General features: G+C 31.8%; 2 protein-coding genes across 4 annotated transcripts; both read left to right on the forward strand.

Moving 5' to 3' along the window:
- The first annotated feature begins 950 nt into the window (after positions 1 to 950).
- LOC136969855 (zinc finger protein 271-like) lies at positions 951 to 45,520 on the forward strand. Of its 3 annotated transcripts, XR_010879881.1 has the most exons (3): positions 951 to 1,073; positions 22,448 to 22,516; positions 44,991 to 45,520. XR_010879881.1 is itself a non-coding variant. In XM_067264144.1 (2 exons), exon 2 carries the CDS (start codon positions 19,573 to 19,575, stop codon positions 21,814 to 21,816), a length of 2,244 nt encoding a protein of 747 aa, XP_067120245.1. In that variant the 5' UTR covers positions 963 to 1,073; positions 19,512 to 19,572; the 3' UTR covers positions 21,817 to 22,281. The 3 variants fall into 3 exon arrangements, 1 of the variants encoding a protein (XP_067120245.1); XR_010879882.1 differs by lacking the exons at positions 22,448 to 22,516; positions 44,991 to 45,520 and adding an exon at positions 1,529 to 1,621 and having other exon boundaries at positions 963 to 1,073; XM_067264144.1 differs by lacking the exons at positions 22,448 to 22,516; positions 44,991 to 45,520 and adding an exon at positions 19,512 to 22,281 and having other exon boundaries at positions 963 to 1,073.
- A 10,440-nt stretch (positions 45,521 to 55,960) lies between these two features.
- fz (frizzled) lies at positions 55,961 to 59,462 on the forward strand. Its single transcript, XM_067264148.1, has one exon. It carries the CDS (start codon positions 56,124 to 56,126, stop codon positions 57,831 to 57,833), a length of 1,710 nt encoding a protein of 569 aa, XP_067120249.1. The 5' UTR covers positions 55,961 to 56,123; the 3' UTR covers positions 57,834 to 59,462.
- The last annotated feature ends 1,451 nt before the right edge of the window (positions 59,463 to 60,913 follow it).

Raw genomic sequence — 60,913 nt, forward strand, 5'->3', positions numbered from 1 at the left:
ACGTGTTCCACAGCCATCTTGTATTATCTCGCGCGCGTGAGATTGTGGGATCTCTCTTATGACTGGATCTAGTTTCAAGAACTCTCTTGAATCGATCGTGATTAAACCACGTTTCGGTCGAGAGAGATCGCACCAAGGCATAGTCCCCGACCTTGCTCACAACCGAGATTGAAATGCTCGGTGCGAACGGGGCGTAAGGCTCTAGTTTAGTAGTGTTACAGAGTATAATACGTATATTTTAATATATTTTTTAAAAGAAACAAAACCATTGAGAAATGTTACGTGTGTTTAACACCGTAATTTTACTGAACACTGAAAATTTTACCAACGGGTTCGGGCGAACCTGTGCGAACCCGCTGAATGTCACCACTATATAGATGCATAGCTTCGGCATTTTTAACTCGCAAATTTTTCGGATGGTTCGGCATTGGGATAGTCGACAAAATTGAGTTCATGCATCCCCAGTCCTAACTTTTTCGGAACGCTCCTGCATATAGTTTATTCTCATCTTTTAACTGGTCAAGTTTGGTTTAAAAATTCTTCGTCATGAATAACAGCTTAATTAAAGTTGAATAACGGCCTGAGGAAGAAACCAGGAAAATAAAATTACTTGCCAAACCCTTGCGGTTGAAATTGAAACAAAAGTAGGCTCTGGCATCGTATTTAAAACTGCCATTCCAAAAAAACTCGGACCTTTCCGACTGAGCCGCTACACGCTTCCATACTGCCAGAGCGGTTACACACAAAATTTAAAATAAAAACTTTTTTAGTAAATTCAATACGTTTATTAATTATTAAATGAAAATATACAAACTAATTTTAAAAACAAATATTTAAAACGTGAAATTTTAAAAAAGTAATATAAAAATCGAAAATGAAACGATCGAGAAAACGAAACAATGGAGTAAAAAGTTACAGGAAAACATTTATATTTTTATAGGTGGCGACAACGATTACATATTTGAATTATTGATTGTTTGAAACCAAGTCGAAATTTTTTACTTTGCTTTTAAAATTCATTCGGAAAATTCTTTATTTGTCGACATTAATAAGATAATTAAGATTTAAGAATGGTAAGTTTATCGTTATCGCTAAATATATAACTACGTAACAGATGTTAATCACATGTCCATTGTTTAAATTTTCGGAGGTCGTTAGGCTTAAGATAAACCGAAACTAAAAGTTCACAAGTTTCGGTTTCTTTTATTATTTATTCCGAAAAGTTTAAAATCTACACCATTCAATAATTTAGTTAAATAGATTGGAAAGTGGAAAATGCCGATGAATATTTTAGTGTAATAAACTTAAAGATAATTAATTTTCACAAGTAAAGCGTGTCTTTTTTCGAGTTCGGGAATCACGTTGAATTTCTTGACAATGTAAATGATAAATTGTTTTCTCAAAAGTATATTTTTGACATTCTGAGTTTAAAATTTGTAGAAATTGTTTGTCTTTATCGAATTTTAAAACTTTACTTCACTTTTTTTTTTTTATAAGTTATTAAAGATTGTTTTTATTATATTTTAAGTGTTTCTGTATAGTTAAGAATTTTAGTAGTTATATGCACTACGGTTACTCCTGTAGTCGCAATGCATGTTTGTACTTGACAAAGAAGGCTACTGCATGGTTCTTTGATGCACATGTGGTAAGTGACTCCATATAACTTGTATCCGCACTTTTGGTTCGATGAGATTTGATGGTGTTTCGACAGGAGCTTGCAGCTGCCTTCTGTCATATCCCACTAGTGTTTGATGGCAAAAAGATCTGGTGAATGTGCGGGTTGTGGTGAGACGGCAACATTATGAATACAAAACTTCTAAAGAATGTCTTTGTCATGCTGTTGAAATAAGGAAGCATGATGCTGAACAGATGATAATACTGCTACTGGTTGTAAGATCTCTGAAATCTCACTGGATAATCAGATTTGTCTCTCAATGATTGACTGACCATAATGTTGCATTTATTACATGCTGAACCATAAGATCTGGAGAAGGGCACGTGTGTAATGATGTACAGTTAGCTCTGTATCTTTTGTTGAGTGGCATTGTACCTGTTGTCAACCGTCGTTTGGCTTTCCTTGCTGTACTCTCCGGTCGACCTTAGTTTGGCATTGTTGAAGATGATTTTTCCCGTGATCCCATTATAAATGGTAAATGCAACAGTGTATAATAAGTTTGCAGAAGCCTTTCAAGAAGCCTGTTATTTGCCATATGGGTAGTGACTAGTCATATTGTAACATACTGCCAATGGTTTGCAACTTGTGGTATGTCATTTAATGCCATTTATTGCTTGAGCACTTTTTGATATAAAACTCCTGATTTATATCAAAACAATGATAATATTTTGAACAATGAACAATTATAATATTATTTTTGTCTACTAGTATGTATTTTCTATTATCAGTACTTATTAGACTGGTTTTAAGGATTCTGCAACACAGTTTCACAGATCAGAAATTTATTTTATTTGATCAAATAAAATAAAATAAATTTCTGATTTGATTAAATAAAATAAATATCTGATCTGTGAAACTGTGTTGGAGAATCCTTAAAACCAGTCTAATAAATCCTGATAATAGAAAATATGTACTAGTAGACGAAAATAATACAGTGGTTCCTCATATAATGTACTTAATCCGTTTCGGGTGCACGTCCGTTAAGTGAAAAGTCCGTTATACGAAACGCATTTTCCCATAGAAATACATGTTAAAATAACTAATTCGTTCTGCAGCATAAAATAACCATACTGTACCATAAAAAAAAATGAAAATGGAGCAGTCACCAATTATGCTGGGTAGTCAATGTTGTGAGGAGGAGGTGAAGGAACACTGGGTATACTATAGATTACTCCCTATGGAATTTCGTGTGTTTGGGTATATATCTGAACTCGGGAACGAGATGAGTTCAACAATACTGTACTTTTGGACCGGAGACGAAAAATAAAAAAGTTATCATACTTTTTCCTGGCGATCGTGCGATGATAGGGAATCGCGTCGCTCTCTGCTAAGTCGGCCTCGCTATCGCGATCGGGAGTCCTGTCGCTTGCCGTTAAAATTGCCTTTAGTAGACGTTTCCCCCCTTTTTTTACTTTGTTCAAGAACTACTGTGAATCGATCACTAGTTTAGCACATGGCGGCGTGTTGTGGCGCCCATACAAGAGGTCAGTTGGGCTGCCATGTTCGCTGCCATGAGTAACATTAACCGAAATGGCGATCGCGCGATGATCGGAAGTCGCGTCACTCTCTCGTATTGTGTGTTTAACGCTCCGGGAGATGACTGTAGTCCGACGTCACGGTTTGCAGACTTTACCGCAAGATAGCAATACTAGCAACTACGGTGCCGTCTGCATGAGAGCATTAAAAAAGTATGGTAACTTAAAAAGTGTGATAACTTTTTTATTTTTCATCTCCGGTCCAAAAATAGGGTACCGTTGAACTCGTCTCAGTCCCCTGAGTTCAAATATATAATCAAAGTCCTGAAATTCCATAGGGAGTAATCTATAGTACACCCGGAACACTTTCTTCACACAGACACACTTTTTAGACATTGCAGTGGGTCTCTATTTTATTGTTTTTTAATCGGAGTCAGATTCAAGAGAGGCTATTGGGGCTTGCGGGGTCAACTCCTCTTGTTCCATCTTTTGTTTTTTGGCAGCTGGCTTCTTGAAAAACATGTCCAAGGTGGTCTGTTTCTCTCTCTTCTTCAACACTCTGTTTTCCAAAATACCTACATCAAGAAACTATTCTGGGAAGCCAAGAAGGGGAAAACATCTAAAAATAGTAGATTGTCAATGACAACGGCAAAAGAGTGGAAAAATCATTTGCATTTGATTGCAGAAAGTCCGTTGATTGCCTCACGTAACTGCCAAACGGAAAGTCTGTTGATCACAGCATACGTTATACGAGGCACCACTGTATTATAATAAATTAAGGACATTGAGACATATTAATTTAATTAACAATTATCTTTGTTTGGTCCATAATACATCTGATTGGGGTGATAACCAAACCAAAGTTAGGCAAAGACAAGTAAGTTCTTATTTCCCTCCTTGGTACCCTCTTGTGGTATATTACTACAAGGAAGATTACAACAGTTGCAAATGGCAGTCCTTTCACTTGTGGTTCTGTGTCCCACCAATGGCCAAGTGGTCTTCGTTCCTGAACACTGGGAATTCGGTTGTGGGTTCGCACAGTGCTTGAACAGGCTGGCCACATGAAGTTTTCTGGGTTTTCTCCATGTCTGTAATGCCTAAATGGGGCCAGTTTCCCTTAAAAAGACCTCCTGGAAGGCAACCCCTTAAGCCTTAGTCACACTATGCGATTTCCAGCCGCGCAGGCGACTGCAACTGCAACAAGTACGAGTCGCACGTCTTCTCATGGTCGTACATTGTCTGTTGACATTGCAACTCAGAAACATGTGACCCTATAATAAACCAATAAAATTACAGTAGCTTGTTTTTGTCTACTTTTGTGAGTTTACCGACATTTTACGTTCTACTTGAGAGTATTTACAGAATTTTAGCCATTTTTCTTATTAAAATGGTAAGCAGTTCCTTTTCTGGAATGAATAAAATAAAAAAAGGCAATTATTTTGGCGAGAATACACAAAAAGATAAAATCTTCGATAAAATGAAGAATTAAAATCCCACAGGTATTCGTGAGCCCGAATAAGCTCAATCAGTCTCAATTCTGTAAAAGTATAAATCCTCTAACTATCTGCCATGAGGACGAAGTTTTTTCAATGTTGTCACCGTATGACGTGGCACAAAGGCTGATTGGATGCGCGTTTGCAATCGGTGTGAGTAGAACAAACTTTTTGTTTCTAGTTGCGGTTGCAATCACGCCAGTTTCCGAGGGGGGATTACTAGTTAATGGGAACAGATGTTGCAGTTGCAGTCGCCCGCACGGCTGGAAATCGCATAGTGTGACCAAGGCTTTAGGCAGATCGCCCAAGTGTTGCATTGTCGTAAATTAACAAACTGTGTCTTCCTGATTCTTATCAACACATGCTGGAACCTATGAGAACATACTGTGACTATGTTTGCTGAAATATGCTTGGATTATGGCCAATAGTATACACTATTTCTCTATAGGATAAACCAGCCTCAGTTAAGTCTAAGATTCTGCCTCATTCAATGTCTAACAACTGTTTATAAGAAATGTAGCATACATAAATATTTTAAGAAAAGTACAATATTTTGTTTAATAATTATAATTAACTAGAAATTGAGAAGAGTAGATATTTCAAGAAAATTTGCTAATATTTTTACAGATTAAGTACAGTGGAACCTTGGTATACGACCTTAATCAGTTCCTGATGTTTGGACATATACTGAATAGGACATATACCAAACCAACCTTTCCCATAAGAAGTAATGTAAAAATGATTAATCCGTTCTCATGTAAAAAGAAAACTCCTCTTGATATGGTATATTAATGGGGTTGTAAAATAATTGAAACACTGTTTGAGCACATTAATAAAAAAATAAATTTTATTATAGATTTTTAAAGTTATTACAGTAATAATCACAAATAATTGCTTCTGATATGCTGTCGCCAGCACTGTTTTTCAGTTACCCAAAGCAAAAGCAATTTCTCAACATGATCTAATGTCTCCAATCTCTGTTTAGAATACTGTTCTACTCTCTACTGACACCGGGATTTATAAACTACAACTCCAAAACGAACCTGTTACCGGTGTTCCTTGCGAAAATCGTCTCACTAACGTTTTCAAACTTATATAAAGTTCGAAAACGTCAACCAAAAAGAGGAGATCAACATTTCATCGGCCTGGCAAGTCCTTTTCGACGCACAGAGATGATAACCAACACCCGGACACTACAGTGCATGTCAACCACGACGGAATTAGACAAAGCAGTTCGATTTGAAACCTTCTATTCTATTTTTTCAAATTCTTCCATCTTCACCTGAAGAAGAACTTTTATAAGTTCGAAAATGTTAGTGAGACGATCGTGAGACGATTTTCGCAAGGAACACCGGTAACAGGTTCGTTTTGGAGTTGTACTCTGTTTAGAAATTGATTAACCCCTTTTGCAACGTTAGCAGATTTAATAATGTCTATTTTTCATGATTGTCGATATTGTCGTTCTCAGAATACGATATGCAACAGTTAAATCTCGAACACACATGCCACCTTCATATTTCTCAACAATCTCTTTTTTCAGTTCCATTGTGATTCTAGTCATCTTTTTAGTTTTCTGTTGCTTTTTGTTTGCCTTTTTGCAATTCATGATTAATAAAAAGTTTTACTTACGAATTAAAATCAGAAGAAATTTATAGACCGTGGCACCGCAAATGTCTAGTCTGGTCTAGTACACCGATAGTACTACTTGTTCATAGATGGCATGTATAATTGAATTAAGTTGTATACTGAATTGGACGTATTCTAAAGCAGACGTATACCGAGGTACCACTGTAATTTATATTATCTGTTGTAACATGAAGTTGTTTGTTTTGTTGGCAAAGTACAATCCACGACTGAACTACCAATGTTCAGGAAATAAAACCACTTGGTGGCTGGTGGGCATGGAACATAAGGAGCAATAAAACAAAATTTCACCTGGAGTGGACAAAAATAGTAGTAGGAGTAATAGAGAATTCACTTATGCACACATAAACAGATGATGACCTTTATATTAAAAGAAATATTAAAATCTTTCTTTATAAAATTTTTTTATACATTCTGAGTAAACACACTATTGTCTTTTAAAAGGTTTAGACAAGTAATAGACAGCTTAATATTGTTTCAGTTTCTTGAATGGGATAAAGCAACACAAAATTGACCAATTTTATTCTTACACTTTCCCCTAGGGTTTTTTTTATACAAAATAGTGAGTTTCTAATTCCACATTGAATTGATGAACAAAGATGAATTATATGAACTGGTACCTGCACGTTAGTTAGATGAACAGTAACACTTTCTAAATAATGGGCTTGTTAGGTCATTACTTCCGATTGGATAATAGATTGTCATGTGGTTGCTGTGGAAAAGTTTTTTTTTTTTAAAGTGACCCGGTGCAGTTATCATTTTTAACGTTTAAATTTAATGAAGTTTAAAATGTGCCCTTTGCCAAAATATGTAAAAATGTAACTTGAGGGAAATTTCCTCATCAAGCTTGAAAGTCATGTCCGAAATTGATAAAACGTTTATTCTATAACTAATATTACTGCAAAATAAATCATCCTATACTTTCTGTCGGAACATAAAACAAATATAACCAAAATTTCATCTGGATTGGACAAAAATTGCAGGAGTTATAAGGAATTTGGGTTTGAGTGTATATATGCCTGAAAATTTGATTTTACAGTTGATAAGTATATATAAATCATGATTATGTATATTTGAGTTATTGTTCTATTGCTGTTGAAAAGTTGACTAACTTTCTTATTAATGAATAATTTACTTACTTTTTAAAATAGGTTCACTAATAAGTTCTAAATTTTTGCAATATGATCATTGAAAAATGATATTTGTGTTAAACAGCTATAAAATATAAGAAATAAAGTTTATTTAAAGGATTAATAATTAAATTTTTCATATCTTCAATCACAAAATTTAGTTCATTGAATAAAGACTGCAAAGTTCTTTTTTCAGATAAGATAACATGTATAGATACTGCTGTATTACTTTCATATAAAATAATGCATTTTACATCACATAATCATTTTTTTAACATTAATAATAATGATGGTTATGAGTTTTTTTCAAATTTTTAATGAAAAATTAATAAACGGCATAAATTTGATTAGTCAAATTTATATTTTTCAACAATTTTTGTTAAAATCTGTATTTAAATTTTGAGTGGTTTTTTTTTTTGTTTTCTTTTTCATTTTTATTTTCTGTATCTTTTTAATATGTAAGTAACCTCTTAAATATCTTGTAATTTTCAAATTATTTTGTATTAACTCATTAGGTATTATTCATATTTAATGTTAATAATAGAAAAGTTTAATAAAATAGAAATTTCTAATAGAGATGAGTTATAAATGTTTAAATAAGTGTAGTATTTACTATATAAAAACTAATAATAATCAATTGATATAAAAACTTAATTAAGTACCCAATAGATTTAATCTTTTTTCTTTCAATTATTTGTTAAAAGAACTCCTCTTTGTATGATAAATAATTTATATGACATTAATCAATGTAATTTTTCATTTTTACCTTTATAATATTCTTAATCAAACAATTTAATAGTTATACAAAAAGAATACATCATTTTAAGATGCAAAATAATAAAATATTTCTGATAATTTTATTGATTCACAAAATGTATAATTTGTTAGAATCTACTTTAGTCTGTCTTATTAGAAATAAAAATTATCACTTTATAATGTTTTAGTAGATAATTATAAATGTATCTAAATTTTAGGTTAAGATTTTAGTGACTTGTACTGTTTAAATATTTTTTTAACCATTTTCAAAGTAATCTTTTGTCTTTTCATATTTTTGTGCCTATAATCCATGAATGTATATAATTAGCAGGTTTTAAAAAAGTTGCTGAAACTAAATAGATTCTCTGCATAATTTGTATGTAACTTCTAAAGTAGCATTGAAAAACTGCACTCACCCATAAGCAATTTAGAAACTACAATCTCCAACATTCAATTTTTTCTTTTTCTCTTCCATAACACAGGAAAAAAAAAAACTCTAGTATCAACTTATTCTTTAAACTTTTACAGAATTTATATTTTTCAATCTTGTAGCACTGGTCTGGCCAACTTATAGTGGGGTGTGATTGACTTTTACCAGTCAAAAACATTGATGATATACTCTACATTTTTACTTCACGAAAGCTTAATAATTCACCCTAATAAAATTACCGTATATTTCTGCAGATAAGACGATAGTTGAATCATAAAAAAAGGCTCCCAAAATCTGGGGTTGTCTTGTAGGACAGATTAAAAAAAATTAGATTGAAATTTATATAAATTAAAACCATTATAAAAGAAATAGACAAACCATAATTATTTACTAGTAGAAAGTAGGGTATGTGCACAAAATAGAATAGCCCATATGACATTTTTGTGAATAGTCAAGGTCATTACCCAAATGCCCGAATAAGTGCAAATGTTTGCAACAATAGCAAGGCAGAAAATAAAATTTGTTCATTCGAAAAATTACGAATAGGACATAATTCCGTATATGTTATACAGTATTATTATCCAGAAGATGATTGCTGATGTAAACTAAATTCATAGGCCATTGATAGTTTGGGGGTATAGGACAGATATATGCTAAAACTATAAAACTTTGACGAAAATTTATACCTTGTCTTATCTGCGGAAATATACGGTATTTTATAAAACATAGTTATATTTATGTATTGCACAGCAACTAATGTTCCAGATTATTTCTTTTGGTATAGACACTAAGGTATAAATAAATAAATTTCACCACAACTAAAAAATTGTATTTCTTGTCACACAAATTATAAGTTTTACTTCTCTTCAGTGAACTTATTTTGCACTGAATTGAATTGCTTACTGTACAACTGAACAGTTTCTAAAATAACAACATACCTGGCTATCAACAATCATCAGCACAAACATTGTTTCTTCCTGTCTATCTCATTGAACGTAACAGCATTACAAACCCATAGAGAATAGTTAAAAGATTTCTCTGTGAAAAATATGGATTTAATATTCCCATTAAAATTACAAGTCATCTTATCTATGATCGACCAAAAACAATGCAGCAATTGACTACTCGATCACGATTGATTTGTTGGCCATTTTTCTTCAAGCACTTTCAGTTTCCTATAACCTGTCATCAGAATATTCATAGTACATATCAAAATTATATAATCTTAGAAAATCACATTTTACCTAAGATCATATTAAAAAAACATCTCCATTTAACACAAAGATGTATTTTAAAAATCTTGTTACCCTAATGTATTTAAGAGTACATTGGGGTAATTGAAAGGGTTCTCAGGAAAAGGTTTAGAAAGTGCAAAGGGGCTTCCTAAACCTTTTCTTGAGAACCATTAACGATAATAACAAATAATATGACAATGACCTTGATAAAGGAATACTATGATAGAAATGTGTGGGTTAATTTAAACATGAAATCAGCCAAAATTGGCCTTATCCATTTGAAAAAAAATTGGCTGATTGAACAACTGTTTGACTGGTTTTACTACACAAGTTTTCCTTGTAGCCTGAGGGTTAAAAACAATTTAGTTTCCAGGTGCGTAGAAAAAATTTTCAGACCTTAGGCCAAGACTCCGCTAGCGTAAAAACAGATATAAAACCCCTCACTGTAAAAGCCTTTAATCACGTGACCACGATATTTTACACCTGAGCAAGTCGTAAAACCAGCGTAAAAGCGAGTTGAGCAGTGTTCAACTTTCGACGCGAATACGCCCATAAAATGGTACCATCCACCAATCAGAAGTCGGTGAAATCTAGGTCATTCCAACACGGTGCGAAAATGGCGGAAAACAAGCTTTTGTGTATGTTCTCTCGTGGCTACTCTAGAATAGATCTGGAAAGATTTATTGAAAACATCCGAAAGTATTCATGTATCTATGACAAGAGGTATCCCGATTATAATAATGGATGCCTAAAACACGTGATATGGACGGCCAAAGGAAAATCCTTCAATTTCAAGGAGTGTATAATAAAAAAGCTAAGCTTATAAGTGCTGTATATTATCTTAATAATACGATAATAAAAGTTAATATATGAAAGTAAAGATATTGTTTTTACTACATTTGTAATTATAGTACAGAAAAAACTTGTAGAATAAATCATTTTCTTTATATCGATATATCACGTGTACAACCGTAATAGTACCGTCGCCATAAAAAGCTTCGCTAGCCGGACCTCCACCGCAATCCGAGCGCAAACGCAAATAGGTCACGTGATTAAAAGCTTTTACGGCGAAGGGTTGTTTACACCTATTTTTATGCTAGTGGAGTCTTGGCCTTAGAATTAAATGAGGAGTGAATGAGTGTAGTAGAGTTAAGAGAGAGTGTGTCATTTTGCAGCAATGACATGAAGTTTTGAATATTTGAGAAAAAAAGAGTTGTTAATAATTATTGTGATAGTTTATCAAATGCATGGAAATGAATGAGTGTAATGAGTAAAGTAGGAATGATATCAAGATCTGAGGATGACTGATGAGGCATAATAAAAATAATGATTTGGATTTATATGTGGAAGGAAGTATTGCTTTAAAAAATTCAGAAAATGAACAGAAGAATGTGTATTTAAATAGAATAAGTCTTTCCGTTAAAATAAATGAACATGTTGATATTGACCTTTTTGTGAAAACTGATATTTCTGAAAGTTGGTTTTTGACAATTTTGTGTGTTTTATTAAATTTTTCCCTGCGAATTGCCATGAAGGTTGTTTATAGAACCAGAAAATGCTAGGAGCAGCAGAAATACTATGTTTATTCTATTAAGCAACACATTATAACTTTTTTCAGCTTGGCTAATTGCATTGTTCATAGCTTTGTTAAAGTGCATATACTATTAAAGACCAACTATTATTTTTATTTTTTGGAAATTGTGTAGGACTATCATTCAAGGGCAAGTATTTGTGGTAACCACTGCCAAAGTGCCATTAGAGGCAAACAGATGGTGCACAGAGGACATTAAGGGACGAGAAGACAACTCCCAAACTTTACACTTTTGCTCTTGGAAGTGTCCAACTCCACAAGGCTCCTACAGTGTCCACGCAACTTAGAGCAATGACTGTTCATCCATCATGCCAATTCTGTAATTCTGTGTGTACTCAATTAAACTTAAGGGAGTTCTATGTTTGATGCATTTATCATTTTTACCTACTTGGTTGGTAGCTGCAGTCAACTACCACATATTAATTGAATAAATCTGATAACTTTTTCACTTTATTATTACAGTCAAACCTGTTTTTATGCGGGGGATAGGGACTGCATTAAAAAAAACGCATTAAAAAAAATCTCACAAAACTTCACGAATGGCTGTAAATAATAGTTTTCGCGACACAATTAAAAAATATTTTTTTTATGCGGTCAACAGGGACCGCATAAAAAAAGTCTCACATAGAAAATAACTCAAAACCGTACGAAATAGAATTTATTGACAACAGATGTCAGCACTTGACTGCATCGTCTGGTCTATCGTCTGTTTTACATATTTTTGTCCAGGTGGTGTTTTGTTGACTTAAAAAGTAAATTATATTCATGCAATAATATTACTATAATAAGTGCATTTATGCTATAATAAGTTTATTTAGCTATAATAAGTCAACGTGAGACATGACGAATCACACGAGACTAGTCGCCAACTATACCGCACAAATTAAAAATTCGCATTAAAAAAATCACACAAATAAAAATCGCACATAAAAAGAGCGCATAAAAACAGGTTTGACTGTATTTGAGCAACAACACAACACTCACCCTATTTCAACATATGGTAAGAGTAACAACACTGAATAGACTGCAATTTTTCAGTTTAAACTAAGTCTTATCTTCCTTCAATAGACAGTGCACTTACTATTACAAGGTTGCTGTTTATAACTTTTTCATCTCTCAGCTGCACTATTTATTAGAGGATCTTTTTATTAGAATAAATATAGTATATAGTATAAACACTTAAAAGGTAGTTTAAGAAAAAGATTTTACTTCTGTTAGCAGTTCAATATATTTAATAATTATAAAATAAGTGAAATGGAAGAAACAAACATCTTTGGGATATTTGAGATGGAGCCTTCTGAACTGCATAAATATTGAAAATATAAATGACTACCAAATGCTTATTTTTTTTATCATTTTGCTTCACTTTGTTTTATTTATATGATACAGTGATGATAAATGCTAAAATAAAAATTAAATAGAAAAAAATTCAATTCATAATATTACACTCAGTGATACGGATTTGAAGGTTGATTGTTCACTCTTTTTCATATACAATCTTATTGATGATGTTTTATGTTAAACTAATATACCAAGAATATTGATAGTTCCTAAAATAGAGAATCATTATTTAGAGGATGGAATTACTAGAAAGAAAAATGCACAAAAGAAACTGAACACAGTTTAAAACACAAAAAATAACCTTATCCATTTTTCCAGCAAATATTTTCAGCCATTTTATAGGTCAACATCAGGTCTATTCACTAAATTTACATATACAGTATTTCTAATATTCTGTTTAGAATGTCAAAATATTCTGACACGTTTTACAAATTTTGAAATTGGAATGTTCAGGTGTTTACTGTTTATATATAAACAAAATTTGAGAATTTTATAAAAATTATATAAATTAAACAACCTATTGATTTTATATGATAGCCATACATAATATAAGACTAGAAGAGTCTGTCATATAGGGCCATCATGTTTAATTTTCCTCTGAGTAACAAGACTGCTATTATGCAGATAATAATTCACCATTTATATTCATATTTTTTATATATTTATATCTATATATATACTGTATATGAAAAGCAAAATGTTCTATCACTTGAAATCAAAACTAACATTGAAGTGGTATAGAAGTAATATAATAGAGACTCAACTCTGACTATTTGGATGAAATGTAACCATATCAATCAAGTGGGACAAGTACTTTATCCACACTTTCTGAAATATTATGTTTCAATTGGTTTGATTTTGATTAAAACTAGGTAGCCAGTTAATTAAAATTGGCCTTTATACCAAAACTAAAGCTAAAATAAATATAATTAATTAATTTAAATTTAAATTAAAACAAATCAATTGAAACATAATATTTCAGAAAGTATGGATAAAGTACTTGTGTCTTGATTGATATGGTTATTTTATCCAGGCAGTCAAAGTTGAGTCTCTATTTTAGCACTTTAGTAAAGTGTTGGTTTAGGTTGGCAGTAATGGAACATTTTGTTTCTAATATACATACAGATTGTTTTTATCATAAACATAATATTTTGGAAAGTGTGGATAAAGTACTTGTTGTCAGTCTTGATTTGGTTATATTTCAGAGTTGAGTCTCTATATAGCACTTTGTAAAGAGTTAATTTTGGTTTTGGTTTGCATTGACAGAATATTGTGCTTACAGTAAAAACTGCTTATGTGACCACCTGCATTTGACAGGCACCTGTCAAAATGGGCAAAAATTTCTGGCATGGAATAGTTTATACATAGAGTCTTCATTTAAGTTAACCATATTAAATGACCACCTGTGTAACGTGACCATGAGCATTGATTTTTGGTCCAAAACAACATATAACAACTGTAATAAGTGACCACTTCCACAAATATATCTGGTCTAAACTATTGTTCGAACCCATCTCAACAACGTTTCCCCTCCTAATATAATGAATTAGTCTAGCAACAAAAGAAATTCATTTCAGTTTGTTCAAAATTGTCTGAAAAACGAAAGAAACACAAAGTGTTGTTAGAAGATCGGGTTAATGTTATCAGAAAAAGCGAAAATGGTTATCACAATGATAATTAGCCATGAAGTTTAACTGTGGGAAAATAAAATTTATTTTACCTTAGACCGACAGTATTTTCCTTAGGGCAGGGATGGCGAACCTATGACTTGTGTGCCCAAAGTGGCACGTATAGAGAAATTATCTGGCATGTAATGTATCATATGATTTCGATTGATCGTCTGTCTTTTTCAATCATCCTTTTTTCATTAAGCTTTTTGTACATTTATTCTAATTAAAGCATATTTGTTTAATTTCTTTAGATATTGTTATTCAAAGTCTAGAATTTTGGCACACATAAACATCTTTAAAGTTAAGTGTACTTACTATATGGCACACAGGCTCAGAAAGGTTTGCCACCCCTGTCTTAGGGGTATAAAATATTGTATACGATACAATTAATCAGCTGGTCTCATCGTTTAATAAAATTTATTTTTTTTTTAAGCTCATTTACAGTGCATGTGCAATAAATAGTTTCTGTATCAACCTACCTTATTTCTGCGATATTTTTATAAAAACAACATTCAAGTAATGTTTGCAGGCGAACAATAAATGCGTTAACACAAAATCAGTTTTACAGGCAACCTTCCTTTTTCGATTCCGTGATTGTCATTGATGTAATGAAATTGTTTTATTATTAATTAATAATTTTGTTATTGTACTTAAGAAAATATTAAATATTTAAAAATAAGATTAAACCAGTGATTCTCAAACTTTTTCGATCCACCACCCCCTTTGTTCCATAAAGTTATACCCAACACCCCCTAACTCATTTTCTCTTGTGTGAGAAAGAATTGGAAATATTCTTAGGAAAACTTTTCTATGAATCTCACACTTTGTGCCCTTACCGTACATTGTTCTCAACATCTGGAAACCATTAAATGCAATGCTTCCTCTTATCCGTTTAACAGAGGAAAGGGAACAGCTGTCAGTGACCCCAACTTTTGCCTTTGGTCACCGTTCAGTACCCTGCCTCCAGCGCCCCTAGGTTTACTCACCACCCACAAGGGGGCATTATTGCCCACTTGAGAAATGCTGGATTAAACTAACGAAAACCAAAACTGAAGTGGTGGAGAGATACCACACATTTTTATATCGATGACGTAATACACGTAACTGAGGAGCAAACAAAGAGAACCAATTTGAGTTAATTATCTTGGGGAAAAAAGTGTGCATTTTAATCGAGAAAATGTGAATACTGTATTAATCTTTAAAATACTGGTATTAAATCTGTCTTATAAAATCACGACGATTTCTGTTAATTGAGTTATCCGATAAGAATAAAATACAGTCCCAATGTAGCTCTATTGTTGAAAAAATTTCTTAGTATATATGGCTTTTAACCATATCTGTGCACAAAATATGTGTGGAAATACGGTATTACAGCACCACCTGTATTGGATGACCACCTGTTTAAAAGACCACTTTTTGAAGGAACAGTGAGTGGTCACCATAGACAGGTTTTACTGTATATTAGTTTATTTTTATTTTTAGTTTTGGTTGTAGTGTAAAGGATAGAGTTTTCATTATTATTTTTAGTTTTAATTAACTGGCTACCTAATCTTTATATATAACTAGCTGACCCGACCACGCGTTGTTGTGGCTCAAAATGTGTCTATTATAAATGTATAACACTTCCCCCGTGAGGGAATTTCAAAAAGTCCCTTCTTAGTGTACATTCTCTTGACGTACCCTATTAAAATGCAATCAAAAACACATCTAAAATAGTATAATAAAAGCTGAGTTCTTCACAGTAAGCCTTAATCCTGTCCCTCTCCCTTGCAAGAAAATATCGAAAAATCCCTTTTTAGTGTATATTCTGTTGACGTAACCTATTAAAATGCAATTAAAAATGCAAAAAACCGCATGTAAAATAGTATAATAGAAGCCAAGTTCTTCACAGTAAGCCTTAATCCTGTCCCTCTCCCTGCTGGGGAATATTGAAAAATCCCTTTTTAGTGTATATTCTGTTGACATAACCTATTAAAACGGAAAAAACGCATCTAAAATAGTATAATAGAAGCCAAGTTTTTCATGGTAAGCCTTAATCCTGTCCATCTCCCCCAGTGGGGGGAATTTCGACATGTATATTATATAAAAACACGTGCATATTCGAATGCAACGTTGTGTCAAAATTTCAAAGGAATCGGTAAGAACAAACGAACGTTATATTTTATTTATATAGATAGATAGAAAATGATCTACTTTAGTCCATTCTCACAGAAAAGCATAATGCCTCACAGAAAAGCAAACTTAGGTCGTCAGAGTTAGCACCATCTGTTGGACATAAAAGCCTTAATCCATATATAAAGATATTTTTGGAAGGGGGGAAATGGTGGTCTTCACATATGCCACAAACCTTTGTGGGAGTGTATTAAACAACTTCCCGAAGTTTCATGGCAATTGGATAAATGGTGTAGTAATGCATGAAGGACAGACATACATTTGTTTTTATATATATAGAATGATATAGCCTTCCTTCTCTTGTTACTTTCTATTTCTAATGCTCTTATGTGATCATCATTAAAGTTTTGTCTGATCAATTTTGTTTCCTCTGAAAGCATTGTAGAATGCTTCAATATTCAAAATGGAATGATAGAAATTTTTATTAAACCTAAACCTAATATTGTAACCTGTGTAAACCTAATATTGGTCTATAAAGTAGACCATAAATGTTTAACTAGTTAAAATATTTGCTGGGAAAGAGGATAAGATTAGTCTTTGTGTTTTGAATTATTGGAAACTTAACAGCTTTCAAGGTTCTTATATTTCAGTTTATAATAGTCCTACTGGGTTAAAACTTGTTCTGCCCTGTAGAAAATGACCAGGAGGTAAGTAAGTGTGCAGAAAAATGAACAGAAGACTAGAAGTTTCAATATGTACTTTATATGTGGCCTTAGTGATTTTGTTAAAAAAAAAAAAAAAAATTGTGATGACAGGTGATTTTTGTCAGTATTCTCAATGCAAACCAATTTGGTCCACTAGAGGGACCTTCCCAATGAGAACGAAAGATTTTATTGCCCTTTGTCTTCCCTTGTTCTTTCTTTTGACTACGATCTATTGACATGTATGGATGTTCATCCTTCAGATATGTTAAGATATATTTGTGTATTAATTCTTTGATTAAATGAAGATACTTTAACCACTGCAACATGTATTGTCTGTCTCTCTGGTGATTCCCAATTAACAACTTTGTCTGCAGCATGCAAAAGATTTTTTTACATTTTCTAAGAAAAATTTTAATGAGAGTAAATAATGAAAAAGCTCATAAATTGCAAGTTGCGAACTCAGCAGATAAACTGCACAATTATGTATCCTTTATTTGGTTACAAGTGAACTTTTTTGAAGATAACCTGTGGGTTATCTGCACAAAAATATGGTATATATTTTAATAAATCAAATAATAGTAATACAGTGGAATCTTGTTTAAGAGCGATGTTTCGCATAATGAGAGAGAGGGGGGGGAAGTTCCAGATTGTACACTTGCTCCATCAGTCCGTGTTTTACACTCGTCCTGCTAGCATCTTAGTGTTACTTATGATCACACATTTTTCCAAACATATTAACAGCAACAACCCATAGCCTGTTATATAATAAACATGCCAAATGATTTGCCAAATCCTTGGGCTATGTAAAGGCTATAATAAATATTAGAAATTAAATAATTTGACTAGAGGTAGGCAGTTATGCTGTCATCTTGTATTAAATTTAATGACCAATTCCAAATTAAATTTTAGAAATGTCTAAATTAAAAATTATTTATAATTATTAAATTTAATATGAAATGGAAGCAAACTGCCTACCTTTAGTCTAATTAATTTCTAATATTTAATTATAGCCTTTACATAGCCCAAGAATTTGGCATATTGTTTGGTGTGTTTATCAGACATTATCTGTGTGTTTTTTTTCCTGCAAATTGAATTTGCATTCCAGGTTGGTTCATTCTGCACTACAATTAAAGATGACAATGATTCATGCTCCTTAACAATGTATCTATATATATAATCGAGACGAGTTAATAATAATAATCATCATAATAATAATCAGTGCAGAGCCCAAACGGTTAAGAGTTGAAAGTTGAAATTTGGTACATAGTTAGGGTATGTCACGAGAACGCACACTACGAAAGGATTTTTCCAAATTCCTCCCCACGGGGAGAGGGACAGGATTAAGTCTTAACACTTCCATCAACAATGAAAGTGTTATGTAACAATAAAAGTGTTAAGAGAAAGCGACGTGCAAGACGCAGATGGAGAAAAAACGGGCGCTGGAGAAAGAGAAAGAAATAGAGTAATATGTTAGATAATATTCGATTTTCAAATTTAAACAGATTAGTTCAGTTTTTCTCTACTTTTCTTCTTTAGAACATTCGATGAAAATCGAACGATATAATCAGAACACGTCGTGAAAATCGAACAATATTAGAACATTCGATTTTCAAATTCGATCTTTCTTTAGAAATACTTAGTTTGTTGATGAAATTACTCTCTTTCTTTTGTGACTATAACATAATAATCTTAATCTTCGCTATCATTACTTTTGCCTGAGCAACGCCGGCCTACCTGCTAGTATTATATAATTTTCTTTGAATAAACATTATACATAAAATATTTGAGTATTTTTTTGGCATGGAATGTATTATCGTATTTTACATTAATTTATATGGGAAAATTGTTTTGCTTAATGAGTCTTTCGCATTACGAGTAAGATTATTGAACGAATTATGCTCGTTAAGCGAGGTTCCATTGTAATACAAAAAAATGTATTAGTTTCAGTATTCATAGATATTAAGATATATTTGCTCTCATTTGATTTTTATTTTATTTTTCAATTCATTGCAATTTTCATGAACTAATTTACTTTAAAAAGTATTCAATATCTTAATATATATTAAGTAAGTTGTTTTAAGAGAGTTCTAACTAGTGTACAGCTGGCATAAACAACAAAATTAAATCATTTCATTTCAACTGTTAGTTTTTAACAAGCATTGTTTGGACAATGAGAACTTTGTCATATTCACTAGTTATTACTCTCTAATTATTTTTATTAATCGTAAATAATATAAATCTTTTCAATGTTATAGATGAACCAATGTAATGAAATCCTAGACTGGATACAGTAGAAGTGAACATGCAAAAAAATAAATGGGAAACTCTGATTATGAAGAAAGAATATTTAGAGAATGTTCAGAATCAACAATGGATTTTAGTAGTAGTACAAAGAATGCAATGGATCGTCCTGAATTTTACCCATGCAAATGGTGCAAGGGAATGTTCACCGCACGTGCATTGGAACTCCATTCAGGATCATGCTATAAGACACCAAGAAATCAAAATAAATCTACCAACATAAGAAAGGAATCATCCAATAGGAAACAATATAAATGTGAATTTTGTTCCAAAACATTCAGACGAGCATTAATATTGAAGCGTCATTTATCATCAAAAGCATGTCAAATATCAGAGGAGAAGATTCATAATAATTCACTTAATAATAAAAAATCAGAATTGCAGAAAACATCAGTAATTATATCAAACAATCAGAATTATTCTTCTAAGGATTCTTCTGTTCCCGACAATGGTGATAAAAATTCGAAAAGTAAAACATTTCAACATATTCCATGTAAAAAATGTCATTTGGTTTTTGCACACGAAAAGAATTTAGAAGATCATTTAAAATCTCATAAACTTCACGATAAAGGTGTTGAGTTGTATGTTGAAGAATATGACTTGGATGATGACGACGACGATGATAGCTTTCAAGAAGAATCCAATTCTTCAGAAAAATTTGATGAATCTAATAAAAATTCCAGTCATTTAGAAGATAATACTTTTCATGAATGTAATAATAATTCTGTTAAAACAAATGAAAATAATAGCAGAACATCAGTAATTGTTAGATCTGAGAATCTATTTTTGTGTCATAAATGTGGTCAAACATTTTTGACTGAAGATGAATATAATCATCATTGTATAATGCATGAAACAAAATCACATTGTTCAGTTTGTGGTGAAGATGTACCACAGGAAACTTATGGGGAACACATTATTCAGCATGCTGTAGTTGATGATGGGCAGTTTCTAAGATGTGCACATTGTGAAAAAACATTTTTAAATGAAACATTGCTTTTAGTTCATTATCGCATTCATATTCAAGACACTCAGTTTTTTTGTACAGAATGTAATCAGGAATTCCTTCAAGCAATTGATTTGAAATATCATACACTTTCAGTTCATGGGCATTTGCAGTTACAACCATATCATTGTTATATATGCTTACGTAGATTTTCTCAACCACATGCTATTATAAATCACATGAGATTACATACTGGTGAAATGCCTTTTAAATGTCAAGAATGTGGTCGTGCCTTTACTCAGCTTGGTAATCTTCAACGTCACTTAAATATGCATAGAGGAGAAAGACCTCACAAATGTCATATATGTGACAAAGGTTTTGCTGATCCTGCAACACTAAGAAATCATATACGGACACATACTGGAGAAACTCCATATGTGTGTAATGTATGTAAACGTGCATTCAGTCAGATTGGTAATTTGAAAAGACATATGTCAAAACATTTAGCCTTGAAACCTCATGGTTGTCCTGACTGTGGTAAAGGTTTTGCACATGAATCTACTTTAAGAAATCATCGACGAATCCACACCGGAGAGCAACCATTCAAATGTACCATCTGTAGTCGTGCATTTTCTCAGATAGGTAATCTAAAACGTCATATGGCTAAACATGCATTGCAGCAAGATTTTCAATGCGGTCAATGTAGTAAAAATTTTAGTAGTCCTCGAGAATTAGTTCATCACGAATGTATCTGCTCTGAAACTTCTCAAATGTCTGTATCTGAAGAAGAGACCACTGCAGAGCTCCCCATACCTTGCCATATGATAACTCAGTGGCCAAAATGCACAAGTCAGTCTCAGAAATTATTGAAGAAATTAGCAGTAGATGAAAATGAAATAAGTTGTGAAAAAAATTATGAGCATTCATATAGCATAACAAAAAATTGTGAATCATTAGCTGTTAATCAGAAGAAAGAAGCCAAAATTTCAACTTCTAGTGAATCACCATCAAATTCGTCACAAAATTCACAAAAAGATGGGGCAATTAGCAGAAAGTGGCGAATCTTTCCTTGTCCAGTGTGTGGAAAAGTTTATACGTGGCAGTATGATCTAAAAATTCATTATCGCATTCACTCAGGAGAAAAGCCATACAAATGTGAATTATGTGGAAAGGGTTTTGCCCAAAGTGGTGCTGTAAGAACTCATAAAGCTAGACATCATCAAGATGAAACGGAAGAATCACCTGCTTCTCCAGATTCTAATAGTTCACAAGAACATGTCATAGAAATTGAACCTAATTCATTGCTTACATAAAACTCTCAGGGTACATGAAACATTATAGTATAATATAAATCCATTTTGTATGCCTATCTTACTGACAAAATACATATACACAGCATAAGAATATAAAATGTTTAATATTTTAGTGTATATATTTATATATGTGCACTAAAATATCAATTAATTTGTAAAATTTCAATTTTTTTTTTTTTTAAATGAGATCCATATTTATGATTTGTTTTTATGACTTGTGTGATTGTTTCAGATTTAAACTTTCAACTATTCTTATGTATTAAGAAATCTTAATGCTAAATATTATAACAAATATCTCATTGCTGATTTCTAAATGAACTCAATTTATTTTTGTAATAACTAAAGCACCTTTTTATTTCAAAATTATTCAATATTATGATTTATAGGTATATTGGTGATACTTTGTTAAAATTATTCAGAGAAATCGAAAAAAACTGCTGTACACTTTTGCTTTAAATGATAAAAGCAAAAGTGTTCATTGTCCTTTTCTTTGTATTTATTATTACTAAAATTAATATCATTTGCAATATAATTATAAAATGAATTGAGGAAAATTTATTTGTATCTTTGTCAATGTGATTATGAGTTATTCTAATGCATTATAATTTTAATTAGTTTGCATTTTTTTTAGTTTTCATAGTTATTACCAAAGGAGAATGAATTAAAAAAACCTGAAAAGTATATTTTATGGGTCTCGAAGGTAAGTTGTTAATTAATATGACAGATTTTTGTATTTATGTAATTCAAAATACTTTATTGATAATGGAAATTGAAAATTTTAAAATAATTGATGTGCAATGTTATCTGTTGAATACAGTAATATTTCAAGAATTATTTGTTGTTTATGTATTAAACAGCAATCAATTGATGTCATCGTAATCAGATATTTTCTTTCTGACTTATCCAGTCTTGTCATTACATAATTATAACTTTTGATACAGTGGAACCTTGGTTAACAAAATTAATTCGTTCCGTGACTCTGTTCATTAACCGAATTGTTTGTTAACCAAAGAAATTAATGCAAATACAATTTATCTGTTCTAGCCTTTGAAATTTTTGTAATTTTATTTGTAAAATGAGTTCTTTTTAATGAAAATATAGGAAAACACAGTATCTATTATTACAGCAACAAATATGTAGTTTATTTAATAAAATAGTGCTGTACATGCCTTTGTTTGTTGTAGTTGGCAGCAGAGGAGTGGAGATGCACAAAGCTTAATGCTTGGAAGGAGAATTCCCTTTCATAAAAATATCAGGTAGCACTGCATCAGGAGATTCTTCGAGTCGAGGTCTCTTTTGATAAGGAACAAGAATGTGATTTAAAGTTGATTGTTGTACTCTTAATCAAAATTTTTCAATATATTCCTGTACATCATTCCATTTTTTGCAAATTTCCTTGATCTCAGTACTGGTGATTTCTTCCCTAACCTTCTCTTCCTCTGACAAATGCTCTTCTTGTAAGACTTTTACCTGCTCTTCCTGCAAGGCAACCAGTTCTTCTGTGGTTAGTTCATTTTGATGTTCATTTATCTACTTCTCTGTATTATAAATGACTTTGTAATACTGATCAGGTAACACAGACAACTCTTTATTCATACACAACTGAACACTGGTACATCTCACTGGCTCCCTGGAACTCCAAACATAGCAGTCTCGTTTCCTGCCTGTATACACTCTTGACCCGTTGCCACCACCCTCACATATACATTAAATTTAATGTTTAATTTAATTTATTAACATATATTACATCTTCCACGTTTGCATCTCAATTATTGCACACCTTTACAATGTGTGCAATAATTACAAGATGATAATGACTTCTCCCCTGTGTGAATTTGGAGATGAGCTATCACATCTTGTTTTTGTAAAAAACTTTGTTTGCAGTGATCACACATAAGTGCTTTCACAACCTCTAATTTTGACACAAAAACTGTTACGTTCATTATCTGAATTTCGTGCATTATCCGAGACAAAATTTTTGCAAAATAAAAGTTTGTTAACTGATTTGGTCATTAACCAAGGTTTCACTGTATTTTTAAATTGAAATATGTGTATTTTGAGTTTGCATCCAGCTGCTAATTGTTTATTATTTGTGATTGTTATTAACTGCAATTTTTAAAAGTACTTTTCTTTCTCTTTCTTATCTGTGTACATTTGTTATCATAGCTAAATTGAATAAGGAATTTGTTGGATTTTTTTTGATGAACTCTATATTTTTGATTTAATGAACATGGATAGTTTAAATTTTATAAGATAAAAGTCTTTTGTTGTCAAGAATGTTGATATAAATGTTAACATTAACGTTAATTTGTACTAATCAGAATGCATGTGTTAAATTTAAATGACAAGCTATTAAATTTATGCATTTAATTAATTGTCACACTAGAATTGAAAATTATTAGCAGCTGTGATTATTTAATTTTTTTAAATTATTAAACAGTGAAGCTCATATCTTTGGGAGCCCTAGAGTGAGCTTATTATACGGCTCCACTTTCTCAATAAATAATGTTTTCCAGGTGAATAAACAGTTGTGGCTCTCACATTGTATGAAGATGGAAGACTCATTCCATGGAGTGTAAAGTAATGATTGAGAATCCTTCTAGATAGTTCTGTGGGAAAATTTATTTTTACAAATGTCATCTTGATGTTCTAATATTTGGCTTTACAATTTTCTGCTTGTGGCCCTCGATATATATCACTTTTTTGTCATTGTTTTGGTGTTTTAAGGAAATTATGTATATGCCTGATTTTTCTAACATGGTTAATTTATCCTTGTCACTGCATAATATTGCATAAGGGTAGTTGTGGTTTTATTGGAAGGTTAAATCCTGATCATTGAAATCATCTGGTAATGCATAAGGACGCAGACCCAAGAAATGGGGTGGAAGGGCTTATATAAATGCAATTTTTTTTTATTATTTCTAATTTTGATGTTGAAAAAAGGGATTTTTGCACATGGATGTGAATGCACTCGAATTTTGCTTAAATGTATCCTGCCCTATGCATTGCCATATTAATAAATTGTAACTCTTTTCATACCAAATGTTGTAATGATGGTAATATGTAGGCTCTACAAATAAGTGCAGATATGGCATTGTTTATATATCCAGGCAGTTGGAATGAAGTGGCTGGTATGATGTGAAGATATAGATTAAATATGTGATATACACTGAAACAAACTCCTTCAGGTGTTTTTTGCATTAGAAGATCTAGGAAACTGATGCTGCTGTCTTTTTCTACAGTAAAATTGATTGAAGTGTATATCTGCGATAATTGCTGAATAAACTGCAAAAGTTCAAAATTGGTTCCATTCCATGCTAGTAATATATCATCTACATGCTTAACATACAGTAGTGGATACTGGACTACTAACAAAGCAGAAAAAACTAAATTCAATATTTCTCATGATTAATTCTGCAAGTATTATTGATAATGGAGAGCCCATTGGTATTCCCTGCTTTTGAAGATAAATTTGGTTATTAAAACAAAAATAATTGTTTTCTGTTATTAGGAGTAGAGCTTCACATATTTCTAAAACTTTCTGTCTAGATAAACTTTTGTTAAGTAGTAGCACATTTGCTATCATTATTGCCTTGAAATATGGCACCGACAGATGGGGAAAACAACATCAATCTTGAAAAACCAATTCAAGTTTATGGTAAAGCACCTTGATTTAACCTTCCAATAAAACCACAGCTACCCTTACACAAAATACCATGTAATGACAAGGACAAATTAACTACATTAGAAAAATCAAGCATGTACATAATTCCCTTACAACACCAAAACAATGATGAAAAAGTAATATATATATATATATATATATCGGGGCCACAAGCAGAAAATTGTAAAGCCAAATATTAGAACATCAAGATGACATTTGTAAAAATAAAATTTCCACAGACCTATCTAGAGGGGTTCTTGATCATTACTTTACATCCCCATGGAATGAGTCGTCCATCCTCATACAATGTGAGGGCAGCAACTGATTATTCATCTGGAAAACATTATTTATTGAGAAATTGGAGCCATGTAATAAGTCACTCTAGAGCTTACAAAAATATGGGTTTCACTATTTAATAGTTTAAAAAGTAAAATCCTAGTTGCCAATAATTTTCAACTATAATTTGACTGTTAATTAAATGCAGAAGTTTAATAGTACACCATTTAAATTTAACACATGTATTCTGATTAGTACAAATTAACATTAATGTTGATATAATTTTAACATCCTAAAATTTTTCATTTTACCTGAAATTCTATACGTCAAAAGTGCTTGCAAAATATTTTTGTTTTACTTTTCAAAACTTTATTAATGCTGAAAGACACAGTGATCTTAAACTTTTATCTAATAAAAATCTGGCATGATAAAATAATTATTTCTTTCATAAATTTTATATTAACTGAAGCAAATTTGACAAAATCCATTTCATATGTATATATATACAGTATACTTTATAGCAATTTTTTTTGTTTTTTGTAATTATTTTAAACATTTATATACATGAATTATATATATATATATATATATTTCTAATTGTTAATTTCTTTAATCTGTTAATTATTAGCCCTTGATTTTGAGTTATCTTTCTTTTACAGAAATTTAATGATTGAAATTTATTAAACTAGTATGATAATTCATAAATTCTATTTTACTGATGACAATATTTAATGAACTTGGGTTGAATTTTTAATTACAGTAGCCACTCCCATGTCCAAACCTCCCAAATCTGGACTGATCAAAGGCAATCAAAAATTTTCAAAAATATTATACACTGCTCCAAATCTTATCTTTCCATATTGCAGTGTGTACTGTACATTAAAAAGAAAATTTTTTTTTCTTCAATTAAGATTTTCTTGAAGTTTGTAAAGAGTAACTAAATATCAAACTATTAGGCTGAAAACGTTAGTGTTTCGTTAACTAAATGTTTCTTGGCAATAGAAGGTGTTTGAATTTCACTAAGTGTTTGTAAAGAGCACAATCACCACTGATGTGATAATGATGAGGCATAGGTGCGATGTAGCAGCTGGTCAGCGAATCCAGAACAAAACAAACAACTTTAACACAATCCTTTCAAAATTAATTGTAATTGTCAAAAATAGTCATAAAGGTCAAAATAAATATTTTTTTAATACTTATAGTAAGCATATATGTTAAATGTATACACACACACACACACACACACACACACAGAGAGAGAGAGAGAGAAAAAGAGAGAAGAATTGGGCATTTTATAAATACATAACTAATTTCAATATTGATCATTAAATTTCTGTGAAATAAAGATAACCAAAGTCTCAATCATAGAATTATGAATTATAGCAGAAATATCAAAAAATAACATGCACTTTTTATGATTTGTTTAAAAAGTAGGATTACCATTTAATTAATATTATGGTCAGTTGTGAGAATTATTTGGCTTGTTTAAAAAAAATCCAATCTGCTACAGACAGTGAAGCATTTACTTATTGTTTTAGTTTATATATTTGTTTAAATAAACTTTGAATTAATACATTATAACTATACACATAATTAAATAGATATATTCTCCAATCAATTTAAAAATTTATGATCTTAACTGTAAAAAGTTATATTATTATGCAAATTTAAACTGCAGAAAATAATATTTATTTTTTTACTTCAATTCTTATAAACAATTTGTATTATCACTAAGGTTAGGATATCTAGGCACTAAAAATCATATAATTATAAAAATTGTAACTTATAATTTATAGTGCTTATTACAAATTTGGTTTTGTGCAGTTTCAGAAACTTTTGCATTTGAATTTTGCTAAGTAATAAAATTGTGTTAATGTTCTTTGATTAAACTTATCTATACCGTAGAAAATTCAAGCTGTTTCTGAACTGGATCTAAGTACATAGAGTCTTAGAAACTCAACTCTTGATAACTTGACATTCAAAACAAAAAAGTAATCTAAATTTTACTTCTATAATTTAACTGTAGGATCAAATAAGTTAGTCTTCACTGATGACACTTGGATAAAATCCAAGACAGTGTGTTCTCCCTGAAAGATACTGGGATGCTCCAGGACATGCAGTAAATGTATATTTCACTCTTCCACCAACAAAAATGCATTTAAAATGTGGAAAAATAAAAAGATACTTTGTTGTAGGAACAGTTTTTAGAATAAAGCCCTCTTGTTGCTAGTTGGCAGTCCAAAAAAAACAGGACATCTAGTAACCCTATAATAGCAATAATTCCATTTTAACAAAGAATATAACCCTTTTTCTAAGTGCCACTGCAAAATGCCATGGTGTTAATGTCACTAACTCTTAAGTAACCACTGACTGGTCTTTGTTTTTTTAATTAAAATTTAACTGCAAATAGAAATAGTCACTAGTAATACATAGTTAATATTGTATGAATTTTTCACATATAATACCTTTAGGAAAATTCTGCTATTTAGATTAGCATGTTGCTATACCTCAAAACTCATCATAACCTCAGTCCACATTAAGTTGAGTTTTAGGACTCTACTGTAGTAATATTTATGCCTAATGATTCACTTAATTATTTCCTCCATAAGTTAAGTGTTTTGCCATATTTTTCTGCTGAGCGTTTGTGATTGTATATATTCTTGTAGCCTGTCTTCTATGTGGTTATGTTTCCAATACTAATGTTGTTCATTTTCATTTATTTATTCTTTGTGTTTAATGTGTGTTAAAATTCTTTGTCTCTTTGGTCATTGCACTTAAACTGTTTCACTGGCAAAACCCATGTGTGTTGCTGTGGTCAAACTTTGCCATTCACAGCTGTAAATGTAATTATTACAGTATGTTAATTTTTGTGATAATTTAATTTTAAGGTTTAAATTTATTGATGACTTCGAAAACACCATATAATAAGGTTTTTTATTTGTTGTTAACAAAATACTCAACAGCCAAACTTTTTAATAGTTTAATTATCAGAAAGTTTTGTAAATTCTTCTATAAGACTGTTTGTTCCTGAGGTGTGAAAAGGATGTATGGATGAATTCCTGTGTTTTTTTTTTTTAACTTCATGTAAAGATTTTTTTCTTTTATGAATTTTCTTGCAAATTTTAAATATAATATTGCCCTGGCTATTTGCTAGTTTTATTAATGAAAATATATTTTTTGCAATGTCTGGTTTTATGGTAATGGAAGTTATTTCTTAAATATTCATATACTGATGCATTCTTAATTTGCTGTCTTCCATATTATTACAGTAAGTAATTTTATTGTGTGTTATGATAGCACTGTGTACTAATTTTTTACTTTAATGATATAGGTAAAAACTAAAATGCCAATACATATTTTGTTCTCAGCTGTAATACTGAATATAATTTTCAAATTGCGTATCTGTAGATTCCCACTGTCATCCGTTTGTCCTTAATCTTGAGAATTAGTGCTGGGCAATTACCTAAAAAAGGATAATCGATTAGGATATGATGATAGATTACCACATCTTCAATAACAACAGTGTTTATTAAGTTAGTAAAACACTATTATTTTTAATAATACTTTTGTTAACAAAAAGACCACTCATATTTTTATAGAACATTTGTTAATTTGTAATTGCAAATTTATACAATATTACAAAACAAACTATAATGGAAAAGAAAGTATATCATTAAACTCAAAGCTACTCATAATAGCAAGTTTCTCAACTCTTCTTGGATGCAATGCACATTGTTTCTTTGTAATAATGTTTACAACTTTTGAAAAAAGACGTTCTGCAGGTACTGAAGTTGCTGGAACACCTAAATATGTAACAGCCAGTTTTGCAAGGTGATAATTGAAATGGGCAAATGTTGACTGCAATGTAACAAGAGGATCAACATTGGGTGGTATAGTTGCAGCTTCTAAGTAAGTTCTAAAAGTAATACAAAAACCTTCTTTAGACTTTATGGGATCTCTGATTTCCCTATGTGATCATAGACTATTCTCATCTGTGCTTTTAATGGTTTCACTTAAGGTTTCCACACAGTCTACTTCATATTTAATCTGTCGGGATAGATAGTTATTGATGAAAGAAATTGCATTTGCAGCACACATTTTGCTTTTGAAATCTGAATTCTTAAATCTGGGATCTAACACTTTAGAAACACTGTATAACATATTATTTTCTATGCCACAAAATCATTTGTCAATTATTATTGAAACAGGCCTTTTTTAGATTTTTTCCAATTTTTGTGATGGGGTTTGTTGCCTCCAGAGCTTTTGCAATGAGGCCAACAACGGAAATAACTTTACTAACTGTTGTGTACTTCTCACCTATCAGTTCAATGGTTGCCAAGTAATATGGCTTCGAAACTTTGAAGTCTTCCAAGATTTCCATCTCACTTTTAACAAGCATATCGGGAGCATCTTTTAGTTTCTGTAGCACAATGGCAACTGCATTTTTAATTTTCAAAAATTGATCCAGCATATCATATATACTGAGTTCCATCTGGTAAGTACACTGATTTTCAGTTTCGAAGGAGAAGTTTCTCCTGAAGATAGTTGTTCCTTTTGCAGCTGATGGGTTGCAGTTGTGCTGTGATGAAAAAATGAAATAATGGCTTTCACTTTGTTTAGCAATTCATTAAATTCTGGTACATCAGCCATTGAATCCTGTGCTTTGAGATTCAAAGAGTGGGCAAAGCATTTAAGGTGTTTATCTTTTCTGACAAAAAGGTCTACTGCTTTGCAAATGTTTGCTGCATTATCGGTAACAGCTGCAACTATTTTGTGCTTTTCAATCCCAACAGTTGAACAGATTTCTTCTAGGCACTTGCACAAATATTCAGCTGTATGACTTGCTTCTAAATGTTTAAGTCCAATTATTGCACTTTTACAAACATAATCTTCCACAAAGGGAGCAGTAGTTTCAAGATATGAACGTTATGTTCTTGGCAGAATTGAAACTTCAAATCTATTTTATTTCGAACAATTTTCCTGTCTATTACTCGAAAATGCGGATTTACCATCGTCATAAATTCTCTGAAACCATCTCCATTCACAATATCAGCAGGTAGATTATCTTTTATAATGAATGAAACAAGTCCATTTATAATTGAATAATGTTAACTTACTTGATTTGTCTTGCCATGTGGTGGCAAGAACCCTAACTACCACGTGGCAAGATAAATCAAGTAAGTTAACATTATTCAATAAAATAAAATAATCAAAAAATGTAAAAAGGTACTGTACATTCAATAAACCACAGTAACTTTTGAAATGTTCATAAAAGTTTGACTTTAACTTACCACTGTAAGATGAAATCCAGGAAACGAATCCATGACACTTATTTGTGACACCAATTTGTGAAGAGGTAGAAGCAGCACTGTTAGGCCTACTATTACCTTCCACTTCCACAACTTCCATGTGGTCAGATTGACTGTGTGAGGTAGTAGGACGATTATCAACTTCCACCTTCTTGCAAAAAATATGTCCATGATAATTTTTCAAATGCATCACAAAATTGGTTGTGTTTCCACACACTTTTAAACGTTTTTTGCAGATTGTGCATTCTGCAAAATCTGTTCCAACATTTTTTAAAAAAATAATGCCAGACTTCTGATTTCTTCCTAGTCACCACCACCACGTTTGTTTAATTTTCTTCTCTCACTCTTGTGACTCAATCTATCAGCCCACTCCTGAGCTCTGACTGGCAGGACAAAATTGTTTAATCAATTAGTGTTTCTATTTGATTATGAGATAATCAATTCCTGTTATAATTGATTAATTTTGATTGCAATTGATTAATCACCCAGCACTATTGAGAATGGAATTAGATAGATGAAAGTTGAGATCAGGTGTGAAAAGCTTAGGAGCTGGAGGTCCCAATTAACTTTATACAAACTTCCAGTCTGGACCAAAAGTCATGATTTTTTTTTTTTTTTAAATATGATGAAAATTGCAGCTTGGCATTGTGGTGATGTCACAATAAGTAATTGCTCGTTTTCTTATAGAATCACTTAAGTTAATGATTTATAATAGTCTGTGATTTATTGTTTGTATTCAGTCTAATTTTTCTTTGTAATGAAATTCTCAGTTTAATGTTGACAGTTTCTCCATTTATTACATGCCTATAATATGTTCTAATAAATTTTCCATCGGAGTGCAAATCACACACAGTCTTGTTGTTAATTATTCTTTATCTTTGCATGTAATAATTCTGACCCTCTTTTCCAAATAAATTCATCATCTTCATTTGGCTTCTTGTTTGAATATTTATTAAATTATTATAACCTAATAGTGCTGTTTTTCCCCAATAGTGTTATCACGTATCACGATGACTTCCATGGAAGTCATCGTGATAAGTTTGGGGAAAACAGCACGATTAGGTTGCTGAAATAATAATTTAAATTTGTCTTACTTAATTTGAAGTTCTTTTAGAACCACCAGCTTAGCTTTTTATATTCAGTGTTACAGCTGAGAACAAAATATGTATTGGCATTTTAGTTTTTACCGATATCATTAAAGTAAAAAACTAGTACACAGTGCTATCATAACACACGATAAAATTACTTACTTCAATTAAATGATATGGATGACAGCAAATTCTGCAATGCCTAAAACCATGTAAAATCCATGCACTTGCATTAATATTGCTTACTCAGATAGATCTGAGTCTGCTTACACTAAGTTAAACTATGAAAATTAAACAAGTTTAAGGCTTCAAGACTATCCATGGTGGCAGTGTACCAAGGTGTGAAGTCACTACTGGATTTGTGTCTGACCAACTAGGCTGCAGGCTGCAGGCTGCAAGGAGTTTTCTGGGTTTTCTTCATGTGTCTTAACACCTAAATTGGGACCAGTCTCCCATAAAAAGCCTCCTGAGAAGCAGATTGAGATGTGTTGCCATATTCCATCAAAACCAAACCAAAAACTCTCTCCATTTTTTCAGTGAATTTATTAAGTTTTTCAGTTAAAATATTACATAATGAAAACAGTCTCTCAGTGTCAACTGTTGTTAGATATCTAAATTTAAATGGAGTGGTGGTGATTGGATTTGTATCTATCTTCACATATTTACTACACAGTACTGTATTGCAGTTTTGTATTTAATACTTTTTTTAAGTAATAGTTTTGTCTAGGGAATTTGTAACAACCATTCTTGAACTGTTTTGATAAAAATTTGTTTAATGACTGTCAGCTCCTGGACCTCTAAAATTTTAATGATACTGGGAAGAAAGCCATAATGTAAATTTTCAAAGGACAGGTCATGAGTTTTCTGTAAGAAATTCAATGCAATGTGTGTAAAAGTCAAAAGTAGCACAATGGGATTTATTCAGTGAGTGTAGAAGTCATGGAAAAGTGCTATGAACAGAAACAAGTAGCAAATGCTACCAAATTGATCTCCAATTATCAAAATTATAATAGTGCCATAAATGATATTTTTTTGAACAAGCCAAATATGTAATTCTCTAAACATGCTCATTTCATTCATGTTTCATTCAACTCGAAATGGATATACAATTCCATTTCCATTTCAAATACATTTTTTACAAGAATTTTAATTTGATGATAATTCATTATTTGCTTGAAAACTGTTAAAATTCCATTTAAAAAACTAAAAACTTTAGTATATTAAAAAATTAACTAACTAAAATTTAGTTAGTTAATTTAACATAGATAAAAGAAGATATTGGTGAAACAGTTGTTTTGGAAACTGATTGATTTAAATGCTTCTTTTTTAAGTATAGCAAAAAATAATAAATTTCCTGTTTTCAAAGGAATTATTTTTTTCAAGGATTTAAATGGCTCTTTTTAAATATTTTCAATGCTTTAAATTGTTACAAAGAAATATATCTTACAAGTTAGATAAGATTGTTATTTTGTTTAAACAGACATACATTGAAGTTTAACAATGTAAATGAGACATTGCAAAATTTTTAGTTTAATTGTGTATCTGCCATTAATTGGTTAGATGAATTTGAACTTTATTCTCTATTCTCAGGTGAACTAAAAACTCCTCTAGCTTTTCATAACAGCTTACATTTATTCATTATATATTTAGTTTTATAGGTTTATTTGGTTATATGAATGGCATTTTCAGAAGAATGTGGTGGAATATTAAAAAACTTGTTACAGTTTATATTAAAACTTATGATTCAAACTTCTTTTTGTATAGAAATATTTATTTGCAATTCTTGAAAACAAATGTAATTAATTGCAAAAACATGCAAGCAGATTTCTTTTTTTCACTTGGTTAATTACTCTAGTTTCTTATTGTGGTCAATTATCTAAAATTTATATACAGAAGCTATTCCTTCATTTATTTATTTTTCACATTGTATAGCATTGGATCTTCATTATTACAAATGTGTCTTAATTTTTTTTTTATTAGTTATGTCTTTAACATTAATTTAGAAGAAATGACTTGGTTTACAGTTACTTGTTAAAATATATAAACTAAAAAATAGATAACATCCTTTTCTTTTTTCTTTCAAAAGTGGCCAAAAGAATTTAATGTGTTGTGAGTCTTACTTGAATTACATAGGAGAATAAACATTATTTACATTGTAATTTTTAAGCACAATTTTGCCAATCTAACTATGTTGCATTATATTTTTTAATTGGACATCAACTTTAAGTTTTATTTTTTAAAATGTGTGTGTGTGTATATGTTTAATTATTATTATTCATTTATAAATTATCAATCCTGATAACCAAAAAATTAGTGTCATGCATTAAAGTAAGTCATTTTATATTATAGTTGTTTGTTAATATTCTCTTAAAATGATTGTTATATTTGATTTTTAGTTGTTTGCTTACAGCAGAATTTTGATGATAATGAAAAATTGTTTTTATACAAGACTTTTTTTTTTTTTATTAAAAAAATGTTTCTAGGAAACTTTTTCCTTGAAATAATTTTCTTTTATTAATGAAATTGCTGTAAAAATTAAACTTGAATATTAATTTTTTTTTAAATTATTTTAATGGAAAATTTGTATACTTTTCTTGTATTTTAAATTTAAAATGTTGAATTTGTTTGAATTAATTTTGAATTAAAGGGAAAAAAGCATACTCTGTATAATTATACTGATCAAAAATGAAATTATTTAAAAAAAATTATCTTTGTTGATTTTAATGGTCTAATTACTTGGTAAATATAACTTCAAAGTCCATCTATCTTATCTTCTTCAAATATTTGATAATGAAAAGAAACCATATAATTTGTAATGTATAATCATTTTGATAAATGCAAGTACTCTAAGGAAGTAATCAAAATAAACATGAATTATATTTTTACTGACAAATAGGGAAAATTTATATATATATATATTTTTTACTTTAAACACAGGATATATTTAATTTTACTACCATAAAACTTAGATTAAAAGGTTAAATATTATATCATAAACAACTATTGCAAAATCCAACTGATAAAGATGTGTTTTGAAATGAAAATCCTTATCTTTTTTTCAACTAGGCAACTAGGAGTTTTTCTTGTTAATTAACTTCAGTTTATTTTGATTTTATCTTTAATAATTTTTTAATTAAAAGTTCTATTAACAATAGTTTGAACCTTAAATGTAAGAAAAAATAAACAGAAATCAGCAATAATACTAAATTACATCTTAATGCAATAAGTGTAAAAGTTTTCTTGGAAGTCTGCCATATGTGTAACGTTGTGACCACATAATTTCCATGCCATGTTTGTTAAGCATAAACATACTGGCTTGATTGTGTATTACCATTCAACATCACTGCCAAATTGCAAATATTGAATATATTTATTCTTCCATTATAACAGCTAGTATATAGGGAACTTTACATATTATTTGTGTAAAAACTTGACCCTTTTTTTAAAATGTTTTTGTTATAAAGTAGATAAAGTGGGAAAAATTAAAATGTATTAATGAAATAAAAAAAAACATTACATTTTTGTTCATAAATGTATTGTTTGTATAAATAAAAATATATATATAAATATATTGATAACAAGACTTAGTTCCATATTTGATTTATTGATTACTTTAAACTTTACTTAATTTAAAATTAATTATATAAATTCATTCCAATAAATTACTGGTTTAATTCCATTCCACATTTTATACAAGTACATTTTTATAATGTTTATAGTTTAATGAAATAATTTTCATTTAAAATATGCATATTTTTAAATAGCAATTTATTTATAAAAATGTGTAGTGTAAAATCTATATAAATTTTTTCATTAGTACTTCTCTCACTTTCCGTTTTAACAAATAAATTCACATCCCTCCTAATATCAAAGTTGTTTGGAATAAAATCAATAAACTTCAAATCCCTCCTATTACTATCTTTTTTAAAAAAAGTATATGGCTGCTGTTTACTTTCAAGAGTTAACAGCAGCCATATACTTTTTTAAAAATATATATAATATGCAAATTATGTTTAAGATCTCTCTAATTTATTATATTTTATTATTATTTTTTTAAGATGATAATAGGAGGGATTTGAAGTTTATTGATTTTATTCCAAACAACTTTGATATTTAAAATTTAAAGAAAGCACTAATTTTTAAATATTTTCTGGCCAACTTTTAAGCTCTGACGTAATGTTAAATGTTCTTGTTTTGGCAAGAGATTTCTTGGCTGTGATCTATTGATATATTCAAAACTAATTTCACAACAAACTGTCTCTCATCTAAGAATTTTGAAAGAGGGAAATGATTGATATTGCATATACAGTATCTTGTCCTTTATTTTCGCTGCTATGCGAGTTTTTAGCATACCAGGATCGAGATTTTGACGAAAGTCGTTTTTTCTGATGGACTTTTTATAAAAAGCTTCAGAATCCTAAAAATTAGAGTTTAGAAAGTTCACGTAAAATATATCCAATGTTTATTAGAAAATATTGTTTAAAATATTACATAAATCTTGCTAAAGTAATTATTGAAATATGTACTCCTTTTGAGCTTTATTATTGACTTGACTTGATTTTGTTGAATTGCGATAAATTTCTCTTTTTCGAAAAAGACTAATTTTTAAAAATGTGTGGCGCCATCTATTGAGATTTTATTAAGGATATTCTATAGAGTAGTCCCTGTGGAATTTCGGGACTTTTGAACTCAAGGGACCGAGACGAGTAAAACGATACCCTACTTTTGGACTGGGCACAAAAAATAAGAAAGTTGTGATATTTACGGTTTCTTGCCTTTCACAATGCATTCTACGCCATTTTAGTTTTTCACTAGGTGGTGCTTCTTGTAGTTCAGTATGGCCGCATTTCTTCTATGCAGCGCTTGAGAAGTGCTTTACAGCGAACACACTGAAACTGGTTCGTAATTGGCCAACACTGCTCGTGACGTCATTTCGCTACACACTCGCTGCATAAAGAAACGCGGCCTATACGTTTTCTTTTCTTCAAGAACTACCGCGAATCAATAACTAGTGACGTTAAACACCGAGCAGCCTGCTGGCGGCTCCCCTGCGGGAAGAGTCCGTCCGGAGCACGAACAGTCGAACGCTACCTAGTGGAAAACTCTAAAATGGCGTAGAATGCATTGTGAATGGCAAGTAACCGTAAATATCACAACTTTCTTATTTTTGGTCTCTGATCCAAAAGTAGGTAAAGTTGAACTCGTCTCGACCCAAAGTCCCGAAATTCCATAGGGAGTAATCTATAGTACACCCTTTTATTAAAATATTATCATCATCATGATAAAAAGACGAAAATCTTATTTTGGGGTTGGAGTGCGGTTTTAAAAGGTTATAAAATGCCAATGAGTAGTTTTCGATAAGTGATTTCATTCGAGTTATGACACGAACCACCGCTTAATCTTTAACCAAAATTTAATAGAATCAATGCCCTGATATAGAAATAAATCTGCCAAGTTTCAAAAGTTTTGGTTAAGCCAGTTTTTAGATGTAGAAAAAAAATTTAAATAATTACAAAATGAATTTATTTTGAAAATTTATCAGAAATTTCGCGAGTAATGTATATATATTTGATCTCATCAATGGCTTGACAACTGCATCTTTTTCTGATCATAATTTTATATAATATACATATATATAAACGATCCGTTTTTATATTCAACACGTTCCTTTATATGTATGTACTGATTTGACTTCGAAAATTGTAAGCCATTTTCTATTGCTCTTAAATACGATTTATAACACGATACGTGACAATTTTGCATGAAATGACAATTTATTTAGCATTTGTCTAGCGTTAGATTCGTTTAAAATCTGGGAGATGTCCATTTAGTTTCATCCGAAATGTTTTTCCTAACTGATTGTATCCCTTTTTTTTCAACTCCGTCCTGTGGGCACTACGAGGACCTTTCTAGCAAGCGCATTATGGTTTCGGCCGGACCGGGTGGTGAGGGTTAATTTTATTTTATTCTTGACGAATGCAAAAGAATCAATTCAGGAAGAATAATTAAGTTTATCGATTGTTAATTCCTTTTAATATCCATTTCGTTCGTTAGTCGAAATACACATGACGTTTGGATTTATACACTTTAGCCTAACGTATGCTATATAATAGGTATCCATCGTGTCAATTGTATAAACCATTAAAAAAACAATCTGCGAAGTATTCCTTAGAGAGCTGAGAATATACACAGGGAGGATGGAAAGTAACTAGGTATTGAGAAATTGCTATAATTTCTATATTTCTAACTCAGATGAAAATTATAAATAATTTTGGATTGAATGCGTTATTTCCCTCCATGGTAATGCCGAGAAATTTGAATGATCGAGAGACTCCGTGCCAAGTGAAGTCGATTGACTGACTATATCCAAACAAAAATATCTGACTTGTGACATGTAAAAAAAATTATGACAGTCAAATCGTCATAATTTTTTACATACAAATAAATAACATTATGTTTTGCTTTGCGCTATTTTTTTTACATGTCGGATGTTTTTGTTTGATAGCATTTGATAATTCATTATTTAAAGGACAAATAGGATTATGGGAATCTGATAAATTTTCAACGAAAATCGCTCGTAAATTCGATATCCATCATAAAACTTTCGAATTGATTACGTCAGTGGCAAGAAGAACGCGATTTACAATGCAAGAAAAGATTCGCCAGACCACGGACACGTCTTCGATAAATTAACATTGGTTGATCTGATCTACGTTATGCATTACGTCAAATTTGATTGTGACATTATCTTCACGCCGATCGGTGTGAGATAGTTTATTAAATGGAAATACGAATGCATTTCTTAAAATTTAATGTAGGTACCGACGCCATCCACCAATTTCCTCAAACGACCGGGAATGGAATTCGCAACCTTCTACTCGAAGTCACGTGGGACGTTGCTGATAACGTCTCGAATCCGTGCCTCCGGCCCACCAGTGTGGCTTAGTAGATAAAACTAGTGAATACTGGTAGTTGGTTGTGGGTTCGCACCTGGCCAACGGACTGGCCGCGTGGAGTTGTTCGGGTTTTCTTCACCTTAGTAACACCTAAATAGGGGCCAGTTTCCCATAAAAGATCTCCCTTAGCATATCTCCCACGTGTCGCGTTGCCGTATATAAATGATCCAATAATCCGTGTGTCCAATTCTTCCTTTCGATACATTCTGCCCAACTCCAGAAGACAAAGTCACGGGACGTGATCTTGGGGGCCATTCGTAAGGTCCTTGTCGTCGCAGCCAACATCCCGAAAATTTCGGGTACAACTAGGCACGTAAGTAAGTGCAAAGTGAGGAGGCGCACCGTCCAGCATGAAAAGTTCGTCAATGTTTTCCCAGCCAGATATGTAAACTACACGAAATCTTCCGGCATCTGAAGATAGCGGTCGGCATTCCCGGTCGTTTGGGGATGTTAGTGGATGGCTCCGGTTCCTACATTGAATTTTAATGTATGCATCCGTATTTCCAATTAATGAGGTAGGTGTCAAATAATTATTATCATCTTTGCTTTAGAAATGGAAATTATAGCGATTTTCTCAATGCCTAGTAACTTTTCATCCACTATATAATTGTGATCTTAATCGAAATTTCTTGTAGACAATAAATGTACCCAAATCAAAGTTTTATTTTGTTGAATTTCATAGTTTGGATAATTAAAATTAAATCATTTAAAGAAAATATATACACTTTATGATGGTAATTAAAATAGAACGAGCAATTATTTATTGTGACCTCGTCACAATGCAGGACTGCAATTTTTACACTCAACTTTTGCAATTTTATATGCTCTCCACTTCAAATCAATAGTTTCTTGACAGTGGCAAGTACAATACATCATATTTTTCCTTAATCGGAACGACTATTGTTAAACTGCTTTCAGGGGAAAACTTTTGAATTGAAATAACGTGATTTTCGGTCGCACTGGAAGTTCATATCGGAGGCCTCAATGCCTCTAAGGTTTCCATATCTGGTCTCTGATTTCATATGTAATTCCGTTCTCGAGATTAAAGATAGATGGACGCCGGTGGGAATTTATAGGCCTACAATTTTTTTCAAATTGCAATCCAATGAGTGACTTAAATATCGATAAAAAAAATTAACCTTTGTGACGGGCGCATTTTAGTCTTCGAATTTGCAGAAAAAGAGAGAGAGATGATTCGAAAATTGAAAATTAATTATTCATAAATGTCGGCGTCATCAAAAAGGTAAAATTGGAATCTAATGGATTATTTTTTGAAATCAAGTATTACATTTAACGTTTACAACAAATGATTGCAAAGTTAACGGAAAATGTACAGTTGCGTTTAATTTGCAATCCGATGTAAATAAAAGTTTTTAAAAAAATAATACAGTAAACCCCTATAACACGGCGAAAAAAATGTAATCGTGTTCGTATAACACGGTAAAACGTCATCGCCGACTCGTGTCGCGACAAGATTGGTCGAATCTGGACCAATAACGGATATTGTACAAACCGTTGAGTTTAAATGAGCACTGGACCTACTAAAAAATATTCAGTGGCCATAAACAGGGCCGGATTTACATAAGGGCATTTGGGGCCTGTGCCCAGGGCCCCCACAAAACTAAAAAAAAATTGTTTAAACATAATTTTTTTTCTATTACCGCGACAGCCTAGTGTGGCCTAATCATGAGGGCAACAGGCAGAGAAAACCAAACCCGGGAAAAAACCTATGAAACCGGAAAATTTCGGGAAAAAATTTCACATAGGTATTTTTCAGTTAAATTAAAATAATTAATTTTACACAATAAAATATATGTATGTTTACAATAACCTTATTTTTAAACGAAATTTACAACTTCCTAGTTCAAATCTGATTGAAAGTACAGTATTTTGTGTAAATTTTCTAAATCATCAAATTTGCCTACTCTTAAAGGGGGGACCCCCAACGAATTTGTGCCCAGGGCCCCTGGATTGGTAAATCCGGCCCTGGCCATAAAAATTATATTTTTATTAATGTTGTCTCCAAAGTTAAGTTATTTTTCTGCGATAAATTCGCCGATCAGGAAACGCGCCCGCCGTTCGATAAGCCGCTCTGCGACGAAAACAAGCTTAAGCAATGGCGTTGTCGAACGGTGCACACTCGGTAAGTAATCCTACAATTTTGTTTATAGCATAGTTTATATGGATTATTTCCAAAAAAATTATGCGTGATTTGGAAATATTGAGTCAAATTAGTCTAGAATCTGAAAGGTTTTCTTCCATAAAATTAACAAACAGCCGTAACCCCTAAATTGCACACGTGCCGGACTGTGATTGGCTCATGTATTTAAGTGACTCGTACAACACGGATTTATGTAACACGGAACGTATCTACCGTGTTATAGGGGAGTCTACTGTAAATGAATACTCCAGAGTATTTCAAAGTTGAATTCTCAAAGGTAAATCAGATTTCTTTAATTTTTATAATTGAATGTGTCTTTCGGAATACGACTGTGACAAAGGTGGACTTTCTAAAATTTTAATATCGAAGTTCTCATAAACAAATATTGTATTTAACTTTCAAAAATCTCGTAACTAAATTTAGTAAATCTATATAAATAAAAATGTACAGTACATGTTCGTTTGTTCCTAATAGCTAATCTCCAAAAGTTCTTCACCGATTGCTTTGAAATTTTGACACAACGTTGCATTCGAATACGCGCGTTATATATTGATGATATAGATGTCGAAATCGCGGGGTAGAGGGACAGGATTAAGGCTTACCGTGAAGAACTCTGCTCTGTTATACTATTTTAGATGCGGTATTTTGCGTTTTTGATTGCGTTTTAATAGGATACGTCAAGAGAATGTACACTTAGAAGGGATTTTTTCGAAATTCCCCTCGCGGGGGAAGTGTCATACATTTATAATAGATACATTTTGAGCCACAGCAACGCGTGGAGGGTACTGCTAGTCCCATATAAAAAAAGACTGGTGGAACCAACTTGAAAAGTAAAGCTCAGCGGAAGCATTTAAATAAAGGAAAAGTTTTGAAAGTTGTGGCATAAGAATATTGGAACAAATTTGACAGTAATACACTAGATGTGAATAAAGTGGACATTACACAGACTTACAACTACAAGAAGTTTTGGACGAAGCGATATCACCATGATGATAAATCGGGAAAACAATCATGGTCACAAAAAAAATGCTTCGACTTCTGTGGTTTTATTGCACCTACAATAATTTAGCTGAATATTACAGCATCTTTGAGCAATATTAGTGTAGGAACACGCGTGGCAGAGCTTTACTATAAAATCAAATTGTTTATAGTTCAATAGGATTAGAAAAGAATTTTACATCTTTTGTTGAGTTTTAATTTAATTTTTTGGAATTTTATATTAAATGCTATCTTAATTTCGAAGTATTGATTAATATCATTAAATTCGACCAGTTACTAAAATGTGAGAATTTTTTCTGTATTCATCGATGAAAAGGTATGCTATTTTGAGGCAACTTTAAATATTTTTGAAATAAATTGTGAACACGTATAATCAAAGATGATAATTATATGTGTTTGAATATAAATTTTCAGTGGTCTAATGGATAAAACCACTTAACGCTGGGGGGTTTGTGCCTGACCAACTGGCTAGACGCGTAAAGCGAATGTTCTGCAATTTAAAACGTTAAAACTGGAAACTTCCGAACGATTCTTAGTGCATACTCCATTTATGGTGTTAAAAACATTGGCACCCATGAGCGTTCGCTAAAAAATTCTCAGTGGGGAAAGCTCGGAGACAAATACTGTAATTCCATCAATAAGTTTTTATTTAGTTAACTTTTTGCAGATTTTTTCACAAATACAGGTGCTCCTCACTTTACGACAGAGTTCCGTTCTGACGACTACGTCGTTAAGCGAGGAGCTTGCGCCGGGAATATAGGATCGTTGTAAAATTATACAAATTATGCAACAAACTTCAAATTTATTCATAAAAAGACTATTATAGTATGCTATTAGCATATTATAGTACGCGCAAGCCTATTATAGTACGCGCAAGCCTATTATAGTACGTTTACAGCGCATGTCACCATCGACACTTAAGTGAGAAAGGAGATTCCCCGAATTGCAGGTCGAAACTCGATTGGCCGTAAGTGCGAGTGGTCGTAAAGTGAAGAGTACAGTACCTGTACAGAGTAGATCATAGAATATTGTATCAAAGCCTCCCATGATCAAAGGTGTAAGATTACATATCTCAGCCACTCTTACGATTACTGTATATTTCCACAGATAAGACGAGGTATAAATTTTCGTCAAAGTTTTATAGTTTAGCATATATCTGTCCTATAAGACGACCCCCAAACTATCAATGGCCTATGAATTTAGTTTTAGATCAGCAATTATCATCATCTGGATGATGATACTGTATAACGTATACGGAATTATGTCCTATTCGTAATTTTTCGAATGAACAAATTTTATTTTCTGCCTTGCTATTGTTGCAAACGTTCAGACTTATTCGGGCATTCGGGTAATGACCTTGACTATTCACAAAAACGTCGTATGGGTTATTCTATTTTGTGAAATGTCCTACTCTCTACTAGTATATAATTACGGTTTGTCCGTTTTTTATAATGGTTTTAATTTATATAAATTTCAATCTAATTTTTTTGTATCTGTCGTATAAGACGACCCTGGATTTTGGGAGCCTTTTTTTATGATTCAACTATCGTCTTATCTGCGGAAATATACGGTAATTGTGGAAGTTTTTACTCATCCTACAAGTTTGCCCTCTGCAGACGTCCATGTTCTCACAGATATAGTCTCAAATATTACGTTTTTTCCGTTTACATTACAATGTCATAAAAAGGTTTGAGTCTCTCGCTCTTTCTATTGTTTAGAGAAATCCTCATACAGAAAGTCGACAGACAGCTTTTAGTTCTCTGGTGAGTTATGCAGAAAAAAGGAATTAGCGGAAACTTGGTAGCTTTCAAGGTGTATGTTCAAACCCTTACATTTCAGTCAGTAATGGCCTAATTGGGCTAAAATATTATCCTACAGAAAACAAGTCAGTCTAATAAGATTGATTGACGATATGAACAAGAAATGACTGAATATGCCATGCCGTCTGTGTATACGTGCCTTCGATTATTTCGGGAAAATTCACGAAAGCGAGAACACCTCGAATAGGTTTTTATACGTTTTCTTAAAATGGTTACCGAAATTTTGGACAAAGAAATTGTTTAAGCACTTCATAATAAAGTTCACATTAAAAATTACAAGTTGTAATTTGTGCTCTCCGCGTAAACTAGCTGATTTCAAACTTAACGTTTTACGAAAAACTCCATTCGATGTCTACACTACAATTTTTTTTTTAATATCTGTCCTGTGGGCACTAAGATGGTCCACCATGGATTCGACTAGGCCCAGAGTTAGAGGCGGCTGGGTAGTGAGAGATAGGTCCGGGATATTTCCAAATGGACCTTACTTTAAAAAATATTCCTCTTATATATTACTAGCGACGGACGGGCGAGCGAAGACCCAATTTTTTCATGGATGGTAGGACCCGATCACCTTTACCAGGCTCACAATAGTGATTGTGAGCCTGGATGAACCCATGACAGGCATGAAAAAGAGCGCTCTTCGTGCCCACAGGACGGAGAAGTAATATTTTTGACTGGAATATGATATAGAATTAAGTGCTTCTCAAAAATTAACGGGACCCTTTTCTTTATTAATAAATAGATAAAAGTTTAACTTAAAATATTTTAACAATATTATTGTATATTAAGAAATGCCAATTATTGTTATTGTTTTAATCCTTATAAACATACTTAATCTTTGAAATTAAATTACAAAATGCCTGTTGCAATAATTTAATGAAAATATTTTTTCTTGTTTTAGGAACGGATATTTTCTGAAGTAACCAGTGATTACAATGAATTACGTACAAAAATAATACTTTAATTACAAACTGGTACAAAGGGATTTCCACTTCATAATTATCAACTAAATATATTCTCGTCGATACGAAAAATAAGTGATTTATAAAGCTTCATATTTGAGTTTTATATTAATTTAAAAAAGTAAATGGTATTGTGGAATTGAACCAAAAGCGGTTACTACACGTCGTTTATTTCATTTTTATTTAAAAATCAGTAAAATTCTGTTGTTAAATGTGTGTAAAACATAACCTTTAAGGAAATTCAAATATACTTAACACTGTTGTCTTTGTCAAACGTTTAAGTGATTTTATATGATGATTGATCACTTTAGCGTCGAAACATTTATTGGAAATTAAATTAACATGAATATAATAATTATTCATGGTTTATAAATAATAAATTGATTAACAATAAAATTTGAATCCATAAATAATTTGAAATATGGTCAAAATGTGTAAAACTATTTAAAATTTCCTCTAAATAAATAAATTAAAGGATATTAGAAATGGTGTCTAGAATACTTTTGTCACCAAGTAATAATTTTGTACGCTTATTCAAATACAACGCAATATATCATACACAATTATTGCATTTTTTGTATCCTAAAATGATTTTTTCATTGTCAGCATAGACCGAACCGAAAAGTCTATCGATGTCGAATTGATAAAATCATTTAACACTGGTAGCCGGTTACGGGTTGGCCATCACGTGCATCAGCAAACGGAACACTTTCCCTCCTCTGGAATCGAGTAAAAAGACCAAAAATTATAAAACTGATCGAGATATGTAATCTTACACACTTGACCATGGGACGTTTCGCCTGTCTTTTTAAATTGATGCAATACTGTATTCTAGAATCTACTTGTGAAAAAAAACCCAAAAATTTAATGATTAAATTATGTGGGCATTAAGAGCGCCCTTTCAAACTTTGCCCTTCCTGGAAAATTTTCTGCGGATTCCAGCGTTGGACATGTGGAGTTTTCTGGATTTTCTTCGTATCTAACACCTAAGTATTAGCCCGTTTCCTGTAAAGTCTCCCGAGAGGCATCGTCCTCTGACAGCTCGCCCAATTATTGAGTTGCTTTATCCCATCAATCGTAGTATCGAAAATTTCTATACTATTAGAGATTCCTCTTAATTTGAAAACATGATTACGAATCTGAATTTCCATTCATAAATTTAAATCGGTTGCTTTTTGTAATCCAATTCGGTATTTGTTCTTCAATATTTATTTCTGTAATTTTATATTTTCATATGCGGAATCCAACTCTGGATTCTACAAATCCTAATCCTAGTCTTATTCTTTTATTATAACTGTCTTTGTCCTTTGGTGAAACGAGAAAGGACGCAATTTCTCCTTTATTTTCATTTTTGCAATGCCTTTGCTTTTTAATTGCTATCAAATTAAAAATTTGGTCTTTTCAAAGAATAGGAATGCATAAAATTTATATTAATTTTAAAAAAGAGCCAGTATTAGACACTTACTGTATCTGTACAGCTGGGACTGAAGCTGAATTTAATTAGTTTAATTATATATTTTTAAATTTAAATTAAGTTTTATTTATGTAGCCTATTTATAACAGATTAATAAAATAATAATACATTGGAACAACCTTAAAATTATGTTTAATTTTGAAACAGAAATTCAGAAGAGATGCCATCTAAAACTTCTTGTACTGATTTATGTAAATGGATAAATTCAAGCAAAACAGGGGCAGGAAAAAATTAAAACATGGCATTTACAGCCGACAGTTATATCGGTAATAGTTTCCTCAATAATCTGACTCAAGTCTATTAAACTTGCTGCAACATCTTACTTGAAATGAGCTGAGCAAACAGATAAGCTTCTGTAATTTGAAATTATAGTCCAATATCTCATCTTATTTTATTAACCCATTGCTTTCTTCAATCTTTATCTTTGCGAAAACAATGCCATGCAGGGCCATCGAGTGCTTGTATGGAGGCTGGAGGTAGCGCACTCCACCTTTCCCTTACAGGACCTCCTCATGCCTTTTTTTTTTTTTTTTTGTGAACAAATGAAATACAGTAGAGTGTCGTTAATCGGAACGCCGGTAATCGGAACGATTTTCAGTCGGACTGTGTCGTGCTGAATCGAACGTTTTTGATACTAGATTTACTTCTAAAGTATAATTTTCATGTTTTTTATATTCTTCGATATATTTATTTTGTTTGTACAAAATGCAGAAATAATTTTTAACGATACTTTAGCGGCCGGATGGCCGAGCGGTAAAGGTTAGCAGCCTGCCGCCCTGGGGGACCCGGGATCGAATCCGGACGGGTCGAATAATCCCCAGGAATTTTTCGGGGGTGGTCCGTCCGGATATGTCGGTCCCCGTCCCTCACCACCCGGTCGCCCCATTGTGGGTCTGGCCGAACCCATAATGGGCTTGCTATAACAGGCCCTCTTAGTGCCCACAGGGCGGAAAGAGTTAAAAAAAAAAAAAAAAAAAGGATACGATAGCCTCGATTATTATTATAAAAATTTTCGTTAGGCTTAAAATCGACGAAAATTCAACACGAAGCGACACGCAACGGAGAAAAATTTGAACATCGGACAGGTTAATATATTTTTTCGTACAAAGTCGGTAATCGGAACAAATGACTAATCGGAACAACCCCAGTCCCCAATTGATTCCGATTTTCGACGCTCTACTGTACGTAGAATATGTTATTATTAATAAAATGTTATCTTAAAGATTTTAGATTTTGTTAGTAAAAGTAATATTAATTTATGGTATACTAGCTGACCCGGCCACGCGTTGTTGTGGCTCAAAATGTATCTATTATATATGTGTAACACTTCCCCCGTAAAGGGGATTTCAAAAAATCCCTTTTTAGTGTATATTCTGTTGACGTCACGTATTAAAACGCAATTAAAAACGCAAAAAACCGCATGTAAAATAGTATAAATCGAGTTCTTCACAGTAAGCCTTAATCCTGTCCCTTTCCCCGCTGGGGAATATCGAAAAATCCCTTTTTAGTGTATATTCTGTTGACCTCACCTATTAAAACGCAATTAAAAACGCAAAAAACCGCATGTAAAATAGTATAAATAGAAGCCGAGTTCTTCAAAGTAAGCCTTAATCCTGTCCCTTTCCCCCCGTAGGGAGAATTTCGACATGTATATTATATAAAAACACGTGCATATTCGAATGCAACGTTGTGTCAAAATTTCAAAGGAATCGGTAGGAACAAACAAACGTTATATTTTATTTATATAGATAGATAGAAAATGATCTTCTTTAGTCCATTCTCACAGAAAAGCATAATGCCTCACAGAAAAGCAAACTTAAGTCGTCAGAAGTTAGCGCCATCTGTTGAACATGAAAGCCTTAATCCATATATAAATATATTTTTGAAAGGGGGAAATGGTGATCTTCACATATGCCACAAACCTTCGCGGGAATGTATTAAACAACTTCCCAAAGTTTCATGGCAATCGGATAAATGGTGTGGTAATGCATGAAGGACAAACACACACACACACACACACACACGAACATACATTCGTTTTTATATATATAGATTAATCACTTCGGACATCTAAGTTTTCTTCAGGGCTGGGGAAAAACTGTAGCTCCTTCCTCTGGATGGCCCTGATTCCATGTTATATGTGTAAGAGCCTTTCCTGAATAATTTAATCATCTTGGAACACTACAAGAACAATTTCTCATCTTTTAAATGATCAAAATCACGTTGGAAGTTAATTTTATATGGAGCTATGCTTGATTGTTTTATGCATCAGAACTTTACATGTTGTCACAAAGGGTCTACAGGACTGAAAATCGTCAATTTTTTCGACCGGTGTGTTTCGTTCATAAAATTTATATTTTTATTCTTGCGAATATATTAAAGCATATTCTTACATTAAAATTTTTAGAATTTATCAATGTATTAATATTAAAGCAAATAATTATGTTTAGTTTAGAAAAAAGATAATATCCATAATTTTTCTCTATTCGCATGTTTTATTTATAGAATCAATAACAGCAGAAATATGTAGTTTCTTTTCTCAGAATGTTTTATTAAAATAAGATAATCAGTGTAAACAGAATAAATATTTAAAGGGAAACCATACAATATATTAGGATACATAATTCAGTATCTATTAAGATAGTCAAAACTTGTATGCTAAGTCTAAGTACTGTACAATACAGCATTTTTCTACTTCTACACCCTTATAATAATAATAATACTAATGCAATTTTCAAAAATTAATAATATTTTTTATTAATTAAAATGAATTACTAATAAAGAATTTGATATAAATAATTCTTATCTTAAATTTGGTCTTTCTCAAATCAATGGTTTCTACGGAAGGTTGGTATAAAATGTATAAATTAATACGTGTGTAGGTAAATTATAAATTGCATACACATATTTTGAGTGTATATTTATCACTTTATTCTTGATATAGATATTACGATATATTTATTTAACAATAATGGATAAATACTACTAAAAATGCTTTTTTCGAATTCCAGATGGCAGCACTGAACATATAATCTGAAACACAAAAAAGACCTAATGGAAAGGACCTCAGATTAATAATGTCATAAAACGTTAAAGATACTTTTTGAAAGGTCAATTTATTCTATAAATTAGCCATGATTATCCTTTTCACATTTTATTTTCGATCTTTCAATAGCAACTTCATTTATTTTAATAAGCAAGCTTGTGTATATAAATATATACATACACATCTAGTTATTATAGATTTAGAATAACAAAAGGATTCGGTTCATTGACAGATTTCTGTGTATCATCTCGACACCCCTATTGGCGCCAGTAGGATAGTCTCGCCCTTATCTACATATAGGGTGCGACCGGTTTTATACGGGATATCTGTGAAGCGTGGACGTTGTGTAGGGGTGTCCCACATACAGCGAAACCCAAATATTTGGACCTTTCTCGTGATGCTAGTTAACAATTCATTTATGCTGTATAAGAAAGTGCGTGTCAGCTAGGATACTTTCTAACCGGGGTTTTTATGCGATAGATGTTTAAGTTGGAGAAGCAGTTTACATCGATACTCATATCACTTTGTTTTGTAAATGGGCCAGAGTTTACGTGAAACTAAACTAGATAAAAGGGCCTTTGTTTTAAATACGACATTTAATGAATAGTTTTTCTATCGATTTGTTTATCTGCTCTCACTGTTAATCCAAGAATACAAGAAAATATTTCATAAATACATATGATACTAAATATAAACTGTACCTGCATGATCCGTAATGTAAATATCTTAAATATTAAACCGAAAAACTGTTTTCCATATTATTAATGTATTATATATATACTGCTATGGAAAATTATACTTAGATTACTTTTATTGATATAGTTAAAAAGGATTTTAAAATTAAGTATTTTAGACATACTAAAATTTGTTCTTTAAGCAACCATTATTTTAGGGCTGTTCTGGTTATTCTTATCGTCAGTGGATCAAAATTGCTTGACTTAGCTGGAGGCAACCGGAAGCATTAATAACGCATTGAAATTTTATTACAGATTCTTCGAGAATTTTTATTTAAAAAAAGGTGTATAAATATATATAAAACACAACGTTATAAGAAAAATCTGAAGGAAAGCATCTTTTTCAATGAAATTAATTTTAATACTATTTTCTAGAAGATAATTGCATTGATGAATGATAATGAAGGATGAATTGTTCTACTATTAAATTAGTGAAATTATTAAATTTAAAAGACTTTTTTTTTTTAGTTGGAATTTTTCTGATTTCTAGTACTAAACTGCTATTTTTCCTGTTAATAGGGTATTTCTAAAGCCGATTATCTCTCTTAAACGGCTTATGCCAAACTGTGAAGTTTCAGGTGCAATTCTGTACTTCCCACCTAGTTAGCCTCTTAGTGCAATGGGTGGAAAGAAGGATTTTAAAATAGGCCTAAAGATAGTAAGGAACCATATAATATATATAATATTTAGAAATAAGAGTAAATTTTTTATTATTATTTTTTAAATAAAATATTGTGCAAAATACAACGGAATAAAATAAATATTTCTTTTCTTTCACGAAAGTTATTTTAAAGGAAGGAAGTTAGGAAGTTAGGAAGTTATGTTAATCTTTGAAAGTTCTTTTAAAAGCCGCCGCAAAGCCGCCGCAAAGCCTTTGCTAGCACTTTGCGAGAGCAAAATGCTAGAAAAGGAAGGAAGTTAGGAAGTTATTTTAATCTTTGAAAATTATCATAGCCATAAAAGTTGAAAAATAAAAATATAATAATTAAATTTAAACAGAATTTAAAATTCTAACATAAATATATAAATAAATTTATTGTCAAGATATTCAGAATTTCTTACTTCTCTCAATAAGAAAAGGCTGGTAGAAACAGAAATTTGCAGCTTGCTGCTAACTCGGAAATCTGTGTTTAATATATTTATAATTGATTTAAGCCGTATCCGGGGCCTTGGGAAATCAAACTATAATCAAAATCAAATGAAGGTATAATAAGCATTCACAGCTGGCTCCTATTGATTCGATAATTCCAGATCTTTGCTCTAAAAAATGACTAATTGGCACCTCTGCTGGTGTGAAACAATATGAATTGGTTTCAAATATCTAAGAATAGCGATGATAATCATTTTTTTAAAAGCAAAAATATTGAGTTCTGAATTCTAACAAGGCATAAAGGCATTGTTTACCAACCGTGCAGTTCCTGTTTTTATTATTTTAAATTTAAATAACACTTCTGACTGCAAATTAAATTGTTGTTCTAAATCTAAACAATGTAAATCATCTATTCGATTTTGAATTCAGGAAAATTTGCCGACTACTTGCAGAGCAATAACAATTCGAAGTATTGTTCTGTGACGCGTGAAATATCGCAGCATCTGTTACTAGAAATGCAACTAACTATAATCAAGATCTGGAAAAATTCCTAAATATCATTTCGAGTGGATCTTTATTATTAGATCTAAAAGTGATATAAAATAAACTACATAAATTTATCTTACAGGACAAATTATCATAACTTATTGCGAAGTTGTTATTCCAAAATTATCCAGTAACAGATGTAGCACAAAGATTTACATTAATAAAGCACATTTTCCTTGAGGAATTAAGCTAAATTTTCAACTTATTTTGGTTTCTTTTTTCATTTACAAATTATATAGAAATGTGGAAATTATAAATCAGTCTAGAACAGCAAACATGTTTACCTTATTCATTTGATTGATAACTGAACTTGAATGAAATTATAGAAATTTGTTATTGACTTAAGTACACGTTAGTGGAGAAATCTATAATAATATGAATGCTTCGAGGGAATTAATTCTATTAATATTTTGATAAGATAAAAATCAAAAATCAATATAAAAATTTATACTTTTTTTCAATATTTGCTTAACTTTATATCAGATTTTATTATACGTATAATTAGTTTTATAAACAAATATTATGCATTTAATTTCCTGGGAGCAAACTCTATCTAATTTTAATAACACGCTCGAATAGTTCGTTAAAAGTACGGAGAAAATAAGTTTTAATATTTTAAAATTTTAATTTTTAACTGCAGATGAATAAACGTGCAGTTGTTTACAACAATGCTAGAAGCACGATTTTCTTTTCTTTTTCTTTTTTTGAATATATATAACATATATATTTTAGTTTTATTTTTAAACTAAACTAAATGATGAGGCAGCAATTCGTCATAATTTTAAAATGGAACTACTATTTATACTTGACTATTTACATCAATAAATTTTTCCTGTCTATTCAGGAAAACGTTATAGAAGCAATACATATAGGAGTCAAACTATATTCCGTGCCTTCAGAACTTTCAGTTATTTTTAAATTTTTGTCTTAGTTTTTAAAAAAAAAAATATGAAAAAAAAACAACATTTTGAAGGACAAAATATAGTAGTTTAGAATTGTTATATTTATTGATAAGTATATATAAAAATTTCCTGAATAGGTTGTGATAGAATGCTAACGTTAATATGTTTGACATAGTAGATGCTTACATGATTGATCGGTTTTATCTAACGATTGATCACTCTAACATTCAAAAATGGTTTATAATGTAAACCTACGTGTTTGAAGATCAATCGATACTTCCATTATGTTATAATTTATTTTAGTTTAAAGAAAACTATATATGTATACGTAATTTAAAAATTAAAAAGTTAATGTTTAAGAACGTAAATTAATTTTTTAAATCTACAAATTATCATTGATTTTTTTCAGTAGAAATGTAAATAAATCTAAAATATTAGTAAAACTGAATTCAAACTGAGTTCTGAATAAAAATATTTTCTCCCAAACAGCTCCATTTTCATGTAAAAACTACCTATAGAAAACTGCTACCGATGACCTGAGGCGAAATTTAAGAAGCCGCCTACTTTTTTAAAGCTTTACTATGAGAATTTGATGGACTCAAAACGTGGGTTTAAAGCCTCTATAGTAGGAAATGGAACACAATAAGGAAAATTTCAATTCAAAAAAGTTTTATAAAAAAAACTTTTTCTATTTATACATACACCTACATACATATTTCATAAACATATCAATTATGTTGTTTATAAAAATCAGTAAAAGTATATCGATCAGAGAACCACGCAGAGATGTGGAAACCGAATTTATCTTCTAGAGAACGCAACTTCTCGAATAACCATACATTTTTTTGCATAAAAAACATTTTGTAAATGAATAATTGATATATTATATGACTTCAGAAGCACACAATGCGTCACGAATACCAGTTGCAGTTGTGTGAAATACTATATGATGTATAAAAAAGTATTCTTCTATATGCGTATAAAGCCTTTATTTAGAAGGGCATATACGCAATAAAAGCCTTGAATTTTTTCATCTTTCCGTAATAATTGCACACTGAAATAGAAGAGAAAATATTTTCAACCCGTAAATTTAACGTTACGATGCATAAACGCGTAAAAATCGGGTTCGCACGACATCACTTCTATGCCAAGGAAGAGATTTTTATGTTCATTAAACTGTTAAATATTCTTAAAAGAAGCGCTCGAAAATGTAAACTTTTCTGCGGTTATGGAGAAATCGATTACAAAATAATTAACCGATTGAAAACTTAACATCCCGTTAAATCAAACGATTAATTAACAACGATTACACGATAGACCCTATCGGGCATTAAGTCGGTTTAATTGGAGTCAAGGATTACAAGTTTGCTCAGTGAGTTCATTAATGGCACAAAATTGATGGGTTAATATCTCGCTACGTGTGAGGTAAACGTCAGGTAAGTCGTGTAAGAAATCTGGTTAAAACTTTATTAATTTTTATCATAATTGGGTCAAGGGAGCAATCATCTATAAATGCTTAGTGCGATTCGAAATTCTAAACTGCCATTTATAATTACGCTAAATGTAATGTTAACGGTTTAATGCATTCCAACTTTGCATCGTTAAATAATGCAAAATGCGATAGGCACAGATCTGAGAAGGTCGCACCGAAAAGGAAACGAGAATCTTTTGTACCGAAGAATCTTAGAAAGTCTCAGCTACACAAAAGTACAATCAATCAGATCTAGATGAATCGATATCATCATAAATAAACCAGTGACGTAGGAATAATGCGTGCTTGATGTGTAGTAGACTAGATGTTAAGAATTTTAAAAAGAAAAAAGAAAAACTTAAAGTGATACATGACTATAATCACCTGTAAGATATTCACGCCTTAAGTTTATTTTTAATAGGAAAATATCAAAGTTTAAACTAGTGACGTAAGAATCGTGGGTGCCAGGCGTGAAGCTGCACTAGACACGATGGAGCCCACGACTGAAGAAGAAAGGCCACTGTTTGCCCTCGAGCTTCCTGATCCTAATACGCTATAGTAGCGGTAGGTTTACAAAGAACTTTCATCATTGTCAAATTATTGCTATATACCCTGCAGCTTTGTTTTTATATCATTCAGAGAGTTTTGTGTTGAAAATGGTCCAAGAGCGAAGAATGGCAGACGTTTAAAATTCCTCTATAATTTTATTCTCAGTAGGCTATATCATGTAAATAAAAACTTTACATATTAATCTTTTAAATTTAAACTTTGTACCCGAGCATTTGAATTAGGCTATAATAATTTCTTGATATCTTTACCGACAAGCTCTATTGCTATAAGAAGGATTTTGGATACATTAATCAAGCAAACGCGATAATAATTTTCTGTTTGAACTTCTAATCAATTATTTAAATGATAATAGATATAATTACATTCTAGAATATAATTATATTTATTTGATTATATCGATACAATGCAAGTCACGAAACTTGTTTATTGTCTTACTTAAATATTATTTAGCTCTTTCAATATTCTCTTTAACTTAAGTATAATACTAAACACCCGAATTCTTTAAGAAAAAAAAAACAGGGCCTAATTCAGTTTTTAATTTTATCTCAAAATTAAAATGCATTTTTAGAAATTTATAAAATGCACCCCGTCGGTGACGAAAGACGGAAGGGAAAAAATTTACATCAAAATTTAAAATATAATGCCTTTTATTACCGTCAGATGGCGATAGAGGTAAAAATTTCTAGCAGACGAATTTTAAATTTTTATTAAAATTTTTCTTTTTCAATAGAGGAGAAATGAATTAGAAATTTTTTTAAAATTTGGATTTAAAAATATTAATTTATATCTATATATACATACATACATACAAAATAAAAATGAAGTTAATTGCAATAATAAAAAGGAAAACGTTTAGTCGTGGAAAGGTGTTATACAGAATACAAATAGGCGAAGATACAGGAAACACGACATAGAGTAAAGTAGCATTTCCATTATAAGCGGACAACGAGACCCTTAATGCAAACAAGGCCGATTTCTTCCCAACATTTCTTTCAACATCGGGTCAATGCCATTCAAACAAGCCAACCAACTTGCTGCCGACGGTGTTATCGCACCGCCCATCGTTTTCGTTCGACCAATCCCAATCGACGGAGACAAACTGCTTTTCGTTGTGTCTGGATACAGAACGTCATCCCTTCTTGTTATTGTGCATCCAGCACGGGTTTAAACCTTATTTGTGAGTGGAAACTGCTGACCAACCGTCAAAAAATACTGGAATTACGATGAGAAAGAGGTGAAATGAACTTTAGGACACCGAAAATGTCGGTAGGTGACGTGATTGTGTTGTGTGTCGCCATTACGGCTATCCAACATGGAGATTTTCGCGTCGTGGCTCAAGTATCTAGCTCCAGAGTGTCTGATCGCGAAAGCGTTATACCTCATCACGGCAGATGCGAGCCTATAACCATCCCTTTGTGTAAAGATATACAATATAATGAGACTATTATGCCGAATTTGTTAAATCATCAGAAACAAGAAGATGCCGGTTTAGAAGTCCATCAGTTCTTCCCTCTGGTCAAGGTACAGTGTAGTGCAGATTTACAATTTTTCTTATGTTCCATGTACGCACCCGTTTGTACCATTATAGAGAGAGCTATACCACCTTGTCGCTCCCTATGCCAATCGGCTCGCAACGGTTGCGAAGGGTTGATGAACAAGTTCGGGTTTCGATGGCCCGAAAGTTTAGACTGTGCTAAATTCCCTGAAGCCGGTGGTGAAGAACTGTGCGTAGGAGAAAACAATACAGAACGATCCCCACAAGCAGGAACGAAGAAACCTCCCACCGGTCATCAACCTTCGACTCGCAACGAAACTTTGAAAGGTAGGGATTTCATTTGCCCTATTGAGTTTAAAGTGCCTCCGGGCGAAGGTTATGTATTTCGAATAGGAAACAAGGAGATAAAAAACTGTGGTACACCCTGTGATGGTATGTTCTTCAACGAACAAGAGAGAAAGTTCGCAAGGACTTGGATCGGAACCTGGGCTATTTTGTGTATGGCATCGACTTTATTTACCGTTCTGACCTTTATGCTTGATATACAACGATTCAGATATCCCGAACGCCCTATCATCTTTCTATCAATTTGTTACTTTATGGTTGCTCTGACTTACGTCACGGGTTTTGCATTAGGTGACAATGTGGTTTGTAATAAACCATTTAAACCGCCAGATGGCCAGACTGGGGTGACTATGATACGCACAGTTACTCAAGGCAACCAGAAAGAAAGTTGCACCATACTTTTTATGATGCTGTATTTTTTTAGTATGGCTAGTTCTATCTGGTGGGTCATTTTAACTCTTACATGGTTACTCTCGGCTGGTCTGAAATGGGGCCACGAAGCAATAGAAAATAATTCGCAATACTTTCATTTGGCTGCTTGGACTGTACCAGCAATTAAGACCATTACCATATTAGCTATGGGAAAAGTCGAAGGTGATGTGTTAAGTGGAGTGTGCAATGTAGGTATCTGGAATGTAGATGCTTTAAGAGGATTTGTATTAGCACCCCTCTCTGTTTATCTCGGATTGGGAACTGTGTTTCTATTAGCGGGATTCGTTTCACTCTGTCACATAAGGACAGTTATGAAGCACGACGGAACAAAAACAGATAAATTAGAAAAATTAATGATAAGAATTGGAGTTTTCTCAGTACTTTATACCGTACCGGCCATTATAGTACTTGCTTGCTACTTTTACGAACAGACATATTTTGAGTCATGGATGTTATCGTGGCAGAGAGATAAATGTTCGCATCCTCATTACAGCATCCCATGCCCTATAGGTAACGAAAAATACCTGTCGAAACCAGAATTTGCAGTCTTCATGATCAAATATCTCATGACTCTAGTTGTTGGGATAACGTCTGGGTTTTGGGTATGGTCAGGAAAAACTGCACACTTGTACGTTCGACTGTTCCGTCGAATCTGTGGAGGAGAAGCTTATGTATGACCCTAGATCCTCCCACAAAACTACTACCAAACTGTTAAATGGCTGGCTGCTATTTTTCTACGACTTGTCAGAAGGAAGTCTCCCTTCCTGGTAATTTAGTACTAGGATTCAAGTCAGGCTTTCAGTGAATAGGAAAGACCCCCTCCCGTGTCGCTTTTTTCCTCCCTGGAATAGTGACTCACACATACCACAGCCTCGCCTCGCTTCAAGTTGGAAACAAAATTCAAGGCGCACGACCTATACAACACCAGTGCCAATAAAGATCAGTGTACAGTGGACAGATGTATGTGGTTTATATATATAAATATATATATAATTGTTTGTTTGACATTCCCTCATTTCTACCGTCCCGATTAATGTTTCATGTACATAATCATTCATATATATATATATATATATATATTAATTTTTATCTTACTTGTCGGTATATTTCTTGTTTTTATCATCATTGTAAAATTTAGTGAATTATACAATCAATGTACAAACTGATGTGGTTTTTCTCGCTTTATTTAAACTTCCAGAACAGATCTACTACTCCAGCCTCACATGAAAATGGCTTCATTCTCAAAGTTTTCCTCTCGTTCCCGCTTATGTAAACATTCGCCAACTGTTACAAGTCACTTTGCATGATCTCTCTCAGGTATTTTACAAGGTTCCACACCCAATTGCCCCGGAGAAACTCCCATTGTCTAAGTTGGTATGCAAGACTTGTTCATATGATTGATTGTTACGTCTCTACCTGTTGCGTGGATAAAGCCCTGTCGAACTCAGGTAAATGTGCCATCTGTTCTTACGTTAACAGGATATTTTTCGTCCTCAATCACCCCACTGAGAATTAATATAGTATGTTGGACAGAGATAAAAATCTGAAGAAAAGAAAATTATTTTTAATTTATTGCATTTTTCTAAATCGCAATAAGCCTATTTCTTCTACATGCAAATTCGATTTTTAACCCGTGAAAAATTAATTTTCAAAAATCAACTTTTGCCTGCTCGTCTAGAAGATAGAAGGATTATTGGCGCGGTTAGACTAGGCACCTGGTCAGACTGGTCCATTTTCGAATTTGGGGGATGGACGGACTTACCTTGGAAGAAGCACTTGATAAATTCACAAGTAAGTTTCCAGATGCTGTTTTGTATGTTTTCGACTGCGCGTGATCGTGTGTTTAAATTAAACTTGGCACGAGTTTAGGGGAGATGAGGGGGTTCGACATCGAAGATACTAAACAAATCATTAAGAATACCATCAGCAATTGTGCATGTTTTCTTTTTAAAAAAATTCTGCAAATCTCTATTATCCAAAATCGTTTGATTACATTTTAATGGGCTACTAAACGAGCGAGGGAACAGGAGGTTCCGTAACTATCTCTTTATCGAATTTCACTAAAATGACTTTAAGAAAAGCAATAAAATCGTTTCCCCTCTCTCCCCATTCAATGAAAATGAGGATTTTTACCTCATAAAACACTGTAAATCCACAAATAAGTGGGTAACGTCGTTAACCTTTGTCTACCTTCTTTTTTTTCTAAAAATCTACTATCCTTTTAAAACATGACATCTTTTACTCTGTATGTAACTGATTAATTATCAGTGTGATTACAAGAATAAACATTATCTTGAACTGAAAAATTCTCTCGTGTCTTGCAAAGTCTTTAATCCTCGTTTGATGAACTAAGCTTTCTTTATGCTCCAAAACATCGTCTTTCGTTAATGCCTGGCAATGTAACCATAGCAACGATAGGGCGTCACCCCATCATCAAAAGCGTCACCCCGTACGTGTATCTCGTCAAGATGGCGGATAATCCTCGGTAAACAATCTCCTATCAAATTTAAACCTGATATCGATTTTCGCAAAACATTCTAACATTTGTACGCGTATAAACTTTCCCTTCCTGTTTTGACTATAGTAATAATGTAAAAGCTGTGTTTGGTCGTCATAGCAATCATTCCCTGTGACGTCAGCTCAATTTCGTGCAGCCACGTGACGATTTCCGGATAAGTTCGACCTATACAGATACGTATAAGACCGTATCCAGTTTCGTACAGCTTACAACAGTCACCTTATATTTATGCTGGTGTATATATTAGATACAAAGCCATAGTTTTATGTACTAACTTTATTGTGTAATGTAAGGACGGAAATTCCGGAGATTTCTTAAGCAAACTTAACTTTGCTCGATCAAATATACACTTAATCACAACTTTAAATACTAGAAAGCGTGTTAATTAAACATTGACTCAACATCAAATACATTACTAAAAGTATCTTCGTAACTTTTCTTTATATAAAGTTACGATCTTTTTAACACGTGTTCCGAAACGTGGAAACTATTGATTATAGACATAAACCATTTCTTAACCTATACGAAGAAACCCATTTCTGAGCCTCAGACTAGTAATATTAGACAACTGGGGATAGATGTATGAACAGAACTGTATCCAATTTCGTGTAGCCTACAGAATGAGAATGACTCTTCCTTGTATGATTTATTTAAGTTAACGTCTTAGTTGTATAGTGTATTAAACACAACAGTTTGAGTTAAATTTATTATGTAATATTTAATTAACACAGTTATTGCGTTATATATTATACACAACATAATATATATATCGTATAATAAATAATTAATGCAAATTATTGTGTGTATGTTACGCAACACGTAGTTTGAAGTCAGTTTTGTGCGTTATTCAGAATAAACTTAATAATTTACGTGTTAATATTGTAAGCTACATATTGCACGCGATAATCAACGTATCATAATATTGTTTAATGATACATACCATTTCCATAGAAGAAACTACACGATGCTTATAATTAACACAGCAACTTACTTTCGAGAAAAGTATTTTTAGTCGCGGATAAGCCGCACGGAGATTTAAATCTTCATCCTGTCAATAAAAAAAAATAATAACAAATAAATAAAACAACGTCTATCTTTGTTTTCTTTTATCGCTAACACGTGTTAGAAAGAAGATAAAATATTTCATTTACTTTTTATTTTTAGCCTGGCTTAACGTAGTTTGATTAACGTTTATATTTACATTTATCATCATTAGCTAAATAGCAACTTAGTATATAT

This window comes from Centruroides vittatus, unplaced genomic scaffold (genome assembly GCF_030686945.1).
Source record: "Centruroides vittatus isolate TY-2023 unplaced genomic scaffold, ASM3068694v2 contig_1824, whole genome shotgun sequence".
Lineage (NCBI taxonomy): Eukaryota > Metazoa > Arthropoda > Arachnida > Scorpiones > Buthidae > Centruroides > Centruroides vittatus.

What these genes read in the sequence shown, in the direction of transcription:
- LOC136969855 (XM_067264144.1), top strand. Translation starts at nt 19,573, where the DNA reads ATGGGAAACTCTGATTATGAAGAAAGAATATTTAGAGAATGTTCAGAA.
- fz (XM_067264148.1), top strand. Translation starts at nt 56,124, where the DNA reads ATGAACTTTAGGACACCGAAAATGTCGGTAGGTGACGTGATTGTGTTG.